We start from the raw sequence: 51,188 nt of genomic DNA on the forward strand, positions 1-51,188 counted from the left end.
TCACCCTGCAAGCTGCCCCAGTGCCAGAGGAGATATTAAAAAACATATTCCCCTTTTCCTGCTCCTAGCCCTTCAGAACCAAATGTACTGCAGGGTTCTATAGCCCGCCTGCACATCTTTACTGATAACCCTGGAATTTATCGCTCGACACATCTATCAACACGGCAGTGAGTTCCTCGAGGGCTGGGACAGGTCTTACATGCCCTGAGCAATGCCGAGGACACCATTAGTGCTTGCTGAATATTTCATGAATAAAGGAGAGGTAGTAACACTACCCATGTTACCACAGGGTCAAAGAAGGGCTGATATTCACACCCACTAGGCTCCCAGGGAATGCACATGCTCATACATCTGAGGGGCGGAAGGAACCCCATCCTTAGTCACCCAGCTAGAGGCTGAGCTTACCATGCCCGGATCAGCACCAGTACTAAATTATTTTGACATCACAAGACCCTTTGATATAAGGTAAGAAAGTCGGAGAGCCTCTTCACAGGAAAATGCCCTTTCTCTCTCCCATCGCCCACCTGTCTGTCTGTCTCACATACACACACACCCTGCATACAATTTCTAGGTTAAGGGTTTCAGCCCTTTCAAAAAATGGAAAGCTCCTTTTTTTTAATGGAAGTGTATCAGTTACAAACGTAGACAGTATATTAGAGTCACAACTGAACATTTTGTACCTCCCAGTCTAGTCACTGATTTAGGCAAGGATCATCAGTAAACACTAAACTTACTGAAGCAATGTTTGTCAGGGAACAGGGCATTTGTTTGGTTTCCAGGTATCACTCTACTGATAATCTATCAATTTCAAAGTGAAAAATGTACTTGCATGACGGACAGATTGGGCATCCACCACTTTAATCAAGTAATCAAAATTAGTATTATTGATAGTGGGCTGAGCTGACAGGATGTACCTTGAGCTACACAATATCTATATGTATGCTTGCCAAAAATATTTTACCTAAACCCAGTCATTAGGAAACAGATACACCCAGAACGTAGGACATTCTATAAGACAATGGCCTTGACTCTCAAAAATCTAGTGTCATAAAAATGAACACAAAGGAAGGAGGCTTTTTAAAAAAAGAACAAGTGCGCCTGGGTGGCTCAGTCTGTTAGGCATCTGCCTTCAGCTCAGGTCATGATTTCAGGGTCCTGGGATTGAGCACCGCATCGGACTCCTTGCTCAGTGGGGAGTCTGCTTCTCCCTCTCCCTCTGCTGCTCCTCCTGCTGGTGCGTGTGCTCTCGCTCTCTCTCTCTGTCAAATAAAATCATCAAAAAATAAAATAAATATAAAAGAGAACAAACAGACATAACAGCCAAAAATAAAGCATAAAACTTCACTGGAGCCTGTATCTCCCCTTTCCCCCTCTCTCCCACCCAGCCCAAGGAAATTTATAGTGTTTTGGAGACACCTGGGGAAATTTGAAAAAGGACTGTACACTAGCGCATGAATATACACTTTCTTAGGTTGATAATGGTGCCGTGCTATAGAGGAGAATGTTCTTTTTCTTAGGAGATACAAGCTAAAATGTTTGATGTCTACCTTTCTTTCAAATGGTGCAGCAAAGAAAAAGAAAGAAAGAGCTAGCTATTCAAAGGTAAAGTAAATGTGGCCAAAATTTAGCAATCAGTAACTCGACAGGCTGAGCACAAAGTCTGCAAACATGGCTCTTTTCTTTTTTTTACAGGTCGAAGATGTCCTTGGTGACATTATGAATACTTCCTCTTTCCAGACTGTACAAACACCCTGCAGCGAAGGCTATGTGCTTTACATTGAACTATGCTTTTAACTTTTCTGTAGGCTTGAAATCTTTCAAAATGGAATGTACGGTGGGGGAAGGAATCTCAGCCCTGGACTAAGGCTCGGGCCCCCAAATCAGGATTCTACGCTCCAGGGAAGGAGCCTGGACAAAGGAGAAGACCAAGGTCAAGGCGGGCTCAGGATTTGCCAGGCTGTTTAAATAAAACCAGGCAAACGCTTCTGTAGGTAAAAGGCCAGGGGAAAGTTACCAGACTCTGAGTCTTTCCTGAATTCCTCTCTCCTCCCCTTTCCCTGTGAAGCTTGCCCCACCTTTACTCTCTTGAGAGAGGGACTGTAGCAGGGAGGGGAGGGGGGCACCCAGGAGGGTCTGTGAGGCTCTGGCACCCCAGACATAACCTGGTTGCCAAAAGAGAAAGGGTAAGGCTTGCTCTGATCCTTCTCACTGTCCTCAGAGTCTAGCAGGCCACTGTGCTGGATAGAGGCGCGGGTCCACCAGCACATGCCAGGCCCTCCATGACCTGCCCTGTGCCTTAGGGGCTAGAAGTCTGAGAGCTAGAGTTCTCAGAATCTCTTGCCAGCCAGGATTCACTTTAGAGCCCACTAATGAGAGGCACTTGCAGAAACCATTACTCCCTTCTCTGGCAGTGGTGGGCAGACTTGATGCCAGTTCCCAAACTAGAAATGTCCTCCCAGGCACCTCACTTTAGCCATGCCCCTGGGGATGCCAAGGCCGGGCAATGACTGGAGTTGAAATGGCACCTGCCAGTGGAGAGCATCAGTCCAGCCCCCAAAGCCCACCTGGCATGGCACCGGGACACAGGAACGTTTGGTCATTCTCCTTGCACAAGAGAAGGGGCTCTCTGCTGCCAGGCGTCTTGGAGTCGAGGCAGGAGGGTCAGCAACAGAGAGTCTAGCACAGCCAGACCTTCCCAGGAACACCGAAGACCCCTGGAAAACCAAGAGGCCTGACATGACTGCCTCATCTTACCAATTCCAATCCTCATTCTCCACCAGTACGAAGCCCCGGCACCCACTGGCCCCTCCTCATCAGTCTTTTTCACTTCTCCTGGGCCTGTGGATCTGTAGTCAAGGCTCCCTGGGCCTCCTGACACCCACCCCTGCAACACACCTGTGATCCAGCAGCAAGATGCCCTGCGCCAGCAAAGCCTTCACCTCCTGGCTTGCTCCAAACACGTCCCATAGGCTCAGCTGGGGCTCAAACTGCTGCCAGTGCTGGGAAACCAGAAGGGTGAGAGGTGCAGAGACCATGGTGGGGAGGGTAGCTGGCCAGGCTACTCTGGTCAGAGGTCTGGGGGTGTGGTGAAGGGCAAGGGAGGGTCCGGTCCCTGGCGGGGGCAGGGGGGCGTTGTGGCCCTAGTCCAGGGTTCTCACCACACTGCCCACCGTTTCTGCCCATCAGGCCTTAGCTGGGCCGAGGCCAACCTCTAGCTGCCAGCCCCAGAGAAAGATGTATGCATCTGTGTGTGCACACAGAAGGGGACTGTGATTCTGCAAGACTTAGGAGAAGGAAGTAGTGTGCCACAACTCCCAATTCCTTACCTGGTGAGTGATCCCCACGTCTGTACGTAGCCCCATGGCCAAAACTTCCTCCAGCCTGAGAGAAAAAGCATCAGGGCATATTGGAGAGGAGACCTGGGCCTACCCCAATTCTTAAAACCCTATGCTGGGATATGTATATGGGATACACATACAAGGAAGAGCAGGATGGTGAGGGAGGGGGCGGGGCAAGACAGGAAAACAAAGACGTGCATGTGGGGAAGGCTCTAGGAGTGCACGCAAACCCTAGGTGAAGAGCCCTGCGCCTTCAGATGCTCACAGCTCCAGCTTGCTCAGGGGGATGCGTCTCCGGGTGCCATGCCCGAACAGCATCACTTCTTTCATCCAGTTGTCCGGCTCCAGGGTCTGAATCCGAGCCTCTCGGGTGTGGTCCCCGGCCCCCTGGGGTGCAAATCGCCCATGGGCCCCTGGCAACATCAACCACCACCCCCACTTTAGTAGCACCAAATGTTGTGTGCTTGCCTGATGTTGCATCAGTGGCTCTCAAAATGTGGTCCCTGGACAAACAGCATCTTATATGCTAGAAATATAAATCCTTGGGTCCTCCTCCCACAAAATCTGTTCAATCAGAAATTCTGGATGTGGGGCCCAGAGACAGGAGTTTGAACAAGCCTTCCAGGTAATTCTGATACACACTAACAATTGAGAACTACAGTGCCAGGCACTACATCAAGCATCTCAAAATATATATTCAACAGCTCTACAAAGCAGATATTGCTGCACATTATGCATAAGGAAACGGAAGCCTTGAGAGGTTAATAAGTGGCCCAAGATCACACAGCCTTGACATTGTGCTCCTGAGTCATCCCTTTTACGGTTCACAGGGGACTCACCAGGCCCCACGCCAAGGTACTGACCGCACTGCCAGTAAGTCCAATTGTGGGTACTAAGCGCCCCCTGTGGGGAGGGAAGGAATAGTCCGTTCAGAGTGAAGAAAAGTCAGGGGCACCTGGTTAGGATGTCCTAGCTCAGTCTTCAAGAGCACCGAGCAGAAACCGCCACCCTCCCCACAGGGCCACAATTGTCCAGTCATGGATTAGCCCACCCGCCTGTTCCCCAGCTTCAACCATCAGCCCCAGGACATACATTCCGGGCAAAGTTGGAGACCTCATACTGGCGGAAGCCAGCGTCTCGAAGCAGCGCCCGTCCCTCCTGGTACATCTCAGCAGCGAGCTCAGGGTCAGGGGCAGAAAGGGTACCCCGTTGCACCTGGGTGAAGAGCTCAGTGCCCCGCTCCAGAGTCAGCTGGTAGAGGGAGATGTGATCATCACAGCAGCCCAGCAGTGTCCGCAGCTGCCTCAGCCATGGCCCCACCTGCTGCGCGGGCAACCCCAGCATCAGGTCCACAGATACACGCCCAGGGAAGAGGCGCCGTGCCTCTGCCAGTGTCTGGAGAGCATCCCTGGATGAGTGTGTTCGCCCCAGCAGCTGGAGCTCAGTGTCATCCAGGGACTGAGGAAAGAGGGCAGGTATAAGCACGGAGGCCAGCTGAGAAGCAGACAGGCACATGTGACCCACCTTACTGAGGACAGATACAAAGGACACACCAGAAAGCTGGGAGGCCATGGTCAAGCCTTGCAAAGCATTTTTAAGCAATGTCTAATGTATCCTTATAACCCTCTGACATTAGCTCTACTTTATAGATTTAAAAAATGAGGTTTAGAAATGTTAAACAGGGATGCCTGGGTGGCTCAGTCAGTTAAGCATCTGCCTGCAGCTCAGGTCATAATCCCAGAGTCCAGGGATGGAGCCCTGCAAGGGGGTGGGGGGTGACCTTGCTCAGCAGGGAGTCTGCTTCTCCCTCTCCTTCTGCCCCTCACCCTGCCTGCAGCTCATGCTCTCTCATGCTCTCTCTCTCTCTCTTTAAAGATTTTATTTATTTATTCACGAGAGACACAGAGAGGCTGAGACACAGTCAGAGAGAGAAGCAGGCTCCATGCAAGGAGCCTGATGTGGGACTTGATCCTGGGTCCCCAGTATCACACCCTCAGCGCTAAACTGCTGCGCCACTGGGGCTGCCCCCTCTCTCTCTCTCTCTCTTTCTTTTAAGATTTTATTTACTTATTCATGAGAAACATAGAGAGAGAGAGAGGCAGAGACACAGGCAGAGGGAGAAGCAGGCTCCATGCAGGGAGCCCAACATGGGACTCGATCCCGGGTCTCCAGGATCATGCCCCAGGCCAAAGGCAGCACCAAACCGCTGAGCCACCGGGACTGCCCTTGTGCTCTCTTTGAAATAAATATATAAAATCTTAAAACAAAAAGAAATGTTAAACAACTTGCCCAAGGTCATACAATGGCAAAGTCAGACCTGGAATTTAAAACTGATTCTAAAGCCAAGAGTGTTTTTAAATTTTGCTTTTTTGAAATACTTCAAACCTCTACAAAAATCGAAAGAAGAGTACAATAAACACCTTCATTTAGATTCACCAAGTAACATTTTGCCACATTTGCTTGGTCTCTAATTATACATGTATGTGATTACAATGTTGAACCATCTGACAGTAAGTTATAGGCCAGCACTGACCAAAAGAATTTTCTGAGATGACAGGGATGTTCTCTATCCGCACTGTCCAATATAGTAGACACTAACCACATGTGGCTATTTAATTTTAAGTTAGTTAAATTTCAATAATCATATTCTAAGTGTTTACTGACATGTGGTCAGTGACTACTGTACAGGTCACTTCAGATATAGAACATTTTAGCAGAATATGCTAGCCACTGACCACATACTAGTGAGCACTTGCAATGTGGTTGCCTAAATGTAGTTAACTTAAACACTGTACCCCTGTACCCCTAAATACTAAAGTGTGCATTTCCTAAGAATAAGGACAATCTCTTACATAACCACAATCCAATTATAGAGTTCAGGAAATGTAGCAGTGACATGACACCATTATCTAATACACAATCATATTCAAAGTTGTCCCAATAATATTCATTGTAGTAACTTCCCTTTCCCACCCGAATCCAGGATCCATCTGGGTCACACATTGCATTCAGCTCTCATTGCCTCTTTCGTCTCTTTGAGTCTAGATACTCAGCCTTTGTCTTTCATGACATGACATTTTTGAAGAATACAGACCAGTTTTTAAAATGTCTCTTAAAAAGTTCTAGATACTTACTGTACAACACTGTGCTTATAGTTAATAATATATTGTACACTAAAAATTTCGTTAAGAGGGTAGACTGATCTCACGTTATTTGTTCTTACCACAAAACAAAGGTCTTTCTTAAAAAAGTTTGTTTATTTAAGTAATGTCTACTGTGGGACCCAAACTCACGACCCTGAGACCAAGAGTCATACACCGCAGACTGAGCCAGCCAGGCACCCTCAAAAAAGTCTTTTAATTTAGATTTTCCAGGTGATTCCTCACAATTAGATTTAAGATATGCATTTGAGGCCAGAATATCTCAGAATATCTCTTTTCAGTACATCCCATTAGGACAAAGCCCTGACTCCAAACTCTATGGTAAGTGGTAGATATATTAGAAGGGTTGACAATACTGGATATGGAAATACCAGGAGTGAAACTGAAAAGAATATGTTTCTCCCCTACTTACAAACCTTCAACAGGTCCCTTATTACCACTAGGCAAAACCCCAAACTCCCTAGTATGATGCTCAAGGCTTTTGGGCTCTACTGTGCAGCCTTGCCTCCAGCCTCTCCAGTGACAGAATGACGCATACCTCCCCAGAATATGCAAGCCTCTTCAATATCCTATGTCTTTTCCTCCCACACCCTCTCTCCTGTGGAAGTCCTCCTCTTCATTCAAAGATCACCTCCTCCAGGACGGTTTCCAGGATTTCATCAGACTGAGATGCTCTTCAGGCTGTACTCTGAAAGTCTTTTGAGACCCCCTTTATTGGCAGCCTTTACCATACTGCACGGATCTGATGACCTGCCTGCTTCCTCCTGTGTCTCCAATCATATAATAAGAATTTTTCTGAGTGTCTACTATGTGCCATGCACTATGGTGGGTACTTGGAATACGATGATTTTTAAAAAGAAAAAAAAGAAGGCGCGCATGATTCCTGCTCATGGAGCTTGTGGTCTGGCACAGCACCAATTAAGCAGCGTCACCATACACCTTCCTCTGCCTACTGGGCCCTGGCACCCAGAGGAGTCAATACGTGTTTGTCCAATTAATGAATGTGCCCAGAGGAGAGATGGCACTGAAGGCCTGGGTGCTCTGGGGTGCCCTGTGTGAGATGGGTTACCTGGAGGCCGATGGACAACCTGTTGACCCCTGCTGCCCCAAAGGCCGCCAGCCTGGAGCTTGGAGCCGAAGTGGGGTTGGCCTCCAATGTGACTTCCGAGTCTGCAGGCAGGTGAGCTGCCTGGTCCACCGCCTCCAGGACAGCGGCTACGGTGCTGGGACTGGCCAGACTGGGGGTGCCCCCACCAAAGAACACAGATTCCACCCTGGGGAAAGAGGACGGAGAAGAGGAGACCTGGAGGAGCCCTCCGGATGCCTGCACCGGCCCTGGCTACTCCCCGAAACAACTTCCAGGACCTCAGCCTGCTGCCCAGCACGGACCTCCGCACGCCGCTGAGTCGCAGCAGAGTCTGCGCCTCAGTCACCAGACAGCTCCGCACGGCGGCCTCCTCCACGCCACGGGGGATGTACTTGTTGAAGTTGCAGTAACTGCAGCGCTTCTCGCAGTAGGGCCACTGGGGACGGGTAGATGAGCCGGGCCAGGGGTGACCCAGCGGCCCTGGCCACTTGCCGGGCTCCGTCGCACCACCCCACCCCCAAGCCCTCAGGAGTGGCTATGCCGTCTCAGCCCCACGGCTCCCCACGGCTCCCCACGGCAGGCGGGACGCGGAATACTGTGCCCCCACTTCACTAGGAGAAACAGACTCGGAGGGAAGCCCCTGGGTCAAGGTCACCGAGCTGGGGAGCGCCCGAGACTTCAGGTCCCCGGACCACGGCACCTCCTTGCCAGGGCCCCGCGTCGGTCCCAGACCTCGGCTGCGCGCTGGGACCCACGCGGGCGGCTTCACTGCGCCGCCAGCCGCCAGCCGCCACGTGGGCGCCGCCCCGCCCCGCCCCACTCACGTGCACGTAAAGCGCCGCGCGCGGGCTCGGGGGTCCTCGCGCGCCCTCCGCGCGGCGGCGCCTCTGGGCCGCTCTGGCCGCCGCCGCCGCCGCCGCCCAGCCTCGGGCGCGGGCCCCGGGGAGCGCCACGGCGCCGGGGGACGGGGACGCGGCGGACACGCGCCCGGGGCGCACGGGAGCGCGCGGAGCCCGGCCGGCCGGGCCGCGGCGGCGGAAGGAAGGAAGGGGCGCTGCGTGAGCGCGCGCCCCCCCGCGGCTCCCGGACCGGCGGGCAGGGCCCGGGGCTTCGCCGCTGCGGCGCCACCTGCTGGGCACCGGCGCGCTCGCGGCAGCCGCCTGTCCGCCCTTGCAGGGCACCGGGCTTGTGGGCGGAACCGCCCCCTCTTGCACCCTGTCAGAGGGCGACTTACCCGGCCCGTCTAGGAATTCTCAGTCCGTTCAATCCGTTCCTTCACATTTTACGTGCGTGGCTCAGGGCTGAGCCCTGGGGAGGTAGATGCATAAAACCAGATCTCAGTACATGTGCCTAAGACAGGAGAGGCAAACTGAGAAGAGACAGCAGGCGACAGATAGCCAGCATCTGCTGGATACCAGGGCAATGTGCTCTGTGCTGTGTGGCCGGGCTGCTACAAGGGCCGCGAAGTCAGGGGAGAAGGAGAGGGCACTTGGGCTGGGTGTCGAAGTTGCAGAAATTCCCAGGGGCAGCCGGCTTGGCCAGGAGAGTAAGCTGTCATCTCCTGGGTCAGGCCAACCCGGGAGGAGACTCAAAGATGGTGTATGTCCGAGAGAGATGGGGTGCAGAGGAAAGAAAGGCCAGGAAAGCAGGCATCTGAAGAACTGTCTGATAAAGTGGAAAGACCATGGGCTTTGGAGCCAAACAAGCTGTGTGGCCTTGGATAAGACTCTGAACCTCTCTGAGTTTCCAGTCTCACCATTTGTGAAATGGGGCTAGTGCTTACTTGGTAGGGACTATGGTAGAGAAAATGCCTATGAAAGCACCTAGCATAGTGCCAGGCACTAGGAACATCCTAAAGGGCCCTGGATTTTCTAAAAAGTAAAGAGGCTGCTTACTGGGAGGTAAGTATTGAAAGCAGCCAGAAAGTTTTGGCCTCTATGAACTGGAAACTGATAGGCCTTTTGGAACCCAGCTGTTTTTTTTGTTTTTTTAAATATTTATTTATTTATTTATACATGAGAAATACACACAGAGAGAGATAGGCAGAGACACAGGCAGAAGCAGGCTCCATGCACCGGGAGCCCGACATGGGACTCGATCCCAGGTCTCCAGGATCGCACCCTGGGCCAAAGGCAGGCGCCAAACCGCTGCACCACCCAGGGATCCCCGGAACCCAGCTGTTTTTATTTCTTGGGCCAAGCTCCAGTGTGCTTGATCTGGCCCAGCCCATCAAGGAAGCCCCAGGTTCATCTATTTTAAAAAAAATTGGGGGTGGGGGGTGGGTAGGGGAATAACAGGATATGGGATGATAGCTATAGAGTATGGAGTTTTTTTTTTAAGATTTTATTTATTTATTCATGAGAGACACAGAGACACAGGCAGAAGGAGAAGCAGGCTCCACACAGGGAGCCCGATGCGGGACTCAATCCCAGGACTCCAGGATCACACCCTGGGCCAAAGGCAGGTGCTAAACCGCTGAGCCACCCAGGGATCTCCTGGAGTTTCTTTTTAAGGTGTTGAAGATGTTTAAAATTGACTTTGGGAAGCAAATGTAACATTGTGTGTCAACTATGCTTCAATGAAAAAATTGACTTTGGGGATGACTGCACATATCTATGAATATACTAAAAACCATTAAATGGGATACTTTAAATGAATAAATTGGATGATACGTGCAATTATATCTTAATAAAGCTTTTATTGTTTTAAAAGGAATACTTCTTGGGCAGCCCAGGTGGCTCAGCGGTTTAGCGCCACCTTCAGTCTAGTGCATGATCCTGGAGACCCAGGATCCACCAGGGCTCCCTGCGTGGAGCCTGCTTCTCCCTCTGCCTGTGTCTCTGCCTCTCTCTCTGTGTCTCTCATGAGTAAATAAATAAAATCTTAAAAAAAAAAAAAAGGAATACTTCTTGCTGGAGTAATCTGACAATGTGAAAAAGCAATGAGTATACCTTTAAAAAAATTGGGTGGGTATCTCAAAGGGATCCAGTGAGTGAGGATTAAATTAAGTAGATAATGAACGCCAAAGTGCTTAGCACTATCGTGACAAGGAATGGGAGGTCTGAAAGTGCTTCATCCCTTCTCCATCCCACAGCAGCTGCCAAGAGAGCACGCCAGCAAGAGACCAACCAAAGAAAACAGAGAAGCTCTTTATGTCAAGTCACAAAGACAGATGGGGATGTGGGGGAAGGGCAGGGAGGGCTTGTGAGGACCCCTCAATCCCTTATTCACAGGTTTAAATGTTGTTCCATCTGCTCTCGAAGTTTGAATTTCTGGATCTAGGGGAAAAAAGAACAGAGTGAGAGCCAGGCTCGGGGCCTCTGCCAGCAATGGTGACCAACTGGCTTGGTTTGCCTGGGATTGGGGAGTTTCTTAGGGTAAAGCCAGGAAGGTTTGGGGCAAACCAGGATGAGCTGTGTGGTCACCCTACTGCTGGCCTGGAGAGACACTTCTGCCCATCACTGAGGGAAGCATAGGTGGGGCCAATTGGCCTTCTGGGAACCTAGGACCCCAGCCCCCTGCCCCCCCCCACTCCCCTGCCCCTCTCTGGTCTCTGTTACACACCTTCCCTGAGACGGTGAGGGGGTAGTCTGTGACAAACACGATGTATCGAGGAATCTTGAAGTGGGAGATCTACAGACGAGAGGGAGATAAAGTGTGAGGCTGGGCGAGGTCATAGGTTTAGGGAGACGGGGTGCAGGTGAGGACAGGGACGGTGGGAGAGCGGGTTGGAGAATGAAGCAACTTCAGCTTGGGGTGGGTTGAGGTTCGTTCCCACCTTCCCTTTGCAGAAAGCCTTGATCTCTTCCTCCGTAGTCTTCTCCCCCTTCTTCAGGCGAATGCAGGCACAGATTTCCTCCCCCATCCGAGCGTCCTTCACTCCCACCACCTTCCAGCACCAGAAACAGATCTTAGATATGGCCATGCCCATCCCGATTTCCTGATCCTGGGGGCTCACCTGGCTCACCTGGGCTGGGTGACCCACCTGCACTTCCAGCACCTGCGGGTGTTTGTGAAAGAAGTCCTCAAGCTCTGCGGGGTAGATGTTTTCCCCGCCCCGGATGATCATATCCTTGGAGCGGCCCACGATCTTGCAGAAGCCCTGTTTGTCTATCGCGGCGATGTCTCTGCAAGGAAAGCCCAGGAATGGCCTCTCACCTCTGCTTCATCTAACTGGCTTGCTCCCTTATTCATCAAACATTTATTGATCACCTACTGTGTGTCTCGCACTAGAGTCTGGGGGATATAGCATGAACAAGACATTCTATATATATGCTTTTCGTGGCTGGCTTTTTTTTTTTTTTTTTTTTTAATCATTCAGGTCTCAGTTCAGGCATGTCCACCTCTAAGAGGCTTTCTCTGACTCCCCCCCCCAGTCTAAGAGAAGCTCCCCTCTCCACCACTGCCACTTTCTTTGATCCTACTTTACTGTTTTCATGGCATTTAGACATGTGGAAAATAAGAGCAGGACCCTCCTCATCTTGGCTTCCCTCAGACGGCCGGCGTCCAGAACAGGGCTGGCAAATGGCAGGTGCATAAGAACTTGTTCAATTGACAGATGAGTGAGTCTTGGCTCAGATTTTACAGATGCCTGTGTAGGCCACAGCACTGTCCTGGGCACTCTCATCCATACTATGCTTGATCCTTTCAGGGGCCCTGTGCAGAGGGCATGAGCATCCCCATTTTACCCATTGGGGAGATTTTATTTATTTATTTGAAAGAAAGAGATATCAAAAGAGAACACAAGCAGGGGACGGGGAGAGGGAGAAGCAGGTTCCCCGCTAAGCCGGGAGCCCTTAGTGGGACTGGATCCCAGGACCCCGAGATCATGACCTGAGTCAAAGGCAGATGTTTAACCGACTGAGCCACCCAGGTGCCCCTTTGTTCTCCCTGTTTTAGTTTAATATTTCCAGATTGGCCTCAGACCTCCCCTCCTCAGACCGCGCCCCCCGGCCTCTCCTCAGCCCAAGCTGCCTTCTCACCCTGTCCGATACCACTTGTCTGGTCCAATTGCTTCCTTGGTCTTCTCGGGCTCACCCCAGTAGCCCAGCATGACGCAGTACCCTCGGATGAACAGCTCTCCGGGTGTGTTCAGCTCTACTAGGTTTCCTGTCTTCATGTTCACAATCTGGGCCTGGGACCGAGTAGCTTCAGTCTGGGGCCTCCTGCCCTCTCACCTCAGATGAGGGGGCCCTCAGGGATGGGGAGAGCTTTGCCTTTCTACCCTCTGGCTCTGCCCATCCCAATCCAGGGAAGGGAGAGACAAAGACTGGAGTGGATCCATCACCGGCTAGACACCTGAGCTGGGCTGGAAGAACAACCTAGGCAAGGAGGTGCTGGGGAAGCAGAGGGCAAAGCAGCTGCCGCAGAGGGGCAGGCCAGGTGACGAATTATAAACTGTGCAGAAGAGAAGGGAGTCTCCTCTTATTTCCCATTAAGCAGTAAATAAAGAAGCCAAAGAGGTGGTGTGATAGAGACATGTGAACAGGAGGAGGCAGAGAGGCAGAGTTTAAAAGGCCTGGTAGAGAAAGGAGCCACAGCCAACGTGCAAGAAAAACTTAGTCTGTGTGCCTCGGTGTCTGCATCTGTGAAATGGGGAGAACTTGGCTTGCCCCTGTCTACCTTGCAGCTGGGCATCCCAGCAAGTAGCAGTGAGACTGTCAGACACATGGGAAGGGGCTAATGTCACTGCACACTCACTCCCTGGCGCAGGGCAGGAGAGGTCTGCACAGAGGATAGTGGTTAGCCTCTGGGGAAGGGCTGCTTGGACACACTGGCAGTGACCCCACAGGGCAGGGGGTGGTGGTGGTGCAGGCCGGCATGAAGCACCAGTGTTGGCACAGGAAAGACACCCCAGCTGGGAATTTCAGAGCGAGGTGCTCTGGGTCAGCCTTCAAGGTGTAAGGGGCCCTCGGAGGGACAGGCTGCTTGGGAAATTAAGTGTTTACGCCAAGCAAACAGAGGAGCTCTGAAGAAGGTGGGGAGTAGGGGGAGAAATATGGGAGAGAAAGAGCTGTGTAGGAAAAATCTCTGTGCTCTGGCTTCTCTTTGAGGCTGTCCTGGCTGCCCTGAAACAGACAGTGGGGCTTGGCAAAAACACACCTCAGACAGGAAGGGAGGGTGCGGAGTTCAGCTGGCACTGCTCACAGCCACTGCTCCAGCTCTTCCCTCTCCGGCCTCGGCCCACAGAAGAAGCCCCAGGCCAGGCCAGAGGAGGACCTTGCAGCTGGGGGGCGGTGCGGGGGAGGGGGGTGGCAGCTCTGCACACCTTGAGCGAGTGTATGGCTCTTTTAATTGAAGGTGATAACCGTCCTCAGGAAAGGCAGGATAAGATCCTCAGGAAAGTTGAGTGATAGGATGATAGGAGGTGGGGTCTAGAGGGCCAGGGCTGGGGCTCACCTCTGTGTGAGGCAGAATTCTGCCCACGGTTTCTGCCTTCTGCTCCACAGTGTCCTCCTCGAAGTTCATGAAGGTCACGGGACTGTTCTCCGTGGTTCCATAAGCCACCTGGAGGATTGGGGAAGGGTTGTTTGGAGGTAACCCTAGGATGCAGGGGGAAGGGGAATGAGAAGGAACCCGGGAGAAAGTAGAAGGCAGCTGAATGGTGGGAAAAGAGGCATGTGAGCAGAGGCCAGGGGTCAGGGGTCAGAGGCACTGCGTGCCCAGCAGACTAGCTCAACTGGCAGGGGCCCCAGGTCTAAATTAAAATTGAGAGCAAGGAAGCCATTCTTTTCTAGCCAGAGCTCTTTCCCTGCTTCCTGGAGCAGCCACATGCCTGAGCCTGTGGTTCCCTGCATTACCAATACCCCAGCCTTCTCTCCTTCATCCCCAGGCTGTCTGACCACCCCCTTCCTGATTTCAGACTACAACATCCCCTGCCCCTTCCTTCCAAACTGAAGGTCCCATAAACTTGATTAGAAAGCCAGCCCGCCTCGGCCCAACTGGGAACTGCACAGATAGAACCTGCCCATCCACCCACCCGAAACCTGGGGTCAGTGCCTGGCCTTGGGGTGGGTGATCCCCAAGCTTTTTCCTGTAAATTTACTTCCATCAGAATTAAAATATAGCCAAAGCAAGGATTTAAAAGCCAGTGGCACCCTCACCACCAACACTTCTAGTGGTTGGAACATTCTGAGCAACAGAAAACCAGAAGCCAGCCTTAGAGGAGCCTAAATACCACCAGGGAATGTTCTGAGCCAACTGTGACCCCCCTCTAGAGGCAATGGGTGAAAGGGGCTTAGGAGAGGGGCTAGCTACCCTGTATTCTAGGCTCCTGAGCAGCAAAGACAACAGACCTTTGTCCATCTTCCATTCTCCACCCCCACCCCCCCCTCCCCCCCCCCCCCGCCACCCCCACCCCCAATTTCCTCTGTGTTAGCTGGCGCACTGCTCGGGTCTGGCCCCTCCCCCTCTCAAACACAGACAACAACCCGGACCTGGCAGCCCAGAGCTCAGACCCTGCCTGCCTCCCCTTCCCTTTCCACAGGAATCCGGACACCGTGGCTGGCAAGTGGACACACAGAGACCTGGTCGGCTGGGGCAGGGCTTGCCCACAGGACCCCAGCCTGCCTTGGCTCGTCCCTGGTAGCCAGAACCTGACCCCGCCCCGCCCTCCCCCCACCCCCCCAGAGTCCTGGGGCCACTGCCCAGGTGTGGCCTCTGCCAAGTACACCTTGGCGCCACTCTGGCCACCACCCCTGAGAGACCCCTCAGGGGCAGGTCCTGACCACTGGGGGTGCGGGTGAGGAGATGGAGATATTTTAGGGAGATTAAGGAGGGGGAAGGTGGGAAGGGGGAAACGGTGAGACTGCTGTTCAGTTGTCCCCACTCCATGCCTGTGGTCTTCAGCTGTGTCTGCGAATTCTGTGGGTCGTCCCACCCCCCTCCCCGTTCCCACATTTCTGGTTAGCTTTCAGCCGTGGAAAAACGGGACAGGCGTGCAGGGGACGGACGGAACTCAAGCCCTGCGCTGGGAGCGAGGGCCGAGACCAGCCGGGTGGCGGGGCAGGGGCGCCCACGGCCTTGGGGTTGGCGGGCTGTGCGGCCGGAAGGGGGAGCCCGCCGCCAGCGCGGCTCGCACGCTCCGCCGGCGCCGCACAAGAGAGCCATTAAAGCGCCGCCGGCCGGCCGACCGCGGCGAGACTCGCGTCCGGCTGTCCGGCCCCGCTTCCTGCCTCCCCGGGGCCAGGGCGCCGCGCCGAGCGGGGGGGGGGGGGGGGGGGGGGGGGCGCGCGGGGGCAGGGGGGCAGGGGGGCGCGAACCTGAGCAAACAAACAAGCTCGGGAACGCCTCCTCTCTCCGGTGTGAACTCGGGGCCTGGACGCACCCGTGCCCCCGGTCCCCGAAGGATGCGGAGAGGAGTTTTGGGGGGCTGGGGGCGGGCGGGGGGCAGGATGGGAGCGCAGGGAGAGAGGGGGCCTGGGCTCGGGGGTCGCGGCGCCAGCCCCGCACGGCCGCCAGCTGGGGGCAGGGCCCGCCCCTCCCCGTCGAGGGCGGGGGCGCATCTGCGGGCGGGAGGGAGTTAAGCCCGGTGGCCGGGATGCTCCACGTAGGAGCTGGCTCCGGCCGCCGGCTGCGGTCAGGGCCGCCGTATAAATAGGGCGGGAGACCCGAGTGCCCAGGACTCGACGCTGCCCGCGCCCCGCCGCCGCTGCCGCCCCCCACCCCGGCCCCGGCCTCAGGCGTCCCCGCCATGGCCCGTCCGATGCTCTTGCTCGTCCTCGGCCTCCTGGCCGGCCTGCTGCCGGCACTGGCCGCGTGCCCCCAGAACTGCCACTGCCACGGCGACCTGCAGCACGTCATCTGCGACAAGGTGGGGCTGCAGAAGATCCCCAAGGTGTCAGAGAAGACCAAGCTGCTCAACCTGCAGCGCAACAACTTCCCGGTGCTGGCTGCCAACTCGTTTCGCGCCATGCCCAACCTCGTGTCGCTGCATCTGCAGCACTGCCAGATCCGCGAGGTGGCTGCGGGCGCCTTCCGCGGCCTCAAGCAGCTCATCTACCTGTATCTGTCCCACAACGACATCCGTGTGCTGCGCGCCGGCGCCTTCGATGACCTGACCGAGCTCACCTACCTCTACCTGGACCACAACAAGGTGACTGAGCTGCCCCGGGGGCTGCTCTCCCCGCTCGTCAACCTCTTCATCCTGCAGCTCAACAACAACAAGATTCGGGAACTGCGCGCTGGTGCCTTCCAGGGCGCCAAGGACCTGCGCTGGCTCTACCTGTCGGAAAATGCGCTCACTTCACTGCAGCCCGGCGCTCTGGACGACGTAGAGAACCTGGCCAAGTTCTACCTGGACAGGAACCAGCTGTCCAGCTACCCCGCAGCTGCTCTAAGCAAGCTGCGGGTGGTGGAAGAGCTGAAGTTGTCCCACAACCCCCTGAAAAGCATTCCTGACAACGCCTTCCAGTCTTTCGGCAGATACCTGGAGACCCTCTGGCTGGACAACACCAACCTGGAGAAGGTGAGCTGCTGGCTGCAGAGCTCTGTCCTGGCTCCTTTTCTGCCTAGAGGACCGGGGATCCGGGGCCGAGGCTAGGCACCATCCCTTCACCTCTAAAATTGCTTCTGTCTCTCTGGCTATCTCTAAGGTAAAGAGCTCTGACAGCTCTGTCCCTCATCTTGCCTCATCCCCACCCTAAATCCCGCCCTGCAGCCCCGGTCCCTAGTCTCAGCCACTGCCGTCCTCGGATTCCTACTTATAGACGGAGCTGGGGCTGCCCTGGCCCCACCAATGGCCCCTAGGAGGCATGTCCACTGCTCCCAAACCCCCTGCTGTGGGCAGGAGCCACCTCTTCCTGTTGGACCTTCCATCCCTCCTCTGCTGTTTTTTTCCTGTCTCCAGTAAACTTACCACCCCATAAAGGAAGGTTTGTTTATTGAGAAGCTTTCCTGAGGAGCTGTGCAAATCAGGCCCACAAAGAGACCCTGTTCTTGGTGGGGGGTGTACATGTGTGCTGAGGTGGGGGACTGGGGAGTGAGGGGAAAGCAAACAGATGAGGAAGAAGACCTCCTCCATGTCCCCCGGAGGTCCTGGTGAACGTTCTCCCTCTCTCCTAGTTCACCCACGTACACACCCCACTGCATTCCCTGGTCCATTTCAACTGAGTGGGGCTCGGGAACCAGGGCATTCCCCGGGTTGCAGGGAAGACACCCATGGGCTCTATGAAGGGCCAAAGACGAGAGCCACATACCATCGTCAACATTTGGCACAAGACTCAAGGTATCTTCCCTGCAGGGAAGACTGGCTGTGCCTCACTGTCCCCCAGACCACTTACTGCCCTTTGCCCACCTTGGTCCACCAGACCCGTCACCTGGCCGCATCCCTGCTTAGTCCTTTCTGCCCTATAGGATACCCAGTGGGGCTGCCTTGGGTTGGGGCAGGATCCCTTCTCGGAACTGGAAAATCACTCTGGTACTGGGGCTTTGGCCAGGAGGTTTGGGCGGGGACCAGGGCAAGGTGTAGAAGATCATCATCAGAACAGTCTGGTTCCAGGGAACTTCACACCCCTCCTTGATCCATGGGCACAGAGTTGAGGGCAGAATCATGCCTGGATGGCAGCCAACCTTTGTCTGGGGGGATGGAGCCCACCCTTCTTCAGCTCTGGTCCCTCTAGAGATAAAGCCAGAGGCCCCTGTGGCCCACCAGTGCCAGAGTGGCCTTTTAGTAGGGAGCAGAGGAGGCAGCAGGGACTGATCTGGGGCCGGGGAGGCCAGGCAGCACTGTGATGACTGGGCCAAGATGTGGGCACCAATAGAATGTTTCCTCTGGAGCCATCCAGCCTGGCCAAAGGTTCCACTAAGGAGGCTCCACAAATAGCTGCTGGCAAGCAGTAAGGGAGGGAGCAGTGAGGACAGAGCTAGGGGAAGTCCTAGGACCCTGGGGCTTCGGGGAGCCTGGGCCCATTGCCCATCCCACCAAACACTGACCAGCTTCATGGTGTGCCAACTTGGGCCGCTGGAACCAAATTCTGGCTGCCTCCCTGGTCCCAGTGTTTGTGCAGGGAGTGCACTGCCAGGGGGAAGAGGAGCTGGGTGTGGTCCTGCCGCTACTGTTTACTTGCTAGTGTGACCCTGGGCAAGAGACTTGACTGCCCCTCACATCTGCATTTTGGAAATGACACCACCTATCTCAATATGTGGATGTACAGATCAGATCACCAGAGAGAACTCAGTCTCCTTGAGGAGCCGCTGCTTCTATCCAGAGAAGGACCCTGCCCTCCGGGGCCACAGAGCTGGGAGAGGCTGGGCACTCACTCCTGTCCCCCTCACTCTCCAGTTCTCAGACGGTGCCTTCCTGGGCGTGACCACACTGAAACATGTCCATCTGGAGAACAACGCCTGAACCAGCTGCCTTCCAACTTCCCCTTTGACAGCCTAGAAACCCTTACCCTCACCAACAACCCCTGGAAGTGCACCTGCCAGCTCCGGGGTCTTCGGAGGTGAGAGCACCCCCACACTTCCTCCCAGAACCCGCTTTCATGTGACGGAGTGGAGATGCACTGGCCCTGCACTAACACAGCAGGGGCATAAGTCCTAGATCTGCTACCTAATAGGGGTGGGACTCTAGGGGGTTGTGACGTGAAGATGACGGTTCCAGGCTGTCCTAGAGCTAAGTCCGTCCTGACCCCCCTGGCTCGATTGCCCCTCCCCCAGCACTCCCACACCTCTTCCCCAAGCCCAGCAACTCTCTCTCTCTAGGTGGCTGGAAGCCAAGGACTTCCCGCCCTGATGCCACTTGTGCCTCGCCCGCCAAGTTCAAAGGCCAGCATATCCGGGACACAGATGCCTTTCGCAGCTGCAAGTTCCCCACCAAGAGGTCCAAGAAAGCCGGCCGCCACTAAACAGGTGGGGGGCGGGTCCCCCACTCCCCTCTCTGGAGATTCTGGCAAGGGAGGAGGGTGTCTCAGGATACCGTGTCCCCACAGACGGGCGTACAGATCCTCCATCTGCACAGGGAGGGCCAGGGAGGGCCAGGAAGGGCCAGGGCTCCCCTTTAAAGTGGTAATGGACACTGCTGGGGACTCCCATACTTCTCTGCAAGCCTCGTCTGGGTCGTTGGAATCCTGACACCGAACCTTGCCTCTCCACAGGTCCTGACCCAGCTGGTCCTGGTGACCGGCCTCTGCCTTCCGCCGGAGAAACTACTGACCTTCCCACCTCTGACCCCCACCTTCTCCTCACAGCCTCTGCTGGCGCACAGAGCTGTCCACTTCTAGACATGTCCTGGCAGGGGGACACAGGCACTCTGGCACAGACCCAGCTCCACCTGATGGTGAGAGCTCCATCACCCCTGGCCCCACCGCCACGGCTCCTCTCAGAGAAGCTGTTGCCAAGACCTCAAGTCCTTCAGAACCAGAACAGGGTGGCCATCAGGATGGCCACCCTTCCATAATCCTCCTTTCCTCTGCTCCCCAGACCTTGCCATTTGGAAACAAACATCAGATCCTTGCCCCACCCCTTGCTTCCAGAAAGGGTCTTGAGCCCATACCCCAAGTCTGACACCCTCCTCCCCTCCCGCCGCCTGCCAGGACACTCTAGCAGGACACTGGTGCTTTGCCGCATACCCTACTGTGCTGCACTTCTTTCCCAATTTTTCATAAATATAAATGTATGTATGTATGTGTAATATTTACTCTCCTGTCGCCTATTTCTATGGCTCGCCAAGCTGCTAATGGGGGGAGGGGCAGACTGCATTTTCTCACATCTGCTTTCTGGAACGAGGGCCAGCCGAGAGGGTCTTCTGTGGAGATCTCCGGCCTGAGCTCATCGCACACCCACCAGTCTGTTCTCACCCCGGCCTGGCCTGCCCCCTGCCCACGGCCCCAGCCCGGCTTCCTTCCACTCACCACCAGATCCTTCATGTTTAGCTTGTCAATGATGGTTCGGATCAGCTCTGGGGGTGCAGGGGACCCAGCAATCACACCTGAATCAGAGAGAGGACTGACACAGCTCCCAGCTTCCCAGGCCCAGCGGATCCCCATTCACCTATAGCTCCTTCTAGGGAAGAACATTTTCCTCTCACCCCTGACCCTGGCCTTGTTGCTATAGCTGGCAGCTAGCCTTGGGCTAGTGCCCAGGGACACTGAGGATCTGCCTCCCTCCCACCCACTTCTCTATGGATCTTACTGCCCCCTAAATAAAAGATTGGGCACATGTTCAGCTCACCAGGCCACTCCTGGCCTGGCCACCCTTGGCCCTATCCCACCTCCACGAATGGTCGAGATGTCATAACTGGAGAAGTCTGGCTGGTTCAGAATGTCCACGAACATTGTGGGGGTGCCATACAGGAAGGAGCCTCTGTGTAAGGTGGGGGAGGAATCTCAAAATCAGGCTCGGAAGGGGAAGGGAACTCCCTGTTCTCACCTGTCCCACCCTGAACCTGCAGTAAGGGCCAAGACCCCTCATGTGGGAAACAAGAAGGATGAGCTTTTTGGAGGCAGGGACTGGTCTTCCCCTGGGCGTCCCCCACTACCCCTGGTCTCCATTTCTCTGGGCTAAAGGTGGGGGAGGCTCTGAAAAGTATCAGGGGCTCATCAGCCCCCAGGGGGCTGCCCACTGATGCTCACCTCTCTTTGCTGATGGCCTCCAGTGCTTTCTTGCCATTAAAGGTCGGAGAAGAGAGGATTAAGGTGGTACCATACATCACGCTCACCATTGTGCCCCCTACAGAACCCAGGCAGTGGTACAAGGGGCTGGGCAGGATCATCCGTTTCTCCTCTGGCGGCTGGAGATGGAGGCAGGAAGCTGGTTCTGTCCCGGAGCCAGAAGCCCCAGGAGCCAGTGCCCCTAGCCTGCACGGTTTCCCCATCCCCAGGAGGGCCTGGGCTAGCCACCCTCACCTTCAGGTGCATCTTCAGACGATCGCCTATCAGGTTGGAGTTGTTGACAATGTTGTAGTGGGAGAGGGTGGCCCCCTTAGGATTGCCTGTCGTCCCCTGAGAAGACAAGCAGGTGATGCTTGGCCTCCTGTTCCCCATCTCCTTCCCACTCTGGGACACTGTATGGGAGAGCCCTGGAACTGGGCAGCAGGAGACTAAGACTACTGCCTCAGGTCCCTTCATTCCGAGTCTGTGCTCACAAACATTTACCACGTGCCAGGTATTAGGATCCAGAAAGGTGGCAGAAAAGGTCTCTGTCCTTATGCCCCTCATAAATATGGCTCAGAGAACACTGTGGCCCACCAGCAGATTCCCACTCTGGGCCTCAGTTTCCTCATCCGCTAAATAAGGAGGTGGATCTATCAGCTCTGGTCTTTGGTGGCCCAGCGCATCTGCCCCTGTGCTGAGGATTACAGGACCCAGGGAAGAGGGTGGTGTGTGTGGGACAAGGACACCAGTGGCCAATGTTTTCCAGGGCAGAGAGGATAGCTAGGGCTGGCCCCAGGAGAAGAGTCTCTGCACTCCAGACTTCCTCGGTCATCTCCTTGTTCTTGTGGAAGGGTCACAGGGGTGAGGAGGGGCTAGCATGCTAGCCTGCGTGTGGAGCCTGGAGACCTCTGCCCTACCGAGGTAAACTGGATGTTGATGGGATCATGGCAGGACAGGAACTGCTGGGTGTACCGGAGCTGGGCCAGATGCTGCTCTTTGCTTCCAGTTTCTACCACCTCATCCAGGAGCAGGGTCCCCGGCAAAGGGTCGTCCACCGAGATGACTGTGGTCAGTTCTGGGAGCCTGGGTTTAGGGAAGGTTGTGAGAGTCAGGGCCCAGGCTGATAGGAGCCTCATCCCTGGGCTTGGAGGCAGGGGGATACCAGGGGGCCACACAAGGCACCCTTTCCGATATGGGACACCCTCACCTCTGACTCTTCAAGGACCCTGGCTGGGCCTTCTCCAACTCTGGACAGATCTGCTTCAAGATGTTATAGTATTGCTGAGTCTTGAATTGCTTGGGGAAAGCGAGAGCTTTGCAACCTACCTGTGGAGGTGGAGCCCCCCCCCCCAACAACCAAAACAGTTAGCAGGAAGCCCAGGCAGCAGCTCCAGGGTAGTCATTACTAACAGTTGCTCTCTCACACATACACACCACCTCACACATGCACTACCACCCTCAAAGACACGTGTACCACCTCAACACACACACCAGCCTTGTGTCTGACCAATCACCCTCCCCTCCCACCCATACAGACCCAAGGAAGGACAGACACTGGGTGTCACCCACTTGTGCATGCCCTCCCCAACCTCCCTCCCATCAACTGTCTGGCTGTGCTGGCCAGGGCCCTTCCCTAGGAGGGGGTCCTACCTTCTTGAGAGCATACTCTAGCTCCATAGCCTGATAGGCTGGGTTCACAGACACCTAGTGGAGACAGTGAGGGTGTGTTGGTCAGTGTCTCGGCTAGACCCCTTCCCTCTCGCTGCCTCTCCATTCTTAGGAGGCACAGAAACGCCATGTCATCAGAGGCAGTGTCCTATACTTCTGGGCCTCCTTGGTAGGCTTCACGAGAAAGCACCATCCTGTGTGAAACCAGCTGGGTACTGATGGTTTGGAGGCCAAGGAGCTGGGGACTCCCCGCTGAATTGTGGACTCCCTACCTACCCAGCTGTGTCGGGCAAGCCCCTGCTCACCAGAATGATGCCCGCCCGAGCGGTGGCCAGCTGTAGGAGCACCCATGCATAGGAGTTGGGTCCCCACATGCCCAGCCGGTCGCCCTTGCAGAGACCGATACTCAGGAGCCCAGAAGCAGCCTTGTCCACCTGGTGTAAACAGACAGAGCACAGGGGTGAGATGCGGGTAAGCAGGAAGGGGCCTGTGACTCCCACCTCAGCTCTTCGCCCAGGGGTTCATATCAGAACACCCTGGGAACATGGAACAGGTCAATTCCCAGGCCTCAGTGGGCCGGGGGCTAAGTATCCCAGGTGGGATCCATGCAGGTGACATCAGGCCCCTTCTGTCTCTGCCCTGTCCCATTCTCCTGCCATCCCTTGGGGTCCTCAGGCAGTCCCATCCCCCTGTCCCACAGCAGGTACGGCTCCTGCAGCTCCCCCAAGCCTGCACAGGCTGGGGGGTAGCACTTGCCCACTTTGAAGGTTTAAGAGCAGGGCTCACCTCCTCTTGGAGCTGGGCAAAGGTCACCCTGATGTTTTCCTGGGGGATGACCAAGGCCTCTATGTCAGGCATCCTCTGCGCTGTGGCTTCCAGGCACTGTCCTACAGTCTTGTGGATAAGGCTATGTCTGGTGGGGCCCTGGATGTAGCTGAGGCCTCCAGTAGGCAGGAGGACAGTGTGATCCGCTTCTCCAGAACTGTGGGGAGACAGGCAATGGACTCCATTAGGCCAGGCCAGGCCTCTCTGGCACCAAGTGTTGGCACACCTGGCTGGGAGGCAGGTTGCTCACAACATGGGATGGACTACCTCAGAAACTGCCTGACCCTGCCCCATCTGCAGGAATCAGGACCCAACAGAAAGGTTCAGCTCTTATGTCACTCTAAAACTGTACTAAAACAAACAAACAAACAAACAAACAAAAATCTATTATTTTAAAAACAAAAACAAATAGGCCTCCAGAAGTATCACATGGTGGGCTTAGGCCTGCATGCACTCTCTTGTTCCTCTGGGTGACAGGGGCTGGGCTCCCGCTGAGGCCTCACGGGGGCGGTGGCAGGGCACAAGGTTTAGTGCAACAGGTCTGAGACCCTGTTCTCATCAGAGAGGGTGTAGTGTGGGGCCTGAAAGCCAATTCTGACCATTCACTGCTGCAGCTACTATGCTAGAAAGACCATGTGTATCTTCTGTTGACTGACTGCTTAGGTCTTGTGGGGGAAAAATTTCTGGGAAGAACAAGGTATGCAGGGCAGAGGGGAGCAAAACTGGGTGGCCCCATAAATGGGAAAGGAGCCTGCTGCCATCTTGCAGGAGGGCTGGTCACAAGGCAGGCGGATGGGGAGGCCGCCAGGACTGGTGGCTGCTTTGGACCAGGGAGAGGATGTGGAGTCACACATGAAATCACCCGCTACAGCTCTGTAGGGAGCAGGTGAGCACCAGGCTGGGATCAGGGACAGGGTCTGAGGAGGAGGTGTCTGAGATCTCATCCTAGGTATGCTGCTGGCTGGGTGGGCAACTGCTGCAGACACCTCTGGTGTCCCAGGTCACCTCCATGGAGCACCTCTGGTTTCTGCTACTGGGACAGTTCCCTGGAGATTCTATCTGCATGGGGGCTTCAATTCTCCCCTTCTGCAGCTGGACAGATCTGGGAGGCATCTGGACCTTCTCAGAGGTCCTGGGGGTTGCCTTGGCTGTGACTTCAATATCACACGCTATACCAGCTTCTCTTCCAGGCTCTTTCTCCTCGCTCCTGCTTCCTAGCATTACAAACCACCTGTAGTCCTCATTCTCGGGGGAATCCAAGTAAAGACATAGGATTTCGCCTCTCTAGACCTCAGCTTTCCCACCCATATATGAATAGTTTTAGGACTGGATCACTGGTTATTCTCAAGTGAAAGGGATATTACGTAACTGGCCTGGTTAACCTTTTCTTCTTTTCTTTTTTTAAAAAAATAGGCTCCACGATCAGCGTGGAGCCCAGGGCAGAATCAGGAGGGAGCAAAGGGCAAATCTCAGCCACTTTCATGGTTTTGTGGTCAACAGAGCCTGACAACACACTTCTTCTTACTCTCACAGTGACCAGGAGTCCTATTTAGTTTGAAACCCATGCTTCTACTCATTCGCCATGGATTTCAGACCAGATAGTCACCTCCGGGAAATTCTAGTTGGAAAATCAACAGGTTGATTTATGTGCAGCAAACAGATACCAAAACAAAACAAAACAAAACAAAAGACAAACGAAATCCATTTCAGTTGTCACATGTGTTACATTTACATCCCTTATCTTCACGGCAGCTCTGATAGGTGCTGCGACAGAGGTCCCCAGGAGGCCCTTGTCCTTAATAAACCACCCTCACTCGGGGTGTTTAGCTGACCATGAACACATGGAATCCAGACCACATTCCCAAGCTTCCCTTGCAGGTGGTCTGGCCAGGGAGAGGTACTATGTGCACTTCCCTTAAAGGAAGGGGCATCATCTCTTTGTCCTTTCCACTGGGTGGAATGTCATCTGATATAGGAAGAGACTGTAGCTCTCATCTTGGGCTGGAGCTTGACAGTGGGGCATACCATACCATGCCGCCACCACTTGAAGCCTTGGTGAGAATGGGTTTCTGTGACATACACTAAGTTAATCCTAAAAAGTCCAGGTAGGAAGCATGAACTTCCATGCTCTGGGTAAAGAAACAAGAATACAAAGAGGCCAAGTGGCCCACTCGGCTGGTAGTAGTTGGACCTGAAGTGAAGGCCTCAACACAACTGCCCCAAAGGAGAGCTATGACCATCCCCCATCCCCCAACCCCCACAAATCAGGGAGAAGTGGGTAGCCAATTCTGTTCTTTAGGCTTTGGATGTATCCTCCAGACTATCTAATCTCCATTTTATTTCTTCCACAACTGTTTGCTGGTTGACCTTAATCAGGATTGGGGCAGGGCTGGACTGAGGTAGAAAGAGGCGGCTCCTCCAAAGGACTTTAAGGGACCTAGAAATGTGGATGAATGCACTTTGTCCATAAACGAAAGAACCACCCGTTGGTTCCAAACCACAAGGGCAAACAATTGATTCTACTTTCCTCCTTCCTCGAACACACCCCAAAGGCCTTGGGCAGAAAGAGGCAGCCATTTCTTTTTCTGTAACTAAACCAAGTGGCATACATTTCACCTAATCCTGAAAAAGACAACAGAGATTTGCTTTGAGGAAAAGTTCTGGCTTTGTTATTATTATTATTTTTTTAATTTTTATTTTTAAATTTTAATTATTTATTCATGAGAGACACAGAGAGAGGCAGAGACACAGGCAGAGAGAGAAGCAGGCTCCCTGTGGGGAGCCCGCCGTGGGACTCCATCCCCGGACTGGGATCACACCCTGAGCCAAAGGCATATGCTCAACCACTGAGCCACTCAGGCGCCCCTTATTATTATTTTTTAATTTGAGTGGGAAGCTTAAGGAGCAGGAGGAGGAGAACCAGCAGTCCCTATGGCTCCTAACTCAAAGAAATAAAGTCCAAAAGTACCCCCCTCATATGCAGTTACCTGTGGCTAAGCAGAGGATCCTCCTTCTGACATATAGTCAGAAGGTCATGGGGTGCCTGGGTGGCTCAGTCAGTTGAATGTCTGCCTTCAGCTCAGGTCATGATCTCAGGGTCTTGGGATCCAGCCCCACATCAGTGGGAAGCCCATTTCTCCCTCTCCCACTCCCCCTGTCCCTGCTTATGCTCTCTCTCTCTCTCCCTCTGTCAAATAAATAAATAAAATATTTTTTTAAAAAAAGTCACTAGTAGCCTAACACAGTGTCACATGCTTATGTCATTTACCTCACTTCCTCTCATCATGAAGGCATTTTATTTTCTCATGTCATTACAAAAAGGGTGAGTATAGGAGCATACAATATTTTAAGAGAGAGAGACCACATTCATGTAATTTTTATTATAGTATATTATTATAGTTGTCCTATTTTATTACTGTTGTCATTAATCTTTTATGTGCCTACTTTATAAATTAAACTTTATCATAGCTATGGATAGGAAAAAGCTTTGCATATATAGGCTTCGGTACTGGTTGTAGTCTTAGGCCTCCACTGGCGGTCTTGGAACGTATCCCCTGTGAATAAGGAGAGACTATTGTAAACATTTAGTGATGCCTTCAGCTACATGGGTTGGGCATTCTAAAGTGCTTAAGTCAGCCAGGTGGGAGCCATGATGAAATGGAGACAAAGCCCCACCTCAAGGTGCTCTCAGAGAGTTGGCATTTGAGAATTCAGGCCCACATCTGTTGTAGGAAACAAGATTTTTTTTTTTTAAGATTTTATTTATTTGAGAGAGAGAGAGAGCACATGTACGAGGGAGGAGGAGCAGTGGGAGAGGGAAAAGTAGACTCCCTGCTGAGCAGGGAGCCAGACAACACAGGGTTCCATCCCTGAGATTATGACTTGAGCTGAAGGCAGACACTTAACTGGCTGAGCCACCCAGTCATCCTCGCCCCTCCCTTTTTTTTTTTAAAGGAATTCTCTTGACCTTAAAAAAAAAAAAAAAAAAGAATTCTCTTGACCTTTTATTGTTGGCAACTAATGTGTTCATGGTTTTATCTCCAGTGCTTCACGGAGCCTGGAACATAAGAGGTGCTCAGTGGAATAACCAGATGAGTGAATTATAAATATTGCACATAACAATCCAATTAAAAAATGAGTGAAGCACTTGAATAGACTTTTTTCGAAAGAAGATATGTGGTCAACAAGCACATGAAATGCAAATGAAAGCCACAGTGAGCTACTACATTATACATACTCACTCGGAAGGCTCAAATAAAAAAACCCAAAATAACAAGTGCTGGTGAGCGTGTGGAGAAACTGGAACCCTTGTGCATTGCTGGTGGGAATGTAAAATGGTGCAGCCAATCTAGAAACCAGTTTGGTGCTTCCCCAAAAAGTTAAACATAGAGGTTACCAATGACCCAGCAATTCTGCTCCTAGGTAGCTACCCCAAAGAATTGAAAACAGGTGCTCCAATGCAGACTTGTACATAAATGTTCATAGCAGTACTATTTACAATAGCCAAAGATGAAAACAACCTATAAGTTCCAGCAATTAATGAATGGGTAAACAAAATGTGGAATATCCATACAATGGAATATTATTTGGCCATAAAAAGGAAATGAAGTATTGACATCCACTATAACATGGATGAACCTTGAAAATAATGGGCAGCCCGGTGGTTCAGTGGTTTAGTGCCGCCTTCAGCCCAGGGCCTGATCCTAGAGACCTGGGATCGAGTCCCACGTCAGGCTCCCTGCATGGAGCCTGCTTCTCCCTCTACCTGTGTCTCTGCCTCTCTGTCTTTCTCTGTATCTCTCATGAATAAATAAATAAAATCTTTAAAAAAAGAAAATATTATAAGCTAAAGAAACTAGACACAGAAAGACACATATGGTATAATTCCATGCATATAAAATATTGAGAATAAGCAAATCTATAGATTTAGAAAGTAGATTACATGGTTGCTTAGGGCTGCGGGGAGGGAAAGATACAGAGGTGATAACTAAGGGGGGTGGGGTTTCTCTTTGAGGTGAGGAAAATGTTCTAAAATTGACCATGGTGATGGTTGCACATATCCATGACTGTACTAAAAACTATTTAATTGTACAGTTAAAAAATGAATAATTTCACTCCTAAGTTTATATCCAACAGAATTCATGCATGTGCTCACCAAAAGACAGGTATGAGGATTTTTGTGTTGTCTTCAATATGGAAACTACTCAACCCCTCAACAGTAGAATGGATAAATACATGGTGATACGTTATTTTCAATGTTATATAGTAATGACAGCAAATAAATCATGATTATACCCAACAATATGAGTGAAACTCATAAAAAAATTAAAGAAGCCAAAAAGGAAAAGGTATATACTGTCTGGTTTCATTTCTATGTACAAAACAGGCAAAACTAATCTATGCTGTTGGAAATCAGGAGAGTAGCCAAATGGGTGCTAGTTATATGGGTGTGGACAGTTCATCAAAAATTCAACAAAGCACTTAAACTATGTGTCCTTTTCTGAACCTATGGTATGCTTCAATGCAAAATTTAAAAGAAAACTCTCCTAGGGATTAAACTAGTGTTGCTCTACTCATAATTCATAAACTAAATTTAGTGACAGATTGTGGCATCTATTTACCATTTTGTCACAAAAATAAAAGCAGCATGTGCCATTTCTGTGCAAAATCCATCCATACGTTAATAACTAATGCTGGGTAAGTCAACCAGACAACATCTGTTTGAGATCCCTGTCCCGGAAATTACTCAAAGAAAGAATCTCCTTTTTGAATGTAGCAGGGTTTTTCTTCCTGAGAACTCCAGCAGATGATAAAGCAGTGTATGTGTCCTCTGTACAATTCATGGTCCCACTGTGACTATTGGCCCAACCAATCTGTTTCATACATGGATGCATGTTCCCCAGGTTCAGGAGCACAGAGCAGCTCATGACACATTGCATGACACACATGGCTTCCTGGGTGCAAGGCTGTGATCCAGTAGGCAGCCCCCAACTGGAATACTAATGCTCTAGCAGGAAACCAGAGCCACCGGATAACCATCTGCCTTACAATGTCATTTTCAGGAATGTCTTTAATGATGAGTTAGGAGTGGGGGTGATTCTGATTTATGAAAAAGATGAGCACTATAAGTGGCAAAGGGCAGTAACGGTATATCTCCTGCAGGGTATGCTACCTGAAGGTAGAAGGAGAACATCAAGTACCTCGCCTTGCAAGGCTGTCTTGCTGGTTTTCTCAAGGAAATTGTCTTGAGTTGTTCTGTCCCTGTTTTATAGGAGGAGGGAGAGGTTAAGCAAATTATCCAAGATGCTGCAATACAAGTTGATTAAAATGCCTCATCATTCAATCACAAAGAGCATTTCCACAGAAATAAACCAAGTGGCATTGATGCATGAAACACAAATCTGCCACAAACTCAAGGACAAAGGACGATCTAGGAAAAGATGTTCGCGTCACAAATCAGAGCAAAACAACCATGAGGCATTTGTTTTCCAAGAGATCAGCAGAGCTGGAAAACACTGATATTATAATGTCTGCAAGTGGTGGCAAAAAACTATGGAGGGTGCGTGTGTGTGTGTGTGTGTGTGTGTGTGTGTGTCTAGTGTGTGGTGTATGGTGTATGTGTGTACCTGGAATGTGTCTGGATGTATGTGTCTGGTGTTTGGGATGTGTATGTGACTGATATGTGGTGTGTGTGGTGTATGGTGTGTGTATGTGGCAATGTGGTGTGTGGCGCGTTGTGTGGTGTGAGTGGTGTGGTATGTATGGTGCGATGTGGCATGTATGTGTGTGTGGTGTGTGTGTGGTGCATATGTGCTGGTGTGTGTGTCTGGTGTGTGGTATGTGTGATATATGCATGTGGTATATGTGTATGGGGTGGGGGTGGGGGTATAAGTGGTATGGTATGTGTGGTGTGGTTGGCATGTGCATGTTGGTGTTTGTGTATGTGGTGTATGTGTGGTGTAGTGTATGTGTATGTGTTGCATTGTGCGGTGTGTGTGTGTGGTATGTTGCATGTGTGTGTAGTGTGTGGGTGTGGCATGGTGTGTGTGGTGTGTGTGTGGCATGTGTGTGTATTTACAGAAAGAGAAAGGGTGGATATGGAAGAAGGACCTAGTAAAAGAAGGACCTCTGAAAAGTAAGCAGCTGGTATTCCAAATTCAATCATTTTGGTCATTCATCTGGATTATTATACCACCGGGCCCAAGAGCTGTTATTTCAAAAATCACATATATATATATATATATATATATATATATATATATATATTCAGTCTGTCTGATTCTGTAATAAACGAAGTCATTACAGGACAAAATATAACAAATCAGTTATCTGCCCAAACCAAAGATTGCTGTCTTTCTAGAGGAGTCTAAGTCTAATTTCAAAATTCCATGACAGGTATTGTTTTCAAAGAATACTCCAAGGCAATTCTGGAAAGCAGTTCATCCCTGCTACAGGAGCCAATTTGTGGAATCCTCAGCTCTGTGCAGCCAGTATGGGAGCTTATCCCAGGATAAAGACCAGGGGTTACTCAGCAGAGAGCCCATGGATTATAACGCTACCCTCAATATGGCCTAAATAAAGCTCCCTAACTAGAGAAGATTAATAACACGATTATTAATCTCAACATGAAAGCAAGAATGATTGATAATACAGAATGTTGGCAAGGATGTGAAGAAATGGGCCCGAGTGTAAATTGGCACAAGGTTTTTTTTTTTTTTAATTTTTATTTATTTATGATAGTCACACAGAGAGAGAGAGAGAGAGAGAGGCAGAGACACAGGCAGAGGGAGAAGCAGGCTCCATGTACCGGGAGCCCGACATGGGACTCGATCTCGGGTCTCCAGGATCGCGCCCCGGGCCAAAGGCAGGCGCCAAACCGCTGAGCCACCCAGGGATCCCTGGCACAAAGTTTTTAAAGGGTAGTAAGGATAAAACCCATAATACTGCTTATATTACAGGATCCCTCGCCGCTCCCTAGAGCTGGGACTTCCTGGGAGTTAAAGAGGGAAGCTGATTGCAAATCAAGAGGCATTTCTGTGTCAGCATTTCTGGCAAACTGCCTAAAGAAATCTCATAAGAAAAAGATCTAAAAAAAAAAAGAAAGAAAGAAAGAAAAAGATCTGAATCTTCAAGGACCCAGCAATTCGTACATGCAAATTCTTTTTGCACATTAATATCTAATTTGCATTAAATTTGGCTTTTGTGGGTTTTTTAAAATAAAGATGGCACCCCAAATTATACAAGCTTCAGAACCCCCAAGTCTGGATCCCTTCTGACTTAGTAATATCTATTAACATTTGAATGTGCATATCCTTTGGCCAGCCATTCCATCCTCAAAAACAAGCAACAAAAAAACGAACGAATGTCTAAAGGTATGAATAAAGACATTAATTGCTGCTTAGCAAAGAATTGAGAAAAATACTTTATTTCTAGAAGCAAGAGATTAGATAAAGTACAGGGCATCTGCACAAAGGAACCCCATGCCATTAAACATTTTTAAAAATGAAGATACTCTCTATATTTACCTCTATGGAAAATGTCTGATACATTTTAGGTAAAAAGCACATTTCAGGACAATGTGAACTGACATTTACTGATGTATCCTCATGCAGGTTCTCTTCTACACTCTCCACACGTATGATCTCTTGTGATCTTCAGAGGCACTCCCTGACCAAAGTACATACTCACTTTCACATGGGAATGAAACTCAAAGAAATACCAATAAATGGCCAAGCTGGTATTCAAATCCAGGACTTCCAAGGCCTCCATACAATACAAAGTGAATCTCTGTAGAGCCCTATGGCTCAAAGATGGCTTCCACATGTGTGTTAGATGACTATCAGTCTTGGAGCACCTTTACAAGGATTATTCTTTTTTTATGAATGAGGAAGCAAGAGGTTTATTTTCTCATGGTTCCAAATCTGGTGGGTGGAAAACCCTGGACCCCTATCTGTGTGTATTTTTAAACAGCCTTCCCTGAGGGACCTATGGAGTCAGAAGCAGCAAACCTGTGGCCCTCTGAGTGCCACAGGTACATGGAGAAGTATCCCCACTTGACCCCCACCTCCCAGACCTCCAGCACACACTGATCCTTTTCTGTGATTTATTTGTGGCAACTGATTCACCTTCACTGCTTCTGATCTTACCAACCTGTTCTCATGTTCCAGCTCCCTCTTCCTGGCGCCAACCACAGTGGCTTTGCCCCATAACTGTAGAGGCAGTTTCTTGATGATACCAAGCTGGAAAGCCTTCTGCCCCAGTGTTGGCCCTGCTGTCTGGTTTGGGGAATTCCCATGGCATTCTAGACATTCCAGGGCTGGTGACTACAGTCAGGGCTACAGGCTACCATGGGCACCCAGGATCACACAGTCCTGACAGGGTCAGAGCTGGGTCCTAGAGGAGTCTGTGGAGGCAGGTACAATTGGGGCATGTGAGTAAACAGGTCTGCAGAGTCCACTTGGGGAAGAAACCCTTTTGCCTCCTATTACTCATTACCTTCTGGGAGGAGGTGAGCAAGAGGCTTGAAGCTGGATCCTGTCCTTGCTGGAGGCAGGAATTAGCCAGGTTACCCTGGGCAAAACTCTTAATCCTTTCAGAAGCCACCAACCAGGGAGTATAACAAGATATGAGGGCTCCAGGGAACTGCAGGGACACCCCCCAAGCTGAGGCAGACCCCTGCTCTCCTGGGCAAGGTGCCATGGCAGCAAGAAATGCCAGCAAGAAAGCTTTAGAAATGAAATTGAAAGCAATAGCCTGTTTTTGTTCCAAGTCATGGACTGGCCTCTGTCCTTCCCCCCTACCACCCCCCCACACACACAGGCATTTGATGCCAGGCTGGTCCCCGGGCCCTAAGAAAGACATAAATCATCAACAAAGCTGAATGACAAGCAGCTGCCTGGGTTTACAACTTTCATTTTGTATGTTAGAGACCAAGGATTCATATTTAGCTCAGATTTAAAGCAAACAAACTCACAAATCCATAAGGACAAGTGATCTAACATAATAAATGGGCCAAGAAGTATGAACAGAAAATTCACAGAAGACATTGCAAAAGAGTCCAGTCTCACTGTTAATCAGGGAAATGTTCATTCAGCCCACAGTGAGGTATGCTTTGGCCTCTATCAGAGGAGCAAATGTTTTAATGTTCACTCTGCAACACTGAGCATTTGCGAGGATGTGGGGACACAGGACTTTCGGTGACTACTGGTGGTCACCGTGCCACATTCTCTCCAGGATAATTTTAAAAAAACCTGGAAATGGCAACCCTTTAACACAGCAATTGCATTGCTAGAGACATAGTTATATGGTGGAAAAAGAATATAGATCTATAGTGTCAGTGTAAATAGATCTTTAAAATGTACTATTGAGGGACACCTGGGTGGCTCAGCGATTGAGCATCTGCCTTCAGCTTAAAAGCAAAAAACCCACTTAGACACGACATGCATTCAATTTATGACATTGGCTCTCAGTGACAGTCGGACTGTAGGATGGCTATAAAAGGGACTTGAACTTGATCCCTATTGTTTTATTTCTCTTACTTATAATTTTCTGTAACAAGTATGGCTATATGTTAATTTGGAGTGGTAGATACTTGGGGTTCATTATTTTATCCTGTGGTTGTGGTTAATTTTTTTTCCATATGAAATATTTAAGAAGGAAAATATAAGGGATGCCTGGGTGGCTCAGCGGTTGAGCATCTGCCTTCAGCTCAGGGTATGATCCCAGAGTCCCAGGATCGAGTGCCACATTGGGTTCCCCACAGGGAGCCTGCTTCTCCCTCTGCCTGTGTCTCTGCCTCTCTCTCTCTCTCTCTTTCTCTCTCTCTTTCTCTGTGTCTTTCATGAATAAATAAATAAAATCTTTAAAAAAAGAAGGAAAATACAAGAGGGTTGATGAACTCCTTCTTGGTGCCCTTCTTGGGAGTTCATATGATGAAACATTTGAATGCAAACATTCAAATGATGCACCATAGAGAGAGGGAGACTCCATGGTTCTATCACGTGAAAGGCTGGGTCACGACCAACATTTATGCAATGAGAAAGAGCCCTGGTCTCTCTCTGAAGTTCACGTGCTATACTCACAAGCAAGCCTCCTTCCACAGTGAACACATTCCCTCTTGTAAGAGACACAGTTGTAGTGAAATGTGCCAGTGCACATTTATGCCAGTGACAACATACAGCTATTGTTCAAGAAAATAGCTTGTATGAGCTGATTCAGAACATTTGCTCCTTGACGGGATCACAAAGTTACCTATGAGGTTAACTTACGACCTTAGCTTTCTAGAGACAAAACCCTCAATGTTTCTGTTCACTTGGAGGATGAGAGAGAATTACAAGGTGTCAGGCAGTTAGGAGGAGTTTGTAATGGTTCTAGCACAAGAGAGACTTCCTGTGAGTCTGAAGGCTTCATACTTCAATCACAGTACTCTTGAATTAGGAGATCAGGCTCAAAGCCCAGCCTCCTTAGGAATCACAGAATGTCTGCAGAAATGTAGAGTGCTTCTTGTCCGAGTGGCCTATTTTACAAACAAGCCAAGGGGCAGAGACATTGAGTGACTTGCCTGAAGCCTTACTGAAAGGGAAGTGGTAGGGCTGGGATTCACTCTCTTGTCATCTGATTCCCACAGTGAGAAACACAAACACACCAGCAAGGTTTCACAAGACAGGATTTGTAAGCTAGAAACACAGCTTGCTTATGTCTGAAGCAAGAAATCTTATTGGGCAGAATTATGGGGTACCTGTCATGTATAAGGACACTCCCCTAGCAAGGCCTATTCAAGATATGAAATCATGCCCTGTACCTTGGTTTGCTCAACATATGATAAACAAACAAACAAACAAACAAAAATTGTGAGCACAGGCATGTTACATACCTGGAGCAGCCCAGCTAGGTATAGGCAATTGCCCTGCCAGAACTGTCTCCCACCTACTCTCCATACAAAGTTACTAAACTGTGGGCCTTAAAGTCATTGCAGGAATGCACAAACCCATTGTTACCAAGCACTACCTGTATAATAATAGCTCATCACTGCAATGAGTTGAAGATCTCTTTAGTATCAGGCTGTTGAGTTAAAAATTTTCTTTTTTTGGGATCCCTGGGTGGCGCAGCGGTTTGGCGCCTGCCTTTGGCCCAGGGCGTGATCCTGGAGACCCAGGATCGAATCCCACGTCGGGCTCCCGGTGCATGGAGCCTGCTTCTCCCTCTGCCTGTGTCTCTGCCTCTCTCTCGCTCTGTAACTATCATAAATAAATAAAAATTAAAAAAAATATATTAAAAAAAATTTTTTTCTTTTTTTTTAAGTTTTTTATTTATTTATTCATGAGAGGCACAGAGAGAGAGAGAGGCAGAGACACAGGCAGAGGGAGAAGCAGGCTCCATGTAGGGAGCCCTACACGGGATTTGATCCTAGGCCTCCAGGATCAGGCCCTGGGCTGAAGGCAGCGCTAAACCGCTAAGCCACTGGGACTGCCCGAGTTAAAAATTTTCTTAACATCACCTTATTAAACTCTCAAAAATAGGATTAAGGTCAGGTTCAATTTAGCCCCAAAGCTACCAGCTAAAATGATTCACTTGAACCCAATCTGCTTGGCTTCAAAGTTTCGGCCTATAGATCGAATAAATTAAATGTGGGGGAGGCTGGGAGGGCTTGATATGCAGGATTCAAAAGAGTTCAAGTACAGGCAGTTTTATGCAAGGATATGGGCTTCATAGATTCAGTTTCAAACTCCAGCCTCATCAGAAAGTCTTTCCCAGTCCCATTCCCACTAATTAGATTCTTCCCTGCTTTGATTGCCATCCTCCAAGGGATTGCAGCACCTTTTCTGCCTTGTATGAGAGAGTCTATAATCTTCCTCTGTGGATCCGTTTTAGGCAAAGAACTCAGTAAAAACAAGGCCATTCATTTTTATACTCCCTCTCTAGCCTCCAAAGGAGATCGCACATCTATTGCATGAAGTCAGCAAGAAGGGTAACCAAAACTGATGCTTACCATTCACTGGTTACAATATCCAAGTTTGTAGTTTATTTTCCATTGTTACATTTAGACTGGAGGATCCCCAGTGTAATGCGTAGGGATATTATTACCAGATGGCTTGTTAATCATCTTTGGGGAATTATTGGAAGAGTCTATTTTTTCTAATTACTATGGTTTCCAACAAAAACACTTCTTGGCTTAATGCAATCCCCTCATATAGGGACAACATTTTATAGTTTCTGATACTCGTCCCACCTAATTATAGCCATTCATCTAGAGGGTTGCCCATGAAGTTCAATTACCCCTTTGCCCTACTATCAGCATGGAGTCACTGGAGCTCCAGTTCTGAATATCATTCCTAATTCTGAAGGCTTAAGCCAATGTTCTGTCCTCTGCTCTGAGTGGTCCCAACACCCAAGATACAACTGTGAGGCAGCCCCAGGCCAGCTTCAGTGGGCTGGAGGAATCTGGCTCACTTCAGGTTCATCAAGGAATCTTCCGTCCAAGGCTCCCTGAAGCCCTATACTAGCCCATCCATCTTCCTTGGGGAAAGGGATGTGTTGACAAGGGAAAGGAGCTGGTGGTTCAGGAGATCTGGTGAACAATAAGAGAGCCTCTTCTTTCTTTCTGGGGAAAAAGGTTTTAAATAACCCCAACTTTGATGGAGAGGGAAATGTCTGGCAGATCCCAGATCTGGACTTGTGGCTGGGCAGAGGCTACCATCTTGGCAACTGGATAAAAGGAAGAACCGGGAACAAGAAGGAAACCACTGACAAGGAGTCTCTTCTTTCTTTTGTTGTTTGTTTGTTTACTTATTTGAGAGATAGAGAGCTCACACGCCTGCACATGCACACATATACCTGAGCAGGGAGACAGGCAGAGAATCCTCAAGCAGACTCCTTGCTTAGCATGGAGCCCAAAGTGGAGGCTTATGGTATGGGGCTCCCTCCCAGGACCCAGAGATCATGACCTGAACTGAAATAAAGAGTCATATGCTTAACTGACCGAGCCACCCAGGCACTCCTTTTCTACTTTTAAATCAGTTGGAATTCCTACCCACACACCATTTGAAGGTCTCAGGGACCAGACCAGCCCCAAAGGAAAGGCTGAACAGAGCCAAGACTGTCAATCCAGCAAGTAGGTAGCATTAATGACAAACTCACCAGGCTCAGGGGTTAGGTAATGCCCTCCAGGTCACACGGTCAGTAGGTGGAGAATCCAAGGCTATAAATTACCCCAAAGCAGTCTGGCTTCAAAGTTCTTATTCTTTCCTAACAGGCAAAACTAAGGATCTAATATGTAATAGGCCTGCAGGGGGGTGGGTGGGGGGGCGCTACAGGGCAGAGAAGCAGGCTTTATGTGTAACTAGATCAGAAGAAGCAGAAAACAGAAGTCCAAGAGCTTTCCATATCATTATGCTTGGAACACGAGTAGTGATCATGTGACTTCTCTTTTCCCCCACTGGGACTTCAAGTCTCTGGAAGACTGGGTTCTTCAGCTTCTATATCCATAACACCCACCAGGTAATTGACATGACATAGGTACTCAGGAATGTCTGTTGAATGCTTAAGACTCTTGAGGGTTTCTGAAGGGGAAAGAAGGAGTGAAATCAGGCCAAATAGAAAAGGGTTCAAGCGCAAGGGAATGAAAGGATGGGGAAGGAATTAGGCCAAATGCTCAGGAAACCTTCTCTCTGGATAGATAGATCTCCTCCTGGTTACAGAGGCAGAATTTCTCTGAGACCTGGTGCCCATAACCTGAGATTGTATGTAGGCCTGTACCGGGTCATGCTGTTTACACACAAAGATGTCAAAGGTCAGGAATGTTACTATGTGATCAGAAGTGGCCTGATTTAGCATCATGAAACATGGATGCTTTTAGGAGTAACTTCGCTGGGGCGCCTGGGTGGCACAGTTGGTTAAGCAACAGCCTTCGGCTCAGGTCATGATTCCCGGGTCCTGGGATTGAGCCCCGTGTCTTTGGGCTCCTTGCTCAGTGGGGAATCTGCTTCTCCCCCTCTCTGTGCTGTTCCCTCTGCCTGTGCTCTCTCAATCTCCCTGTGTCAAGTAAATAAATAAAATCTAAAAAAAAAAAAAAGAAGTAACTTTCCTAAGGGTCCTCACATTGTAATAGGGCCCTCATTGAAGAGTCTAGAGGTGGGGCTTGGAGGCCCAGGTTAGCCACTGCAGAACGTGCCTAGGGAGGCACAGTCCCATCTACTGATCAGCCTTGAGCCACCAGGTTTTCTCAGAAAACCAGGCATAGCCATCTTAAAGCATTGCATGCATTCTAGTTTTTGGGAACTAGCAAGTTCAAAACACTGCAAAACGTTGTGATCTTGGAGTTTAGCCAAAAGAGGAATTTGCAGTTTCCTCCAATTCCACCCCCCACCCCATCCTATTTTTGTTAACTAAACAGTTCTCTCCAGAGGAGAAGCCCCTTTGTTCTCCTCCCCACTTAATTCCTGGCCCATCTGGGTGGCAGGGCACGTTCAGTGGTGCCCAGACTTATCCTCTCTGACTGCTGAAGATAACCATCACAGATAACATCAGTGGGAGCCCAGCTGTTTAAGCAACCAGCACATGTTCACATTTGCAATCTTATAGGGAGATAGCAGCACTGCTAGGAGCCAGCAAAGTTACTGGGAAAGGGCACCTGCCAGGCCCCATCCCACTTTTTGCACTGAGGACAGAAGAAAATAGGCCCAGCAGGTACTAAGGTTCGAAAGCAGAGTTCGTCAGCATGTAATGAGGAGAGGGGAGACCGCTAAGCTTAGCGGCCTTCCTTGCAAGACAGGCCGAAGATGCGTGAGTGCATCCCTGAAGGGAGTCCAGCTCAGAGACAGTGTTCTGAAGCTAGAGCCTTACCCCTGCCCCTCTTTCTTGGGCTAGACCGCCAAAGGCCTACATTCCTGGTCCTCTGTGTGCTCATGAATGGCAAGGACTAGGAGTCCTGGATCTGAACGCAGAGTCAGTGCAGGGTCACTGCCAGCCACCAGCTGCAGCCTCAGTCTGCAGGAGCCAGGCCAGTATTTCCTGTTGCCTAGGCGCTGGGTGCGGAGTATCTGCTCCCCAGCGCGTGCCATCCAGAGGTGCGGCAGCCTCGGGCCTGCCAGCCAGAGTAGGATCGGCCCCTAAGCAAGCTCTGCAGGACCCCTCCCTCCCCCAAACTCCCCTGGAGGGGTGGGTAGGTCTGGGTCGTTCGCCTCTTCCCCGGGCAGCCTACCTGAAGGGGCGGACGCCCTGCAATCTCGCTTCCTGCCAACCCCGGGCCAGGATGGTGCGGGCCCCCAGCGCCCCTGGGGTCCCGGCACACAGCCTCCCGAGGCGCAGCATCCCGACGTAGATGGCCAGGGCTCTCTGCGCGCGTCCCGGCCCCGAGGAAACTTTTAAAGTGAGCCGAGGCGGGGCGAGCCGAGCAGGCGGGGAGGCGGGGAGGGTTGCCTCTGCCTATGGGGTGCGGAGGACTCTGTCCGGCAGAGCGGGGCGGGGCGAGGCGTGGAGGAAGCGGCTACGCGCGCGGGGCCACCTTCCCTTCGTCCCCGCGGCCCTCCCCTCCCACCCACAAGACGTGCAGGGGGTTTCCCTCCGGATCTGAAGGCCCCGGCCACAGTCCAAGGACAGGCTCGCGTCCCGACCACTAGGGGCCTAGGTTTGAGGGCGCCAAGAGTTTGTTGATTTCGTAGAGGGGGGTTGAAGGCCGGAGGCCAAGCTTGGACGCGTCCATCCCCCAAGGCCAGTTTAGCGCGCGGGTCATGGACTGCTTTCCCGACCTCCCCAGGTTGCGAGCCGGAGCCAAGGGAGCCGGCACAAAGTGTCCTCGAGGCGTGCCAGATGGAGCAGAGGACCCGCGGTGGGTGGGGAGGTGGCCAGGACAAGAGTGCCGTGGGCGAGCCCCCTCGGGGCCAGGAGTCAGCTAAAGGGATGCTAGTCCGTACCCCCGTCTCCCACGGGCAGCCTCCCACCCTGGGCCTCTGCCTTGACCATTGCAGTGCATCGTGTAAGGTGGTATCAGGTACTGGAACCTGTGCTTCTCATCCCCCACCTGCCAGAGCTATTTCCAGCCTAGGACACAATTCTATGCCCCGCCGGAGGCATGAATACAAAGCAGCTGTACAGAGGCTCAATCCACCGTGCCTGTTCCAGCTCTGGTCCTGACTAGGAAAGGTGGCACTGGGCACCAGAAAGTGGCACACCTGTCAGTTTCACACGCTCTTGCCATTTCCTCCAAAGGAGAAGGAGGAGAGCAATGGGAGGAAGGCCTTGGCCAAGAGATTTCCCCTTTCCAAATACAAATCAAAACCACAGTGAGATACCACCTCACACCAGTGAGAATGGGGAAAATTAACAAGGCAGGAAACCACAAATGTTGGAGAGGATGCGGAGAAAAGGGAACCCTCTTACACTGTTGGTGGGAATGTGAACTGGTGCAGCCACCCTGGAAAACTGTGTGCAGGTTCCTCAAATAGACCTGCCCTACAACCCAGCAATTGCACTGTTGGGGATTTACCCCAAAGATACAGATGCAATGAAACGCCGGGACACCTGCACCCCGATGTTTATAGCAGCAATGTCCACAATAGCCAAACTGTGGAAGGAGCCTTGGTGTCCATCGAAAGATGAATGGATAAAGAAGATGTGGTTTATGTATACAATGGAATATTACTCAGCTATTAGAAATGACAAATACCCACCATTTGCTTCAACATGGATGGAACTGGAGGGTATTATGCTGAGTGAAATGAGTCAATCAGAGAAGGACAAACATTATATGGTCTCATTCACTTGAGGAATATAAATAATAGTGAAAGGGAATAGAAGGGAAGGGAGAAGAAATGAGTAGGAAATATCAGAAAGGGAGACAGAACATAAAGACTCCTAACTCTGGGAAATGAACTAGGGGTGGTGGAAGGGGAGGAGGGCGGGGGGTGGGGGTGAATGGGTGACGGGCACTGAGGGGGGGCACTTGACGGGATGAGCACTGGGTGTTGTTCTGTATGTTGGCAAATTGAACACCAATAAAAAAAAAAGAGATTTCCCCTTTCCTGTCCCAGGGGCAGCAATGAAAATCTGGGCCAAGCAGAAAGGTTGGTTAGGGGCAGAGCCTGGCCCTAAAAGATCTGTCCTAATGTCTGGCTTTCTCTCAACTGAGGTCCTGAGAAGGAACTATGCTGCTCCTCCTTAGATCCTGAGAGTGACCTCAGATATCCCTGAACCCTAGCTTCCTGGGGATGGTATTCACACTTCAGGTTGTGTGGGGGAGGAAGGAAGATAGGGGAGCAGAGAAATTATGAGGAGCTGAGCTTGCAAGGGCACACCTTCCTAATGAGATTCACTCGCTGACTCTGAGAGCCTGGCCTAGGAATGGAATGCCCTGGGACACATCCCTGGTCCAGGGGATCAGCTCTGCCAGTACATTGCTGGGTGGCCCTGGGCTTGTGAAGTAGTGGGTGGATATGGCTCTCCCAGGCACTTCTAGTTTCCTTGCTAGTTTGAGGGTCAGTCCGGGGTGGGGGTGGGGTGGGAGAAGAGAAGGATGAATTCCTCTTTGAACTTGGCTCCAGCCTCAGCTCTCCATACTTAGGTTTCCCTGAATTCTCAGATGGAAGAGCCAGAGAATAACAGCTGCCAGTTTCAGGGTATCTTCCACAAGGCAGACTCTTCAAAGCCATTATCTCTGGCTTTCACCATCACCTTGCAAGGAACAGGCATGTTTTGGAATGTGTCACTGTTCTTATAGATGAAGAAATTGAGGGGCGCCAGCTGGCTCAGTCCATGGTGGAACATGCAACTTTTGATCTTAGGGTTGTGAGTTCAAGCCCCAAATTGGGTATAGAGATGACTTAAAATTTTTTTAAAAAGAAGAAGGAAAGAAAGAAAGAAAGAAAGAAAGAAAGAAAGAAAGAAAGAAAGAAAGAAGAAAAAGGAAACTGAGGCCCAGGGAGGTTTAGCTACTTGCCCAAGGTCAACACAATGAGCACAGGCCAAGACCTCAAGCCATACTCACTTGGTAGCTTTGGGCAAATCATGGGGCCTCTCCAGCCTCCATCATCATCTTTAAAATAGGAACAATAGGGGATGTCTGGGTGGCTCAGTCGGTTAAGCGTCATCTGCCTTCAGCTCAGGTAATGATCTCAGAGTCCTGGGATCGAGCCCTACGTCAAGCCCCACATCAGGCACCCTGTTCAGTAGGTAATCTGCTTCTCTCTCTCCCTCTGCCCCTGCTCATGCATGCTCTCTCTTTCTCTCTCAAATAAATAAATAAAATCTTTAAAAATAAACAAATAAAATAAAATGGGGACTATATACCAGCCTCATGCAGAGGGGTAGGGTAAGGATGGGTATGGTGACACAAAACTAGTACTCGACCCTTTTTCGGTGATTGTTAGCTTCTCTCTCCATCTTCTTCCTCTTGTGTCTACACTCTGAGACTTTCCTCTGTGTTCAGTGTTGCAAATCTTTTTTAGGAGGAAGAATTATTTTTCATCTCTACAAATCCTGAGAGATGAAACCCTTCTGTGAAAGGGGAGAACATCTGGGAGGAAACAAAGTGACAATATGTAATGTGGGGTTTCCTGAGTCTATTGACCTGAATTCTTGGGTCACTTTGAGGGAGTGGTGGGCAGGGCATATTGCCAACTGGTCCCTATAACTTTCCTCCCTTTACCTTCAGCCAACTCAGTTCTGCACAGCTGCCCAAGGGGCTTTCTGCCCAAACCCAGCACCTGATTTGCATGGTTTATGGTGCCTCTGATTCTGCTCAGGCCACTGGCAACTCCAAGAAAATCCTTAGTCCCTCCCCTTTGCCATATCCTCCCCCTCCGTGCTTCAAAAATGCACTCAAAATGTAAATGCCATTTATTGTTTTTTTTTTTAAAAGATTTATTTATTTATTTGAGAGAGAGAGAGCGAGCACAAGCAGGAGGGGCAGGGAGAGGGAGCAAGAATCTCAAGTAGACTCCGTGCTGAGCACAGAGCCCAACTGGGGCTTGATCTCATGAACGTGAGATCATGACCTGAGCTGAAACCAAAATTGGTCAACTGAGTCACTTAACTAACTGAGCCACCAAGGCACTCCCCATTTATTGATCTTTAAAAAAATTCTTAGTATCAACCTATAAGTAAAGTTCAGAAGAGTTCATCGCAGATAGGGAACAGAAGGTAAATGCTACATACCTGGGAAGTCACATGTGGTAGAAGCTGAGAAGGAAAAGTAGGAGATGGAGGGGGCAGGAAGATACCCGTACCTTAATTTGAGTCATTAAGAGATCCTATCTATCAGTGATGGAACATGAAATAAAGGAATATGTTATTTAAAGTTGCACAGGCAACCAGTCTATGTATGAAAATAACAATAAAGTAGTATTAGGAGGTCTTGGGGAAGAGATATGGCAATGCAAATCCTCCCCTATCAAACAAAATCAAGAAATGGCCAAATACATATAGCATTTAGAGGCAAATAACAGAAGGCAAAGCATAAATGGTTAAAATCATTCAAAATGGTTCCCTTTGGACTTGAATAGACATTTCTCCAAAGAAGATATACAATGGCCAATAAGCACATAGAAAGATGCTCAACACAAAAATGCAAATGAAAAGGCATTTAATGAAAGTAGTCATCAGGAAAATGCAAATCAAAACCTCAATGAGGGGACACCTAGGTGGCTCAGCTGTTGGGTGTCTGCCTTTGGCTCAGGTTGTGATCCTGGGATCTGGGATTGAGTCTCGCATCGGGATCCCTGCAAGGAGCCTGCTTCTCCCTCTGCCTGTGTCTCTACCTGTCTCTCTCAGTCTGGGTCTCTCATGAATTAATAAATAAAATCTTTTAAGAAGATTTATTTATTTATTCATGAGAGACCCACACAGAGAGAGACAGGCAGAGACACAGGCAGAGGGAGAAGCAGGGAGCCCGACATGGGACTCAATCCCTGGTCTCCAGAACCACACCCCGGGCTGCAGGCAACGCTAAACCACTGCACCACCAGGGCTGCCCAATAAATAAATCTTAAAAAAAAAAAAAAAAAACCGCAATGAGATACAACCTCACACCCCCCAGGACAGCTATTATAAAAAAAATTAAAATAAAACAAAACAGAAAACAGTAGTGTTGACAACGAGGTGGAAAAACTGAAAGCCTTGTTCATTGTGGTGGGAATGTAAACTGGAGCAGCCGCTGTGGAAAAGAGCATGGCAGTTCCTCAAAAAGTTAAAAACAATTACTCCATGATCTAGTTACTCTTTGTACCCAAAAAAATTGCAAGTAGGAACTTGAGTAGAGATTTGTACATGGACATTCATAGCAGCATTATTCACAAGAGCCAAAAGGCAGAAACAACCCAAAGGTCCATTGGCTGATGATTGAGTAGATAAAAAAATGTGGTATATCCATACAATGGAATATTATTCAGTCTTATAAAGGAAGGAAACTCTCACATGTACTGTAAGTGGAATGAATCTTGAGAACATTATGCTGAGTAAAATAAGCCAGACACAAAAGAACAGACATGTGAGGTACCTAAAGTAGTCACAATCTATTGCAAGTAGAATAGTGGTTGCCAGGGGTGGGTGGTGGGGGGCAGGGGTGGGAGTGAGGAATTAGTGTTTAATGGGTATAGAGGTTTCATTTGGGAAGATGAAAAGGTCCTGGAGATGGATGGTGGTGATGGTTGCATAACAATGAGTGAACTTAATGCCATGAACTGTACACTTAAATATGGTTGAAATGAGGAGGCACCTGGGTGGCTTCATCCGTTAAGTGTCCGATCTTGGCTTCTGCTCAGGTCATGATCTCAGGGTCCTGGAATTGAGCCCATGTAGGGCTCTGTGCTCAGCGGGGTGTCTGCTTGTGTCTCTCCCGCCCTCTCTGCACCTCTCCACTCCCTCGTGCTGTGCATATGCAGGTGTGTGCTCTCTCAAATAAATAAATAAATAAATAAATAAATAAATAAATAAATATCTTTTAAAAATGGCTAAAATAAAATGGTAAATTTTATTTATGTCTATTTTGTTATAATAAAAAAAGTTCTTTTTGGAGCATGGGACTGAGAAGAGCAGAGTAGAGAATCAATGTTTAAAAAAAAAGAAAAGCCTTTTTCTTGTTTTATTTTCCTAAGACAGGGTACATGTTGGGTTGGTTCTTTTAGATTTTATTTATTTATTTATTTATTTATTTATTTATTTATTTATTTATTATTTATGATAGTCACAGAGAGAGAGAGAGAGAGAGAGAGGCAGAGACACAGGCAGAGGGAGAAGCAGGCTCCATGCACCGGGAGCCCGACGTGGGATTCGATCCCGGGTCTCCAGGATCCCGTCCTGGGCCAAAGGCAGGCGCCAAACCGCTGCGCCACCCAGGGATCCCCTAGATTTTATTTATTTTTAAGTAATCTCTGCACCCAATGTGGGGCTTGAACCTACAACACTGAAATCAAGAGTCACATGCTCTACCAACTGTCCAGCCAGGTGCCTTCTGTATGTTTTAACTCAATTTTTTTTTAAATATTTTTTGAGAGAGAGAGAGTGCATGTACATGGGTTGGGAGGGTCAGAGGGAGAGGGAGAGAGTGAACCTTAATCAGGCTCCATGCCCAGCCCAGAGACCCATTCAGGGCTGGATCTTGTGATTTTTTTTTTTAAATTTTTATTTATTTATGATAGTCACACAGAGAGAGAGAGAGAGAGAGAGAGAGGCAGAGACACAGGCAGAGGGAGAAGCAGGCTCCATGCACCGGGAGCCCGACGTGGGAGTCGATCCAGGGTCTCCAGGATCACACCCCGGGCCAAAGGCAGGCGCCAAACCGCTGCGCCACCCGGGGATCCCTGGATCTTGTAATTGATTCTGAGATCATGACCTGAGCTGCAATCAAGCGTGGGATGCTAAATCAACTGAACTACCCAGGCGCCCCTTAATAAAAATTTTTACTAGCAGGCTTCTTGATGAGCGCCATAGATCATATACAGGAACTAATATGTTTGGTTGTTTTTTTTTGTTGTTGTTGTTGTTTGTTTGTTTGTTACAGCAAAGCAATCAGTGCAGTTAGCCCTGGAGTCAGATTGGGGAAGAAATCCAGTTCTGCCGTCTTTTCTTTCAATGACCTTGGGCAAATTTCTCTTCCCTGGTGTAATTTTTCATACATCTCTGTTGTAATCGATTGTTTCCAAATAGTATATGAAAAATGTCGCTTTTAAAGAATCTTCTTCACTGTTTGTCTGAGGTGGGAGCTGTCTGGGTAGAAATGCAGTGCTTAAGAAGGAGAGGAGGGAAGTAGAGACTGCTAGCAGCCCAGGCAAAGAAAAAGGAAGAGAAGGATGAGGAAGTGTTCTCATTTTGTGTGTGTGTGCACACGTTTGTGTATGTGTGTATGAGTGTGTGTGTGTTTTAAAGTAGGCTCCAAGCCCACTGTGGGGCTTGAATGACTCTGAGATCAAGCCCACTGTGGGGCTTGAATGACTCTGAGATCAAGATCATGCCTCTACCAGGTGCCTCTGGGTTCTCATTTTGAAAGAAGGGATGGCAGTGCCCTCGGACAACATAATGCTCACACTCTGCCTTGTCAGAACTGGTAGCCAGTACCAAAAACAAGAAAACAAAGAACAAGGCTGATATAAATTGCTGCTTCTGAAAGCAGAAATTGGGAACTTGTTCTGAACTGCCACGTAAAGTAATATTGTTTTGATCACAAGTGATCACTGATGGCAGACACAGGAAGATATAACCTTAAAACAATCACAATTTTCCTACTGGCAACACAAAATTGAAAAAAAAAAAAAAAACTAAACAAGCTACAATCCTAGCAGCTGCCAAAGGTTGTGAAAGCCTTGCTTTCATAAGAAACGGAGGGCAAAAGTCTTTTTTGGATGATGTAATTTTTAACTTATTGGGTCAAAGTCAAGAACTGAGATCAACTGTGAAGTCTTGGATAAAGATGTAGTGTTATCAGACCAAATCAAATTTATCTTCCTTTACTCACTTATTGGTTCTGCAGACATTTATTGAATATCCTGGGATCCTGGGATCAAGCTCTGAGTCTACCTCCTTGCTTGGCGGGGAGTCTGCTTTTCCCTCTCCTCCCCAATCATGCTCTCTTTCACTATCTCTGTTGCTATCTCTCAAATAAATAAATAAAATCTTTAAAATATATATAGCTTCCCAATAGATTGAAATTTATGATTGAGGACATCTAGTCTTGGAGATGGAGAGATTAGGTCATGAGTCCAAAGTTGGCAGAATAAGAATTTGATCTCAAGTTTCTCTCCAACATATGGTAATTTTATTCATTCATCTGTTGTTTATTTATATTAAAATTTTTCTACATTGTAATGTATTACAAAGGTAATAAGGGAACCTTTGAATACAAATATTCAAAGTACACGGGCAGCCCGGTGGCTCAGCGGTTTAGCGCCGCCTTCAGCCCAGGGCGTGATCCTGGAGACCTGGGATTGAGTCCCACGTCAGGCTCCCTGCATGGAGCCTGCTTCTCCCTCTGCCTGTGTTTCTGCCTCTCTCTCTGTGTCTCATGAGTAAATAAATAAAATCTTTAAAAAAATTAAAACAAACAAAAATTTTAAAAAACCAAACATGTAAACATATGTATGTGTTTATCACCTCCCTCTCTCTATTTTCTTTTCCAAAATATGAGATCATGTTGGACAATTAATGAAATCTGAGTAAGTCTACGGATTATACATGGATATAATTGTTTTTTTCTAAAGATTTTCCCAGATTATGATTGTCTTACAGTTATGTAACAGATTTCCTCATACGTGGGAGGTACATGCTGATGTATTTATAAATAAAAAGGCATCGTGTCTGTAGCATATTCTCAAATAGTTGAGAAATATGTTTATATTTCTGTAGTAACATGTTAAGAGTTGGGAAATCTGGGTAAATGGTATCCAAGAATTATTTCTTCTATCCTTGCAACTTTTCTTTAAGTCTGAAATAATGTCAAAGTAAAAAAAAATTAATGAGATTGTTTCCTGCATCTATCTTACTCAGCAACTTGCATTTTTTACTTGACCATATATAACATTTTTTCCAGGTCAATATATATAGTTTTACTCATTCTTTTTAATGCTGCAAAATGTTCTGGAGTAGTGTTTCCATTGCATAAATACACTCTCGTTTAGTTCAACCACTCCCCTTTTGATGGATTTGACTTTATTTTTATTTTTTAAAAAAGATTTATTTATTTGAGAGAGAGAGTGTCCCAGCAGTTGGAGGGGGAGAGAGAGAGAGAGAGGGAAAGAGAATCTCCACCAGATCCCCTGCTGAGCAGGGAGCCTGACTAGGGGCTTGATCTCAAACCCCAATATCATGACTCTGAGATCATGACCTGAACTGAAACCAAAAGGTGGATGTTTAACCAACTGAGCCACCCAGGTGCCCCTGATGGACTTGATGTTAAATGCCATGTTGGTTATATATTAAAGACTCATATAAGGGGATCCCCGGGTGGCTCAGTGGTTTAGTGCCTGCCTTCGGCCTAGGGCATGATCCTGGAATCCTGGGATCGAGTCCCACATCAGACTCCCTGCATGGGGCCTGCTCATGTCTCTGCCTCTCTCTCTCTCTCTCTCTCTCTCTCTCTGTGTGCCTCTCATGAATAAATAAATAGAATCTTAAAAAAAAAAGACTCATATACATTTGTATTTGTTTCCAGACTCTCTATTTTGTGCCACTGATACCTGCCTATGACAATGCTCTACTGTTTTGAGCTTTATTATAGGGTTGAATATCTGGTTGGACAAGACCTCTGTGGCTATTTTTTTTTTTTTTTTTTTAATCTCATGACGGGTTCTTGGCAATGCCTGGACGTTTATCCTTCCATATGAATTTGATTTTTTTTCCCTGTTATATGCATTTTCAGATCATTTTTACCCAGCTTTATTATTATTTTTTATTTGTTTATTTTTTTATCTTTTTTTTTTTGCTACGCAGCTTTAAAAACAAAAATCTTGTTGGGATTTCTAATTGTGATTGTCTTAAATTTAAAATTTACTTTGGGATGGACTGATATTCAGTAAACAACATGACATATCTCTCTATTTGTGTAAGTATTTAAAGCAACTCCATGTAAATAAATAAACCATAGAGAGGGATCATTTGCCTTAAAAAGTGCTTTGGGAGCTCCAATCCTCAAGGGCTAAGTGAGTCTCTTTATTTCAACCCACCACTGGTTGAACAGACTCAGTTGCCCTTAGAAAATTTGACTTCTGGGGATCCCTGGGTGGCTCAGCGGTTTAGCGCCTGCCTTCAGCCCAGGGCGTGATCCTGGAGTGCTGGGTTCGAGTCCTGCATCAGGCTCCCTGCACGGAGCCTGCTTCTCCCTCTGCCTGTGTCTCTGCCTCTCTCTGTGTGTCTCTCATGAATAAATAAATAAAACCTTTAAAAAAAAAAAAAAGAAAATTTGGGATCCCTGGGTGGCGCAGCGGTTTAGCGCCTGCCTTTGGCCCAGGGCCCGATCCTGGAGACGTGGGATCGAATCCCACATTGGGCTCCCGGTGCATGGAGCCTGCTTCTCCCTCTGCCTTTGTCTCTGGCTCTCTCTGTCTCTCAGTCTTTCATGAATAAATAAATAAAATCTTTAAAAAAAAAAGAAAGAAAACTTGACTTCTTGCATCATGTTATTTGGCTTTTACTCCTATGTGTCTCTCTGTGGGTCCTTGGCACACATCCCGATTTTCTAATCCCCATTCTACAGAAGGAGAAATAGGAGCTCAGAGAGGTGGAGCGATGTGCCAGGATGGCACTAGAGCTAGCATTCACAGCGCTGGCCTGATGCCCAAGTTTCTTCCAGGAAGCTGCTATATTCTGTCTTGGTCCTAATCTTTGCCTTCTCAAGGGCCATGGTGCTTCTGTTCTCTTTGGCAGCTCCTCAAACAACCTCGACATCCAGGCACAAGGTGGCACTTGGTGAGGGAGCTGCAACCCTGGGCCAGTCTATTGTTCCCAATGAAAAAAGCTACCAACAGATGACAGGACAGGTTCCACTCTCTCATGAAGCTGCCTTAGGGATTTAAAAATAAAACAACAAAAACCCTTCTCAGAGTGAGCAGCTGCTGTCAGCTGCTCACTCTTCTGTCCTGCTTCCCTGGGCTGTGACTTTGCCTGTCTGAATCTGACCCAATCTTCCAAGCCCAACTTAAATGGCACCTCCTCTATGGTGCCATCCTGGTGCCATCTTCCTTCCTCCGGGCTCTTTTGTCCCCATTGTGCTAGGTATGAACCACCTTCCTTGGAATATATTCACTTGCCATGAATGTCTTGAAATAGCTAAGTAGTTGATCTCTCTGAGCCTCAATTATTTTCTTTGAAAAATGAAAATAATGACTGCCTTATAAGGCTGTTGTGAGTTAAAAGAAATAACATATATAAATCATAGCTCTGCTTGGGGCTCTTAAATATGTAAGTCTTAAATATGTAAGTCTGATGTTATGATTCTGACACATGCCCACACAGTCCCATACATTTACACAGATTTTGTCTGTATTTGTTAGGGCCCTTATCCTTTCTACTTTATATAATGATTACTTGTATTGACAGT

At 49.5% G+C, this 51,188-nt stretch overlaps 3 protein-coding genes across 3 annotated transcripts; 1 reads left to right on the forward strand and 2 right to left on the reverse strand.

Moving 5' to 3' along the window:
• Window positions 1–588: 588 nt before the first annotated feature.
• RSAD1 (radical S-adenosyl methionine domain containing 1) lies at window positions 589–9,416 on the reverse strand. Its single transcript, XM_077852377.1, has 12 exons — window positions 9,370–9,416; window positions 9,002–9,119; window positions 8,411–8,755; window positions 7,889–8,022; window positions 7,569–7,773; window positions 4,431–4,796; window positions 4,178–4,241; window positions 3,604–3,751; window positions 3,327–3,381; window positions 2,896–2,999; window positions 2,565–2,714; window positions 589–1,253 (listed from the first exon to the last, which is right to left on the reverse strand). Exons 1-11 carry the CDS (start codon window positions 9,414–9,416, stop codon window positions 2,597–2,599), a joined length of 1,704 nt encoding a protein of 567 aa, XP_077708503.1. The 3' UTR covers window positions 589–1,253; window positions 2,565–2,596.
• Window positions 9,417–10,715: 1,299 nt separating this feature from the next.
• On the reverse strand, window positions 10,716–40,053 carry ACSF2 (acyl-CoA synthetase family member 2). The gene is made up of 16 exons (XM_077852796.1): window positions 39,870–40,053; window positions 23,633–23,828; window positions 23,152–23,280; window positions 22,829–22,882; window positions 22,386–22,504; window positions 22,096–22,261; window positions 21,431–21,526; window positions 21,158–21,315; window positions 20,797–20,888; window positions 20,438–20,514; window positions 13,986–14,093; window positions 12,569–12,720; window positions 11,572–11,713; window positions 11,365–11,475; window positions 11,151–11,219; window positions 10,716–10,864 (listed from the first exon to the last, which is right to left on the reverse strand). Exons 1-16 carry the CDS (start codon window positions 39,977–39,979, stop codon window positions 10,814–10,816), a joined length of 1,830 nt encoding a protein of 609 aa, XP_077708922.1. The 5' UTR covers window positions 39,980–40,053; the 3' UTR covers window positions 10,716–10,813.
• On the forward strand, window positions 16,054–20,217 carry CHAD (chondroadherin). Its single transcript, XM_077852797.1, is given in 6 exon segments — window positions 16,054–17,052; window positions 18,868–18,925; window positions 18,928–19,030; window positions 19,290–19,305; window positions 19,307–19,436; window positions 19,682–20,217. Coding segments are annotated over 5 exon segments (1,077 nt in total). The 5' UTR covers window positions 16,054–16,278; the 3' UTR covers window positions 19,433–19,436; window positions 19,682–20,217.
• Window positions 40,054–51,188: the final 11,135 nt, after the last annotated feature.

Source organism: Canis aureus, chromosome 16 (assembly GCF_053574225.1).
Source record: "Canis aureus isolate CA01 chromosome 16, VMU_Caureus_v.1.0, whole genome shotgun sequence".
NCBI classification, from domain to species: domain Eukaryota; kingdom Metazoa; phylum Chordata; class Mammalia; order Carnivora; family Canidae; genus Canis; species Canis aureus.

Coding starts and splice junctions, on each gene's coding strand:
- ACSF2 (XM_077852796.1), bottom strand. CDS start 39,979: ATGCTGCGCCTCGGGAGGCTGTGTGCCGGGACCCCAGGGGCGCTGGGG. Junction 22,883..23,151: donor CTCGGGCGGGCATCATTCTG/GTGAGCAGGGGC, acceptor TGTCTCCACTAG/GTGTCTGTGAACCCAGCCTA. Junction 14,094..20,437: donor TAAACATGAAGGATCTGGTG/GTGAGTGGAAGG, acceptor CCAATCCTCCAG/GTGGCTTATGGAACCACGGA.
- RSAD1 (XM_077852377.1), bottom strand. CDS start 9,416: ATGCTAGGTGCTTTCATAGGCATTTTCTCTACCATAGTCCCTACCAA. Junction 4,242..4,430: donor TCTCCAACTTTGCCCGGAAT/GTATGTCCTGGG, acceptor CCCTCCCCACAG/GGGGCGCTTAGTACCCACAA. Junction 2,715..2,895: donor ATCTTGCTGCTGGATCACAG/GTGTGTTGCAGG, acceptor TTGGTTTTCCAG/GGGTCTTCGGTGTTCCTGGG.